The 64,022-nt window shown below is 37.0% G+C and overlaps 1 protein-coding gene across 2 annotated transcripts; it reads left to right on the top strand.

The window, feature by feature from the left end:
• Window positions 1–33,086: 33,086 nt before the first annotated feature.
• Window positions 33,087–51,702, top strand: MFSD1 (major facilitator superfamily domain containing 1). Of its 2 annotated transcripts, XM_039363878.1 has the most exons (17): window positions 33,087–33,306; window positions 33,935–33,987; window positions 34,814–34,926; window positions 36,399–36,441; window positions 36,602–36,669; window positions 36,901–37,009; window positions 38,472–38,574; window positions 39,316–39,414; window positions 40,411–40,522; window positions 41,394–41,450; window positions 41,806–41,962; window positions 42,579–42,676; window positions 43,974–44,086; window positions 44,943–44,990; window positions 45,975–46,035; window positions 50,083–50,194; window positions 51,272–51,702. In XM_039363878.1, exons 1-17 carry the CDS (start codon window positions 33,129–33,131, stop codon window positions 51,329–51,331), a joined length of 1,584 nt encoding a protein of 527 aa, XP_039219812.1. In that variant the 5' UTR covers window positions 33,087–33,128; the 3' UTR covers window positions 51,332–51,702. The 2 variants fall into 2 exon arrangements, with proteins under 2 accessions (XP_039219812.1, XP_039219813.1); XM_039363879.1 differs by lacking the exons at window positions 50,083–50,194; window positions 51,272–51,702 and adding an exon at window positions 49,192–49,929 and having other exon boundaries at window positions 33,088–33,306.
• Window positions 51,703–64,022: the final 12,320 nt, after the last annotated feature.

Genomic DNA, 64,022 nt, shown 5'->3' with positions numbered 1-64,022 from the left:
TGCCTTCCTTTTTTTCTCTCATCTTTTCTATTTCCCTCCAGGTTTATTATTATGATTTGTGTTGCACAGCCAACCAAATATTTAGAATAGAATTAGAATTAGAATTAGAATTAGAATAGAATAGAATAGAATAGAATAGAATAATAGAGTTGGAAAGGACCTTGTAGGTCATCTAGTCCAACCCCCAAAACAGGAGACCCTACACCATTTCTTGACAGATGGCAGTCCAGTCTCTTCTTGAAAGCTTCCAGTGATGAAACTCCCACAATTTCTGAAGGCAATCTGTTCCATTGGTTGATTGTTCTCACTGTCAGAAAAATTCTCCTTATTTCTAGGTTGAATCTCTCGATCAGTTTTCATCCGTTATTCCTTTCTGCCCTTCAGGTGGTTTGGAAAATAGGTTGATCCCCTCCTCTGTGACAGCCCCTCAAATATTGGAACCCTGGTATCATGTCTCTCCTGGTCCTTCTCTTCACTAGACTAGCCATGCCCAGTTCCTGTAACCGTTCTTCATGTTTTAGCCTCCAGTCCTCTAATCATTTAGATTAGATTTGGCATTTTTATCCACCTATTCAGTCCTTCCCAAGGATGACGACGATGATGATGATTTAAAATTCAGTTTGAAATAAAACCCAGCTGAAGTTCTCTAGTGTATCTAATGTACTATAAATTTATAGAAGATTACTGTTTCTGCAGTTTATTTGCAGTTGCTTTCCTAAGGACCTTGAGCATGAAATCTGCCTTTTTCACAGCCATTTTACATTGAGGCTACATACCTAATTGAGTTGTACCCTATTATCCCTTTTCATGAACATGTTTTGCCTGATTAGTTATTGGGAGCTCAGAGTGATTAGTGTAGAAGTAAAATTAGGAGCCTTTTATACCAAGACACTTGTGCATTATTCCCATATCACGGAATAAGCCCCATCCGGATAGTAGCAAATGACATGGGCATCATTTCTATGCCTCTTAAACTAAAACTGAATCTATACAATTGGACCAGATAGTGTATTGTATATATTATATATGTTGTATGAAAAGCTATTTTCTGTTTGGCCAAACATCGTAACTATTTTTTCCTCACAGTCTCATCACAGCTGCTCTTTGAACACTTCAACAATTACTTTTCTGGAGCAGTTGACAATAAGTCTGTAAAGGGTCCTCTTGGATGAGGATACAATCACCTTCATGCAAGAATCTGGACATTGAGTCATGACAACTGGACTTCTTTTTTTGTTGGTTCTGAAGTAGCTTCTTTAGTCTTGATAAGCAATGAAACGTTTTGAACCAACAAGAAAAGAAGTCCAATTGACATGACAACTTTATCTGGATGACTGACAATTTTTATTGGCTCCATGCAAGAGATACAGATGTGTCTCGAAGATCTTCCATATTTGCCTTCCGGCTGTTTCCTTCCTAAATAGAGATCTCCAAAGAACCAAGGAGAAATCTCAAGCTTTATGTGACCCAACAAGATGAATCAGGTCAATGGTCCACTTAATAGTTTCCTATTCCATACATCAACAAATGCCTATGCAAGATCAGCAGCTTGGGCTTCTGGAAATTATTTTATGGTATTTTATTATTATTTTTGCACATGGTCTCTTATGTATTTGTTTACCAATGATTTAATTAAGTTTAATTCATACTTCAAAGTTTTGATTCTGTTTTTTCACTCCCTTTCCTTCCTTTCTTCCTTCTCAGAAAAGTATTTAGCAATATTATGACAAGCAGGTTACCTCATAATGGCTAGCATATGTTTTTCTAATTCTGCAGAAATTATTCAGACAAAATCCAACATTTTTATACCTTCTTTGTCACTGCATAACTAGATTTTGTGGAATAATGTTTTTTCAAAGTCTTCTTTGCTGCTTTTGAAGTCATTCATAACTTCTTTCCAAGATGCCTGCCTTTCTTTCTCCTGGTTTCAAACAGAATAAAAAAAATTCTAATTAGCTAAAGAACAGACATTAATCAATCCATCTTTGGAAGATAGCTTACATGTTTTAAATATAAAATAAGTTGTAACTTATTGACTACACTTTTGAATAGCAAATGCTGGGAATAAAGAACAGAGCAATGGTGTTACATATATAGTATGTGTGTGGACATTCCAACTATATTTGGATTGTTACATTTAAAAAGGAAGACTTTGATCAGAATAGATTTTGGAATGGAATGAAATGGAGTGGAGTGGAGTAGAGTAGAGTAGAGTAGAGTAGAGTAGAGTAGAGTAGAGTAGAGTAGAGTAGAGTAGAGTAGAGTAGAGTAGAATAGAATTTACTTACTCATACTGTTCTTCAAATGATTATATAAACAGCCAGTTCTTACGAGACAAGTTGCACAAACTCTGGTGCAAGAACAAAAATAATTCTGAATTTAATGTCATTTTTATGATGCAAACTTCAACTGCTTATGTGGATTATAAGAACATCCATTCTAAGAGTGGAAAATATATTGGCTTTTAAATACAAAAGGACTCATAAAACAGACAGAAGGCTCTAGGGCAGGAAGAGTTCAGCACTGATTGATCAGATAGTGTCTCTCTGTGTGTGTATCTGTGTGTGTGTGTTCCAGGAAGATGTCTTTAAACTGGATGAATCAGCTTTAAAATAGCATTTACTATTTTAAGAAATGTGCCTCAGATGAGAACTCGGGACTAATTTATTCAATGATCCATTGGTTTGTTTTCTACAGTATTCTTAGGAATGTCCTCCCACACCAAAGTTCAAAGGTGTCAATGCTCTTCCTATTCTATTTTTTTTTAAGTTCACATTTTGCTTCCATAGTGTATCACAGAGAATATTTTGAAAACCTTTTTTAAATAGGGAGCTTTCACCTAGCTGAGTGTTGGCAGACTCTGCAAACTACACTTATTTATCTAAAATTAGGCATATTCCATAGATACATAATTGGAACATATACATATTCAGGATTGTATAATGTTGAGCCATAATAATTTAAAGAAAATCTGATAGCCTCACCACATTTTAAAATGTTGTCATTGTATAATTTAATAAGTTAAAAGAAAAGCAGTTCTCACTTCAGGATGACTCATTAAGATTTTGAAATCACTAAAAAAATATTTAAGTCAGAAAGAAGATAAGGGGAAACTAAGGAAAAGGGGAAGGACCAGAGGATCTTTTAACATAAAAGATCAGTGAGAGACAGGAACTCACAAAGATTATCTTCTTTACTGCAGTGATCAGATAAACTAGACTTTCAGAAGACAAAAAAATTCTGGTGTGTCAAGATTGTTTCAAATTCAGCATCGGAAGAATCAAGAAAGATTAGTTGTGTTGTGTATATACATCTGTGCAGCATAATTAACTGATAACTTAACCAAGAGTTAAGAGTCAACAGTGACTCGTAATCACCAAGTGCTTGAGGTTTGTGTTGTCTGAATTCAGTAACAAAGGAGCTTCTCCTGTGATTTTCTCAAGCTGGTAGGAAGACCTTCCTTTTACCCACATAGTTTGTTAAATATGAACACCCACTTGACATGGGACAATCTAGTCCCAAAACTGTTTTTTATTTTTTCTCCAACTGAGCCTTTCATCTGATTCTCAACTCATGAAAGAGATTGGCTTAATAAGTTTTAATAGTTTAAATAAATGTTGTGTTTCCTGATTAATTTTGACTCTGATGACCAGTTGGATGGTCAGAGGTGTATTTGATGTAGCCTTTCCCTCTCCTCATTAATCAGCTTCAATGTAGTTATTGCTCTGTCAGCTTTTGTCTTCTCCATCAGCAGTTTGTTTCATGAGTTTCGTACCCATCACCTATTTTATTGTTTTAGAGACCAAGGAAGAGGAGAAAACAGCAGAGTTCCATTATTTTATTTGAGAAAAGAGATGTGCTTCTGCTTATTTGCTAATTTTCTTGTATTCACCATTTTCAATCAGGTTTTGTTCCTTAAGTAAGGGAGGTGGTTGATTGCAGCCTTAGCAAATAATCAGTTTCATTTCTCCTTTTGTACAACTTCACTGGTTGCACAATCAAGGCAGATCTGCCTATTCTTTCTCCAGCTATTTTTGTCCTGGCATCTCCCCACATACTTCCTTATTCCACAGAATTCGAACTTGGGAGGTGATCAAAGGGGGTGGAGGAGTAAGGCAAACAAAATGGCTCACAGAAGCCCATTTCAGATTCTGAAACAGACTCTTTCCATTTGTTCTGCAGTGCCCTGATTGATGAATGTTTTCCCTGCTGGTAGTGACAGGATGAAAAGAGATAGCAGAAGAGAAAGCCAATAATCCACTTGTTATATTTGACACAGTACACAAATCAGGAGAACACCATTCACCTTTTGACTTGCAACAGATGCTGTAGGGGCCATGTTAGAGATCTGCAATGGAAATAGCAAGTTTTATGCCAGCATTATTTTGTACTGTCTCAAGGACAGCACATGATATTTTAACTCCATAGTTAACAGACATTATCTTAGAATTGTGTGGATGAGAAAGGTCAGGGTAGAGAAGAAAACAGAGTTTAGTGAGCACTGACTGGAAATTTGGGGAGTTGATATCCATATATCTTTAAGTGACAAATCTGAGAAACACAGATCTACATGATGTTTAAGACTTGTATGTCTTCTTTCTGAAATTATTGAAGACATTACAAGAGTAACCCATGGGCGCTTTTGAAAAGGCACCTTTCAAAACACAACTGGACTTTCTTAGGTTTTTTTTTTCTAGAAAAAGTTTCACTTCTTTTCTGAACAAGCTTCTCGGATGAGAAGTGAAACATGTTCAATCCAGTATTGCAGTGGTTCTCAACCTTTTTAATGCCGCGACCCCCCAACCGGTCGTAAGTCGAGGACTACTCAACCGGTCGTAAGTCGAGGACTACTCAACTGGTGCAGCACCGTTTGCAGAATGGGACTTTTGGCGGGCTCAGCAGGGCAGAGACAGCCTGTACAATTCCTATTGGCTTTTGAAAGCCAATAGAATTAGACTCTATTCAAGAGAGTCTATTCTATTGGCTTTCAAAAGCCAATAGAATAAGAGGGAGTAGCACAGCTAAGGAAAAGGGGGGAAAAATGGCAGACTGCGTTGTTTGGCAACCCCCATGAAATGGTTGTTCGACCCCAAATGGGGTCCCGACCCACAGGTTGAGAACCCCTGCAGTATTGGATTTTTAAAATTTGTTTTAATTATTTATTGAATTTTTATGCTATCCATCTCCCCTGTAGGGGTGTTAGGACAGTTTAAGACACAGATGAACAGACAGTTTAAGACAAAGATGAACAGCCATTAAGTCAGTCTGTTAAAGTGCACATGACTAGAAAGTTGGTAAAGAAGTTTAAATGTAAAACTGATTTACAGATGTAGATATAACTGACTCTATGTACATTAATTTTGTATTTGGGAAGTAGTTTATTTACAGTTTATTTACAGTAGGGGTAACATTTATGTTTGCATGTGCAAAACTTAATCATAAATCTAAAACTGGTTTTTAAAGTAATACCAGGCCTCTCTTTAACTTGCAGGGTTGTGATATAACCAAAAGAAAAAAGAAAAGAAATCTCCCAGTTGCAATTTGAATATATAGAGCAGTGGTTCTCAACCTGTGGGTCGGGACCCCATTTGGGGTCGAACGACCATTTCATGGGGGTCGCCAAACAAGGCTGTCTGCCATTTTTCCCCCCTTTTCTTTGGCCATGCCCCTGGCACCCGGTGATGTATAAGTGGTTGGGGGTCACTTATTGGGGGTCACCACAACATGGGGAACTGTATTATGGGGTCGCGGCATTAGAAAGGTTGAGAACCACTGATATAGAGGAACACAACTGTAATAAAAAATGTCTTTGTTACCTTACTTCAGATCTGTTGTGTATGTTGTATGAAGGTTCTTGGAATTGTGATCCAGCATAACTGAGGGGGGATTATAGGTTTTACAGCCTATTGCACTGACATATTGATTTAATGGACAATTCTACGGAACAGTTTTTGGATGCCACAGATAACATTTGACGCTAGGTATCCTCTGCAAATAAAAGACAAGGTTTGTTTAACCAGGTTTTTTTCTGAAAAAGGCTGGGAAGATTGGGGAGTCATCAGACCAGCAAAAAGACTGTCAGGAAGAACCTAGGAGTGCCACACTGGGCGTGTTGGTGGCAAGAATAGGGTGAAAAGGATCTCCTTAGAGAATGCAGCATTTTAGGCTGCGTATTTTTTACAGATGTGCAAAATGGAAAACTTTTTTTTATGCAAGTTCAAAAGATTCTTTCTGATTTAATGACATCCTGGTTTAAATAGATGCCTCTTCTTTCTCCCTCTTCTTCTCCCCCCCCCCACCCAATATCTATTTTATCAAAGTCTTACTGTACTTTATCATCCTTTCTTTCCTTTTTATTATAGTTTTTGGTTACTCAGCTTTGGTTACTTTGATATAAACCAGTGGTTCTCAACCTGTGGGTCGGGACCCCATTTGGGGTCAAACGACCATTTCACGGGGGTTGCCAAACAACGCAGTCCGCCATTTTTTCCCCCTTTTCCTTAGCTGTGCTACTCCCTTTTATTCTATTGGCTTTTGAAAGCCAATAGAATAGACTCTCTTGAATAGAGTCTAATTCTATTGGCTTTCAAAAGCCAATAGGAATTGTCCAGGCTGTCTCTGCCCTGCTGAGCCCGCCAAAAGTCCCATTCTGCAAACGGTGCTGCACCAGTTGAGTAGTCCTCGACTTACGACCGGTTGAGTAGTCCTCGACTTACGACCGGTTGGGGGTCGCAGCATTAAAAAGGTTGAGAACCACTGATATAAACCATCACAATTCCTTTCCTAATAGTTGCTTATTTTACCCAATTGCAAAGTCGTGCAGTGATGAGCTGTGAGCTTCTTTGTCTCTTCTCAACCCAGAATTATTTAATTCAATAATTAAGTTGCTGACTTTCTTTTTTATCTTACCATATTGTAGATAGATGATAAATATAGATATAGAGATAGATGATATATATAAATAGATATAGGTATATAGATATATGTAGATAAATAGATGTAGATATAGATATATTGATATACGATAGAGAGACAGACAGACAGACAGACAATTTCGGTTAGAAATCTTACTGGACCAAATTATGTCCACTATCTTTTACTATTATTTCTAGAATACTGGGATGATCTTGAGATAGACATAAACAATCAGCCTAACCTATCTGGCAGAATTAAGGTGCAATTAAAAGAACTAATCTGGATATGTGCTACTTAGACGAAGGATAAGAATCTAAGACTGCTTTTTCCAACTTGATGTCCTTTAGATGTGTTTGACTTTAAACTCCCCAACCAAAGCTGAAGTCCAGTTTGGTGCAGGAGGAAACCTGATAATTGAACTCATTTGACAGATGAGACATAGTAGTGGAACAATGGAAGTTTCGGTCTTAGCCTTCCATTATGGAGAAGACACGGAATAAAAATAAGAATTGATAGACTGCTGTAATTGTGTTCCTTTTGATATTTTAAATACCTTAAAAAGCTATGCACAACTAAAGTTCATTTCCACTAATACAGAAATAGGTTGAAAAGGAGCAGGAAGGGATTAGTATGACATGTTGTTAAACATCCCTAAGAGGATTTCAATGACTCGCATTGCAAATAAAGATGGGTTGGCAAATTTTCCAATCAAAAACACAATGCACATTCATATTTGCCTGTGAAGTAAGAATCTGCCAATTCCCAACATCAACTTTGTATCTCTGCCCTCCTAAATATTAATTTGGCTCTCCTTGGCATGTCCTTTTTTTTCTTTAAAAACTCTGGATGGTAGCAAACCTGAGCCTTTGACATTTCAATTTATTTACAGACATGACAGCAACAATCTGTTGGGAGCCATAGTAGTCAGTTCTGAAAAGCATTTGTTTAATGAAAGGGCTGTGTTGTGCTGTTGATAAGACAAATGAAATTTTGGAAGGGTCAAATGCCAAGTAGAAGAGAAAAGGTTCTGCAGAGTGAAAGGAGAACCTGGTGACAACACATTCACACAGTCTGTGAGGCACAGTGTTGCTTGCCAAAAGAATAGGGGAAGCAACTGTCAGCAGGTTTTGGAGTGATGTATCCATTGAGACAGCAATAGAGAAGAAGGCTAGGAATATTGTGGTTGACTTTGAAGTTTGGCATAAACAAGGCCTCTCTCTTAGCAACAGGTTGAGAATTGCCAGAGAAGATGTTTCATTTTAATTTATTGGTTCTCTAGATCATGGGTCCTCAACCTTGACAACTTTAAGACTTGTGGGCTTCAACTCCCAGAATTCCTCAGAATTCTGGGAGTTGAAGTCCACAAGTCTTAAAGTTGCCAAGGTTGAGGACCCCTGCTTTAGATGTTAGGCATTTTATAAACACCACAATGTACCTCAGAGGGTGTCTTCAAATACATTTCTGCTCCCTCCCCACAGTCAAAGTACATATACCAATACAAAGGTATTCAGTAAATACAAGCTGGTTGCCAAGCATCTGAATTTTGATCACATGACCAGGGGGATGCTGAGAGTTGTAATGTGAAGACTGGTCATAAGCCACTTTTTACAGTCCTGTTGTAACTTTGAGCTGTCAGTAAACAAATGTTTGTAAATCAAGGATTACTTGGTATATGACAAAAGTGGATAAGGGAAGATTTCTTTCCCTTTGCATCTTATGCTTTGAAGGTTTGGGTGAGATGGGGGTTCAGCTGGCAGTGCAATCCGGGAGTACAAAATAGGCTGGAAAATTGTTACAGATCTTCCATTCACACTTACCCTTGCCCCCCTCACTCTTTACAACGGAATTTCCCAAATTGTGTGATCCAGTGTTGCAGGATACTCAAAACATACAGTACTTGAACAATAGTACGAACTGGGACAGGCTATTCTAAAATAAATGTGTTCATTTCTGCAAAGCCAAAAATTAGTAAATTTCCAGTAAAATTGAAATAGCAGCTTAGGCTCCTTATGAATGACTAGAGCAACAATTTCTGTTTATTTGTATTTTCCATTTTGTTTTCTAATGACATTTCCTGAAAACAGTGACTAACCATTCGAATGACATTGTGAAACCTTCTTACTCACTACTCCTTTAAGACAACTCAGTTTGGCCACAAGCAAGCCTTGCGAAATAATATTGAAGTAAAACAACCATTTAGAGGCAGAGACAGAATTGCAACATCCAAAAGTCACAGTGCAAGAAAAATAAAATAAAATTCAGAACTCCAGTTTACTTTGAGAACCTGGAGGTGTTAAAATTGAGCTATCTTAAGTACAGAAATGATTTAAAAAATACCTTGGCTAATTAAAAAAAATAACTTCTATGTTTTGTTTTCATTTGTTTGTTTTGCATTGTGGGTGTGATTGTTTTAAATGTGCACTGCAATGCTTTAATTTCTAGTATATTATAGAAAGTTGACCACAATCTTTAACATAGTCATTTGATATTGAAGATGCTCCATTCATCCTAACAGTGGTTAAAATGTGAAAATGTATAAAAGAAGTTGAATGAGCATCTGTAGGTGACAGATGTGCACGTCAGACCTATAGGATGCATTGTGTTGCGTCCTTCGCGAAATGGCAAGACACGAGAAGCAGTTGTAGTTCTCAGGAAACTTCTGTATTCAGTTCAGCATACAAGGTACAAGACGCCGACAACGCCCAAAACTCCCGGCCTCTTTTACAGGCCATTCCCGGGTCAATCTGCAACTTTTGGCGCGCCAGCACTTGCGCATGCGCACGAGTACTGGCGACAGCCTGTCTGGTCCCGGGTAGCTTGCACCTGCCCAGGACCGCTTGCGATGCCCCGAGCCTGCTTGCACAGGCTCAGGACATAACACATTGCATCTCTACTGTTAATAGGGATTTTTTAAATAACTTTATATAATTTTTTATGAAGTCTCTGATTGTTATGTGAACATCCACAAGAGCATAACTCTTTCTCAGTATGGTGTCCTCTAATATGGCAGTTCTAATCCCAGATAGATGGAGTGGGCTGCGTGAGCTACTGCCTTTTCTTATAGAGGTGCAATCCCAGTATATGCTCAGATGCATTTTTTAAAAAAATTCTACAAGGATAAGAATCATTTGTCAGATGGGAAATGTCTATGGAGATTTTCAGTCATCCAGGTCCAGGTTGTCCCAAAGGTGCTTTTTTAAAAGGCAACTGGAGTTTTTTTGTTTTTCCTTGAAGATGTTTCACTTCTCATTCAAGAAGCTTCTTCAGAACTGAAGAAACTTTTTGGATGAGAAGAGAAACGATTTGAAGGAAAAACATAGAAAGTCCAATTGCCTTTTGAAAAAGCACCTTTGGGTCAGATGGGGAAGATCTTCCCTATCACACTGAAGGTCTAATGAAGAACTAAGGCTATTTCCACTGCAATGCCTTCAGCACTTTTCCATCATGGGAGCAGATGGCCACTAGGCTTTCATATTAGAGGCGCAGAGGGTTCCATGTGGCCTCTGAGTGGCATGCTACATTTCAAAGAACTATTTGCAGCTGAAACAACATTTTTTATTGGGTAAAGAGAATTCTTTGCTCCCTGCCAAGGAAACTTCCACTTTTCCTCTTAGATTGAGACAAAGGCATGTGTAGCCAGAACTTTGTCTGTTTTTCTGAGGTTTTTTAAAACAGCTTTTTGGCAACTATACTAATCTATCGTAAAAAGCATCCATCACATCAGCCTTTTCCCAGCCCTGTCAGGAAATTACTGAACTGAGCAAAATAAGAGTGAAAAATATTTATATTCAAAGATTAATAGTTTTAACTGGTTTTTCACTTTCCCTTTTTAAAATGCCATTTCTTTTAAAGCTGTCATCTCTTCCTTTGACATCACTGAGGAGTCTGGCACTAGGGAAGCAGCGTTGATGTTTGTGAGCTACCAATTAATACTCTGGTTTATAGTGTGTTAGCTATGTCTTTAGTTAAGATGTAGTAGACAGTCATTCAGGGAAAATGTACAGGCTCTACATTCAGATATTCTAGGAGGCACGAAAGAAATGGACCTCAGAGCAACAGAAAGCTCTTCATCTTTGAATTTATCAATCTACTTGGAATACACCATTTTCAGCAATTGCTTTTGATCACAAATTGGGATTTTCATTCCTTAGCCACAATTGGGCCTAGAATTCCGAAATATTATTATATGCTAAAAACATACTTGTACTTTTTTGTCTGCCCAGTGAGGAATATATTGTAAGATAGATTTTTCAGATTTATGATAAATGTTGAATCTGAAAAGGTGTTTATTGTAATGTATGAAGCACAAATATACAAATTGTTATACTCTATCATCTAAACAATTTCAAACCTGATCTGGTTAAAGTTTCATAAATAATAATCATATAATAAATTCTTCAATTTATTACCAAGGTTGTTAGCTTTTAGAACTGAAGAAACTGGAGATTGATGATTGCATCTTGTGACTATTTTGTCTTTCCTTATGACATCTCCCACTACTTTTTTCACAATTGTTCATATATTACTGTACTAAGGAAATGTGTGAAACACGTTCATGTGAAGGCAGGCACGATATAGCTAAAAGGGACTTTTTAGATCATGTAGTTCAATCTCAACGAAATAGGAAATCTACCGCTATAACAACCCCCAACAGATGACTGTCCAACTTTTCCTAACAAAGAATTCCCATTGTTCAAAAAGCTAGGTAAATTTGTTTTTCTTCAAATCATTTCCATTTGACTAATTGACCTTCTATACCAAGGGTGTCAAACTGCCGGCCTCCAGGCTGGATGCATCATGCCGAAACTGCACCCACTCCAGCTCCGGCAATGGGGAAAAAGTTGTGATACGTCACGACACATCACGTGGCATGGCGAGTTTGACACTCCTGTTCTATACCATCTTCACAGTAGCTTCTACAAATCCAAGATTGACAAGGTAGGAGTAAGGTTGAAAGGAGAAGGAGAAAATAAGAGGCACTGAGGATTCTGGAAGCATTGGGAAGTCAATTCACCTAGAAGGAACCACAAAATCAAGCCTGGAAGAAGGGCAATAGCAAACTATTTCTGTATTTTTTTAACCTTATGTATATAGTTGTAATATTTTGTATGCATGATCTTAGCTTAGAAAACATTCCTCTAATCAACTGGAAGAATATAGAATTTTCACAAATAAATCTGGAATTGACATTGTGAAAGCCATAGGATCTATTTGGTGAGTGATGTTGCCAATATTGAAAAATAAGCCCTTTAATTTATAGGGACATACACTCAATGGGAACATTCCACATGGAATGTGAAAAGCAGGAATATAGGAAAAATTGAATTAGTCAAAGCATAAATGAATAAAATTGGAATATTAATAAGATAATATAGATATACCCATGGGACATCTTAAGGAGCTTCCTACTTTAATTTAAATAATAAAGCAGCATTGTGCTGTCAAGACACAAGCTCCATCACTTGTATGTGCATATGCTATTGCAACACATCTACAAAAGGAAGTATCACAATTTGCCACAGCAGTATTTCATCATTTTGACCCCTTTCTTGCTTCCCCTATCACTGGGTGTTCTGATATGGACCTCTATTTTAAGAGAGCACATGATAAACTATTCATTACATGAGTCCATATAAAAGAATGGAGTGTTATATATGTAATATATACATACAAATGTAACATACATACATATATATCCATATTCATTCATCCATATCCATTATATATGCTGAGTTTTAATTCAATAAACAATAAGGTCATATTTATTAGAATATGAGGATATGAGGATGGATGGATGGATGAGTATCCAGTAAATATCAAAGCTATTAGTGTATAGAACTACTATAGACTCAAAGAAGGAAAACAATGATAGATTTTATAGCAAATTGCAAAAAAAGCAAAATGCAATATCAAAAGAGAGAACCCTATTGATTATTGGAATACAAAAGTTGGGGAACTGGAAGAATCTGGAATCATGGGGAGATTCCACAGGGAGATTTGAATTGGATAACCACAATGAAAGCTTGAAGTTAAATGCATTTAAGTGAAAATAATTCTTTGTTTATTGCCAAAACCTATTTCAAGTATAAAAAGACAGATTTCGCATCTAGACATCACCAGATGGACAGCACTGGAATTGAAGAGTTAGAAACTATTATTTTGTGGGAAACAGAAAATTGCAGTAGTATCATTTAGTCAGCCAGGACACTTCTATATTCAGCTTTGTGAACAAACCATGAATTATTTGTGTCCACATATTAAACTTAGAAAACTAAAGTCAAAATATAAGATCAAAGTAAGCAATGGGTTTAATATAATAATAACATACCAGTAGGGTAAAACTAACATGTTTCACAATGGTCTATATATTTAATGTATGCAAAATTGAATCTCAGTTGGTATGAAAAGGGGTATAAAACATTGTGAAAACCAAAGCAGAAAAAAAGAATATTCCTAAATTTTAAAGTAGAAAAGATCTGAAAGACTTTCTGAACAAACTATCAAGATAGCTATGGAATGGCAAAGGCTGAAAGCCTGGGCAATTGGAAAGAATAGTGTATACAAACTTTCAGCGTCAAGCAAGAAACAACAAAAATGTCAATAATTGTAGGAAGGATAATAAGAAGAGGAAAATTAGAGTTCTTTTAAAGAAGAAAAATAAAAGGAAAATGTACAGCTCAGCCAGGAATAGTCAAAAATAACTATGGAAGAGATCTAACAAGGCAAATGCAATCAAAGGAAATGAAAAAGAATATATTGAAATCCTTTACTTGTGTGATTATAAAAGCACAGAAATGTTGGGAGAGGTAATACATTCATATTTATATTCATTTTGGACTGATGACAATAAAACAGAAACTCGCATATTGGGGAATGTAATATGAAGATGGGTTAGAAAAAATGTTTGGCAAGGTTGAAGATACTAGAAAAAAGAAAAGAAGAAAACATTGGAAAGTAGGAATCAAAAGACTGCAAGATATTACTAGAAATGGATTATAATTTATCTATGTAATCAGCAGGAATTCAACCTGACTTGACAATGATTAACTAACTTATGAACATGACATAGTCATCCACATTAACTTCATTTTTTTTGCATAACTATGATTAATTAAAGATGGTCCAGGTGAAGCATTATTCTGACTAGCATTAAAGCCATTTGTTCAGGGATAGTTGTTTTGTTCTATGATACATTATCTCCCAAATTAAATTTGGCTATATGACACTATAAAAACCACTCATTATGGATTCCCAGAAAGACTGGGGTTAAAAATGAATAATAATAATAATAATAATAATAATAATGATGATGATGATGATGATGATGATGATGATGATGATAAGGACTACATGGCCAATACATTAAAAAAATAGCTGAGAAAGCAGATATTAACAAGACCTGGCAATGGCTAAGAGCAGGAAAATTGAAGAAAGAGAACGAGGGACTAATTCTGGCTGCACAAGACCAAGCCTTAAGGACAAATGCATATAAAGTCAAAATTGAGAAGACAGCAACAGACAGTAAGTGCCGCCTATGCAAAGAAGCTGAAGAAACAGTGGACCACCTGGTAAGCTGCTGCAAGAAGATTGCACAGACTGACTACAAGCAGCGGCATGACAAAGTAGCAACAATGGTGCATTGGAAGATCTGCAAAAAATATCATTTGCCTGTAAGCAAAAACTGGTGGGATCATAAAATAGAGAAAGTCATAGAAAATGATAAAATTAAACTGCTCTGGGACTTCAGAATTCAAACCGACAAGCACCTGCAACATAACACCCCAGACTTAACAATTGTCGATAAGAAAGACAAAAAAGTCTGGATAGTGGAGGTCATCTAGTCCAACCCCCTGCTCAGGCAGGAAACCCTACACCATTTCGGACAAATGGCTGTCCAGTCTCTTCTTAAAAACTTCCAGTGTTGGAGCATTTACTGCTTCTTGAAGCAGGTTGTTCCACTGATTAATTGTTCTCACTGTCAGGAAGTTTCTCCTTAGTTCTAGGTTGCTTCTCTCCTTGATTAGTTTCCACCCGTTGCTTCTTGTCCTGCCTTCAGGTGCTTTGGAAAATAGCTTGATTCCCTCTTCTTTATGGCAGCCCCTGAGATATTGGAATACTGCTATCATGTCCCCCCTTGTCCTTCTCTTCATTAAACTAGACATACCCAATTCTAGCAACCGTTCCTTATATGTTTTAGCCTCCAGTCCCCTAATCATCTTTGTTGCTCTTCTCTGTACTCCTTCTAGAGTCTCAACATCTTTTTTACATCGTGGTGACCAAAACTGGATGCAGTATTCCAAGTGTGGCCTTACCAAGGCATTGTAGAGTAGTATTAATAATTCACGTGATCTTGATTCTATCCCTCTGTTAATGCAGCCTAGCACTGTGTTGGCCTTTTTGGCAGCTGCAGCACACTGCTGGCTCATATTTAGGTGATTGTCCACTAGGACTCCGAGGTCCCTCTCACAGTTACTACTATTGAGCATGGTGCCACCTATGCTGTACTTGTGCATTTGGTTTTTCTTGCCTAAATGTAGGACCTTGCTTTTTTCACCATTGAATTTCATTTTGTTAGTTAGTGCCCAGTGTTCAAGTCTGTCCAGATCCTTCTGTATCTGAAGCCTGTCTTCTGGAGTGTTGGCTATTCCTGCCAGCTTGGTGTCGTCTGCAAATTTGATGAGTTCCCCATCTATCCCTTCCTCCAAATCGTTGATGAAGATGTTGAAGAGCACTGGGCCCAGAACAGAGCCCTGGGGCACCCCACTACACACTTCCCTCCATATAGATGCAGTTCCATTGAGGACCACTTGCTGAGTACGGCTGATCAGCCAGCTACGGACCCATCTGGTGGTGATTCTGTCTACCCCACATTTTTCTATCTTATCAAGTAATAGGTTGTGATCTACTTTATCAAATGCCTTACTGAAGTCCAAGTAAATTATGTCCACAGCATTCCTCTGATCCACTAATTTTGTCACTTGGTCAAAGATTTGTCTGGCATGATCTATTTTTGACAAACCCATGTTGGCTTTTAGTAATGACTTTGTTTGCCTCTAGGTGTTCATTGATTCGTTGTTTGATTATCTTTTCCAGGATCTTCCCAGGTATTGAGGTCAGGCTGATAGGTCTGTAATTTCCTGGATCCATTTTTTTTCCTTTTTTTGAGGATGGGAACTACATCAGCTCTTTTCCAGTCCTCTGGTAGTTCCCCTGTGTTCCAGGATCTTTGAAAAATATAGTTCAGTGGTTCCGATATCACATCTGCCAGTTCCTTCAGAACCTTGGGGTGTAATCCATCTGGTCCTGGCAATTTGAACTCATCTAGGCTGGACAGGTGCTCACTTACCATTTTCTTGCCTATCTTAACTTTTGTTTCTATTTTGTTTTTTATGGCACTATTTTTGATAGGTTGGTCTGTTTTTTCCCTTTGTGTAAAGACAGATGCAAAAAATGAGTTAAATAGTTCTGCTTTCTCCCTGTTGCTTGTCACCTTCTTGCCACTTCCACCCACTAATGGACCAATCATTTCCTTCACTTTTTTCTTGTTTTTCTTGTTTTCTTTTTCAAGCAGAAAATAGCTGAGAAAAAAATATATATACAGAAGAACATAATATCTTTTTTTTTACTCTTCCACACCCATTTGAAATAGCGATTTTGCTTAAATAAAATAAAATTTCAGAAGTTCAATCCAGTCCTAATGTTGACTTCATTGTGGGTAGGAAATGTTGCATTTTCTTATCTAAAAAAGCAGAACTGAAAATTCATCATCTCTATTTAATTTTCCCTGACTCATTCTCAAATTACTACTGGATGCATTCTAGCCCAAATCTCACCACACAAATTACACAAGTTGAAGAGGCACACTTTGTTCTGACCAGCAGAAATCATAATTTAATAAATAATAAGGAACATCTGTAACGTACATCATTCGGTTATTAAAATACTGAGTTCCCAATGCCATCAGTTCTGGTTCTCAGTTTTGGTCAGTCACTCTGCAGTAATGTTCCCTTAGTCATTTTTAATTCTCAAGATTTGTTTTTATTGACTTGACATTTAACAATGTACATACCGTACAACTTAATTGATGGCTAAAACATATTAAATTGTGGAAGGGGCTTTCATTCACATTTCATATCCTGTTTTAATCTGACTGTATATCAGTAAGCAGCATTTATCTTCTATTAGTTGATGAGAAGCAAGCAGCAGAATGTTGCTTAACAAGGTAAGTTTTAAATTGATTCCAAAAGGAAACATCCTTGGAATCAAACTGGTTGCATATGTAGGATACTGGTCAAAATGGACTTATGTTAACTTAGCAGGAAATGTTGCATGCATTTTCTCCAGGTTAGTAAAATAGGAGATTATAGAAAAAATACTGGGTCATTCAGAACCCCAAAATGAATGAAGTACTAATTGGTGAGTAACTACATTAAAATGTCACTTGGTTTCAAATCCAGTAACCAGCAGTGTCCTTTTTGTCAAGAATATAGCTATCATCAACTTTACCAAATGCCTTTCTGAAATCTGGATACACTACATCCACAATATCCACTTGCTCCATTAATGTAGTCATTTGTTGAAAAAAGCTAAAACAGAAGCTAAATAGGAGATGGCCATCACCATCTTGTTTTCTTCTCCCATCTTTGGATTACTCCTTCCTTGGCTTTCCTCTTCTATCCATATGATTACTTCCCATACCTGTAAAGATGAGTCTTTACAGGTATGTCTCCCATTTTTATTTCACTTTGATATTGCTTGTATTTGGGCCTTAAATATCCCCTTTTTCAGAATTTTCCAATCCTCCTCATCTGTTTTATTTCTGTTCAGGATTTCCATCTATTTTTACTTTATTTATAGTACATAGAAGGAATAATATACTGTAGTAACAAATAATGCACTGTAGTCCCAGAGAAAGAATGATTGAGAAGAGGCAGAGAAAATGTAGAATGATTTCATTGAAAATAATTGTTTTGTAAGTGATTAAAGAGGACTAAACAAGAAAATTCTTGCAGAATTAATGAAATTAATAAAAATGATGATATGATTTGGGATGAAGGTATGATAAGGGAATGCTGGCAGTATATTTTAGAAATCTGGGAAAGATAATACTACTGAAAAGTGGAATTGAAACAAATGCTACAAATACTCATGCCCATTTAAGTTTGATGCAAAAGAAGTCATAAATAACATTGAAAAATTATAAGGTTTCAGGGATAGATAAGAGTATTTATAAATGTTAAAATATAAATATTAAAATATGCTTAAGTAAATAACATTAAACTTGTTTAATGTTATTTACTTAAATAAATTATTTAAATAATTTATTTGGCTATTTAACTCTAGGCAACAAGACAAAAAGAAAAAAAGAGTAATTAACAATTATAATAGGAAACCTGGCTCATTTTCTACTGTGTCCTGATGGGAATTTACTTATCCCAGCTCCAACAGGGAATAATCATGTTTTTAAGGCCTTTCTAAATTCCAGCAGATTTAGATAATTCCAAAGGGAAGGAATTGTTACTGAAAAATCACATCAACTGATTCCCATAGAATATCACTATTTCAAGGAGGGAACCCGAAGCTTCTCTTCTCTATTAGAGCAAGATGATCCTGCAAATAAACTGATCCTATACCATGTAGGGATTTATAGGTGCTTATTAGCACCCAGAATTGCACTGAGAATCTGGTAGGCAGTCAGTATAGCTTGTGAAATAGTGGTGTTACCTGAGCATACTAAAGTGCACTTGTAACTACTTGCAGTGACTTCCAGATTCTCTTCAAGGGCAGTTCCATGTAGAGCATGTTGAAATAGGCCAGCCAAGAAGTGATGGGAGGTGATTTCACTCATTTTCTTATGAATTATTACATGAATTTAAATTTGTGGTATAAAATGACTATCTGAACTGATTTTCACCCTACTTAGTTGGGGAAGCAAGACCCGTCAGGTTGTATACGTCTGTCCAAATCTTCCCCAATGTGGAAACAACTGATAGTACTATACGCTTAAAGATTAGAGTTATTTTCACATTTTTCAGATAATAACTACTATTGTATATGCTTCTATTGTATTGCACCCATATTTTCCATTGGTGATTATCATAGACATCATTTTTGTCACTGTTGCTTAAAGATGTTAACTCTGAAAACAACAATTCCTAGAAGACATTTTTTCAACGTTTGTCACTGCTGAGAAGTGACTAAATGCTGACAAGAAACTTTCAGAATAAAAGTATCATAAAATTCTCAAGCAAAGATATTCTGAGACAGCAGAACCTTTGAGCCTATAATACAGGGGTTTTCAAACTTGGCCCTTTTATGATTTGGGGACTTCAACTCCAGAATTCCTCAACCAGCATTCTAGTGGAGTTTTTACCACTGGTTTCTTGTCACCACTAAGATTGCCTAGCAAAGATACTGCCTTAACAGCAACTTTGAAATATCTTGCAGGAATCCCTTGCAGTCCATCGAATGTCAGATGAATTTCTAAATCACCCTTTCCTTGCTTTTGATAGAGAGGTGTTGCTATTTTCATGTGTGGACTTTTTGTTTTATGACTTAGTTGCAATAGTTGTTGCCCCCAGATAGAGGTCTTCCTGTTCAAATACCTAACTGATGAAGAAGAGATGGAAGAAAACAGCTGCTAATTCTTTCAGAATTCTGTTCTTTCACATATTCCAGACAGATTAAGAAAGAAAATCATAACAGAGCGACTCAAGTAAACACTGCAAACCACATTTAAAAGAAACAACTAATATCAAAGAATCAAGTTCAAAAAAGTTCACTGATAGGAATTCAAGTTTTTCATTCCAAAACATACAATAGCAGACGAAATAGAGCCGTTTTGCACGGCTCCCCAAAATTAATATGCCTTCAAAATTCCCCCTGGATAGACATTCCAGACCTCTGAGGCTGCCTTGGAAAAGATGCTTTTTTTTTGCTGAATTGGTGCATTGCCCTCCTTCTACTGATTGGATTTTTTAGAAGAGGTCCAACTGAGAAATAGTTTCCAAGAGACTTGAGGAACTGCCCTTTTATTGAGCTCCAGTTGAGAGTAATATAAGGATAAGGCCTTCCATCTTCCAGTTTTGTCAGAAACTTTTCTGATCAGCCACCTGTCAGTTATACACATTGTTGTTGTTTTTTTAATGACCCTGTAATCCCTTAATTTGGGATAAGAGTTGGGAAGATCGGATGCAGTTGAGTGTGTATTGGCTGGATGCCCTTTGTGATGCCTATGTGGAATTTTCAGCAGATATTTTATCTTTGCACTTGAGGCAGAAACATCTGCCACTACCTAGGATTGAACTCTCAATCTTCCGAGTGGGAGGCTAACATCTTCACCACTAGGCCATCATACTCATCAAGTTATGCCCTGACAATAATTCTTAAAATTTAGAGAACTATAATTCAAAATATCTGGAAGGCTCCAAATAATTATCATTTCCTAAGCAATTGCTTATCATCTTCCACTTTTCCACATTAATGACTGCCACTTTGCCTTGTACAAAAAAAAAAGATAATATCTCTTAGTGAAACTTGAATTTTGGTGACTTAACAGACAAATCAATGATTTTACAAGCAATCCTAACTTAACAACTGGTTGCTTAGTGACCACTGAATTTATGATAATCTCCCTAGTACTACTTACATCCTTTTTCAAAGTTCCTGTGGCTGCAACCTCTCCCAGCCATGACCAGTGGTGGAATTCAGCCGGTTTGCACCACTTCAGCAGAATCGGTAGCTAATTTTTTGTTGCCCAGGCCCAGAATGGACTTCTGGAAGTGGCATCCACACAGAGAACCGGTTGTTCACATATTTGAATCCCACTACTGGCCATGACCATGTCATTTCATTTTGGGCACATGGCAACCAGCTCACATTTGCAGCACCCTGTGGTTATATGACCATGATTTTCAGGGTTTTTTTTTTTTTTTTTTTGCTCGTTCCTGATATTTACTTCCAGTTTCAGGCATAATTGGGGAAACTGGGTTCACTTAACAATTTCTGTGTTCACTTAACAGTTCACCACCATGTTTGCTTAAATAGTGACCTGCTTAATAACCACTATGATGTATGACTGTAATCTGCATTTAATTGCTGGCATGATTCCCTTAGATGCCTCTCCAGATGTCAGTTCAGAGGAGGATGAACCAATCCCAAGCACATCAGGAGGGGAGTTTGTCAGTGGCTCTGAGGCAGGGGCTGTGAATCCAAGTGAGGGGGAGTAGTTGATGGAAGAGAAACTGGACAGTGATTTGACTGAAGCATGCTGCAGCAGGACAGCCCTGAGGCTTCATATGGGGAAGCACAGAACTGCAGCCAGTCAGTGATGAGGTAGAACTGCCTTCTGCACATGATCTGAGAACACATAGGGCAGAGAAAAGGCAGAAGCAGCAAATGTCAGTCCAACTACTTGTGAGGAGACAGCCTCATCCCTCCTGATGGGCTGCACCAGAAGTTGGCTATTTAGAACAGCAGACGGATGGAGACAATGCTGGGAACAATGTGTTCATTTCCTAGCTGTGTGTTTCCTGGCTGTTGTGATTCTTGCCTTGCTTTGGATTGTGCCTTGTGAACGCTGGACTTTTCTTGCCTCATGAACTCTCTTGTATTGTGGATTTAATTTTGCCTGGTGGATTTATCTTGCTTGGGAAACTTTCAAGTGCCTTGTGGACTCATTGGATATTGGTCTGTGGACTAGCATTGGTTTACTTTTGGCTATACTTAATTGAGACAGTTCTGGGTTTTGGGGGAAGGAAATTGCTGGGGAATATTAATAAACCCACTAAACCACTGTTATGTGTGCATATGAGTGAACAGGACAGCACAATTGCATGTTTTTATTCAAGTTGTAATTATATTAGTGGTTTTTTTTTCTGAAAACTGTCCAGACAGCATAATTTTCTTGTCAGCATTGGGGAAATAGTTTACCATTGCCTCAATGTGGGGTTTGTTTCCAGTTCCTAATCCATCCTACAGCCCTGTAAGCTATCCAAGTACCAACCAAGATGAATCCCACTTAACTTTTTGAGATCAACTGAGATGGGTTAAGGCTGCCAGCTGGTCTTATATAATAAAATAATAGTTGTACAGGCTTCCTAGAGTTTCCCCGTCTTCTACACCTGAAGTCTGAAACAAATTAGATGATTTTCATAGCCTGAGACTTGCCCTCATTTGTTCTCTTATATAACCTCCATTGACCTGGCCCTTTATACAGATAGTACTTATTTAGCCATTGCCTCATTTAGGGAGTGTTTGCAGTTACGATGGTGATGAAAACATAACTTTGCAATCTATCCTTGCATTTAGGACCTTCACAGGTCTTTAAAGCAAAGGAAAGCTGAAATGAGATCATAATACAGTCACACTTTCACTTAGCAACTGCTTCACTTAATGATTGAGTTGCCAGGCTCAACTACCTGTACTTGGCCAGTTGCCCCCACTGTGCATCCTTTATCCTAATATTCCCCAATTATTTCAGCCACAGTTCTTAAAATCTCACGATACTATGATCCTATCCATGCTAGTATTTGATTAAAAGAGCTGAAGCTGCATAAACTTGAAATATCCCATTGCAAAGAAGGTTGTCCTAGTGAACAACTTATACCAAATGTATGGAAAATGTTAAGTCTGTGGTGTCCACAAGACTTCTGTTCCTATTTTTATGTAGCTTTCTGGCCAGAGGATTATATTACAATGCAACATAAATTTTCAGTTTGAACAGTAAGTAGATATCGTATGTAGTTGGACAATTAAAAACACATGCTAAAAGAAGCAAAATATATTAGGTTATTTGATCATGTTCCCGTTTTAAAATACTTTCATGTGGGGACATTATGAAAAATATATTCTAAAATCATGCCCAGAAAAATATAGCTTTCTGATTTCATATTTATTGGCCTGCCATAAGATAATGCAATTAAACCTAAGATCCATCATCAAAAAGAAACACTGTGTCTGATTAATTAATTTGGTCTGTTTATTTTATTAATTGTCCTTTAGTATAAAGAATTGCTACATAAATGTGTTCCTTCTAATCTTGAACAATATTTATGTCATTTGGGGATTATAAAGAATGTATGATGTACTCTGAGATAGAATATTGTAGAGCAATATAATCTATATGAAGTGAAAATTTTAAATCAGTCGCCGAACTAGATACCTTAAGAGTAATAAAATATTTTGTGATTGTGTTGCTCTGTTAGCATATTTTTCATTTTCTTCCTGTGAAGAAAATAAATATGAAAATCTGTTCTGCTGCAAAGGAGATTGCAGGTTTTAAGTTGGTTTGTGGATTGGTTAGAAATTGCATATCATGAATCCCACCTTCCTTTCATGAATGCTTAGTTGAACTATCATAGGTCGCTTAACTTTATAAGTAATATCTACTCCCTGGGTTTTTAAAAAACCCTATTTACAGAAAGCTAAGAAAAATGATAGCTTACCTTTTTTTTAAAATGGTGACACACAATCTTTCTTGAAAATTTAAATTTAACTTTCATCAGACACATGCTTACATCCATATTTTTATTGAACTGAGTTTATGGTACTTATCCCTTTATTGCTTGAAATTCAGAGCAAGAACAATGTATTAATTTAAAATAACACTACCTAAAATACAGTAAGTATTGTTAAAAATAGTTGCTTTGCTTTTTGTAGGAGAAAAACGGAGACCGTGTCTCTGATAATAACTGGCTTTTTGGTCCCTTTAACTATGATCATCCTAGAAGTGTATAGGAGATGACCAGGCTGAGCCCAAAAATCAATTACATCATCAGTGTAGAGTCTCTACTGCCCTTCAAGTCTGTTACAGTTAGATGGCAACAATTTGCCTTGACCATTAATAGCTCAGATTCTTTTGTTCAAGTTCCATGGAATTAACTTGTAGTGCTTTGAACTCTATCTGGGCTTCTGGTTTTCTGCGCCTGACAAAGTCAGAGTCACTTTATTAAACTTGTTCCACTTCAACTGAAGGAGCAGTTTCAGAAAGCAGTATTGGGTGACTGCTTTTGTGCTCTCTGGCAGCTATGCTATACATTATTTTGTCCCTTATCACTAATGCCAGTAGGAAGTGGGTGAGAATGTTGATCAGAATTTCAGTGTAAATTGTCATCCATTTACAACTCTATACAGACAGCATTTAGGACCAAATATGGACTGAGATTGCATTGGTTGCTTCCTTAGATGATCTATGTCAAGACCATGGTAGCATACATCTCCTGGACTTTTTAAACCTCTGGATGGTTTTCAATAACATCAAGCATGGTATCTTGCTTCAGGGATTGAAGACACTTGTTTCAGAATGATTCTGCTCCTTCAGTGGGTGGCTTCAGTCTGTGATAGAAGATGAAAGATTTGCCTGAGGCCTCTGAATGACAAGTGGGGGGGAGACAGGGATTGGCCTTCTCTCTCCCATGTGTTATGGTTCTGGCTAATGAAACACTTCAAAAAACTTCCAGGCATTGATTTTTCTAAAAGTCATTTATTGTTACAAAATGTAGGCACAGGCATAACAGAGGTATGCCAAGATCTAAATTCTCCTCCCCTGAGCAATTAAATTATCAGCATGTTCCCTCCCTAAATTAGCAGTCATATATCACGTTATCCAATCAGTGTGAAGGTCAAAGGTTTCCTTCCTCTCTCTTTCCTGGGCTTTTCCCCCCACGCTTTTCTGCTCTGCATTAACTCTAAAAATACCAGACAGTTCTGCATATTGTCAAAGCAAGAATATACAGTATTTGAAGCGTTGACACCGTGGTTTTTAACAACTGTATGAAACCATATTTGCAGTTCCATCTGCTATCACTCAAAGGCGGACACTATAAAATATTATTTCTCTTTTCCCTTTCTTAAAACACATCTCTTAATGCAGAATTTTATATTATAATATTATTTATATTATTAATTTGGTGTGTTCTTTAACCATATTTGATTGGCTTTTAAAGTGAAAGAAATCAAGAGAATTTTCAAATAATTGCATTACGTTTCTTTAGGTTGTTTAAACCATTATATTTTTTTCTTCCTCCTCTTCTTCCTTTTTTCTGTACTTTTCTTTCTTTATTTTAATTGTGTACTGGGATTTGTTGTTATATGTTGCATTCGATCGTATTGATAATGTTTGAAAATTAGTCCTTGTATATTTTGCTTTTTAAAATATAATAAAAAAACAAAAATTGATATATGAACAGAATATGGATCTATCTCCAAGTAGCTGTCATGGTCCAGGACTCAGACTCTGATGAAACTACTGCAGCTGAACCTGTGGAATATCAGCCTCAGGATGTATCAAGCCAGGAATCACCTGCTCAAACACAGGCACCATCAGAACAGCTGGTCAGATATGAGGAACAGCCCCCCACCACCCTTGAACTCGGGGAGTAGGGTGGACAGCAGAAGAAGGATGCTCAATAAGGCTCCATGCCAAGCAAGGGAGTAGTTAACCTGGCTGCAGCCTGATTTAAGCGGTGACCTGTTGGAAAAAACCATATGACATCCTGCTCTGGTGTGGTGTTTCTGTGAATTCTGATTGTGAACCTGAAACTCTGACCTTTGGACAAAGCCTGACTTAGTCTTCAAGAACAGATCCATATAAACTGAATCATAGTAATCCAGGCAAAAGATAACAAGAGCAGGAATGACCATCTTCAATGCCTTCTGTTTCAGATAAAGTTGAGTGAGTGCACCAGCTATAGCTGGGGGAAGGTCCTCTGGCCATGGTTTCCACCAAACAAGAGCCATGAATTCAGAAAAAGTCATTGGGGCAAAGTAGACAATGTAATTCAGAGCAAACAGGTGCGTGCATGCAGCACCTCTCAGGAAAAGCTTAAGGAACTGCATTTCCCTGGACTTGTGGTGCTCCATGCATGATACTATCAAACCATGTGCTTGCATTCACATACACATACTCTAAGTTGGGTCCTGCTCTTTAAATCCTGATCTTTGCGCAGCTCTACTAGCTTAATCCAGCCTTGCTTCTTTTTTTTTAAAGGAAGTTGGAGGAAGGATCAGCAAGACTGAATGAATGCTGCCATCTGCTGTAATGAGGCACGTCTATTAAAAATAAAACACGATTTTTCAAAAGCCCATATAGTTTAATATGTAGCAATCATAGATATCTTATAGATTTCTGATTTATTTCATTTTTCACAACTGGCAGAAAGTGTAGAGTAATCTATACATCACTGTATGCATGGTAGTAATGACAAGCATTGCCTATTTGCATCCACACTATTTTAATTCAGTAACTATATAAGAGAACCTCTAGGCTTTCAAATAAATCCTCTATACCCTGGTATTGTTTTCATGAAGGAGCAATTTATTTTATTTGCAATGTAAATATTTGTATTTAACCAATTAATTATGCTTTCACTCCAAGACTTGAGTAAAGCAAGAATGCTGTAATTTGAAAAGGACTTCCAAATTTGTTGTTTCAACCACCTAGTCACAACTAAAGAAAAACCCTTTCTGAGTTATACAAAATGTCCACTTGCAGACACAGCTGTTTACAAAGTTGCTAAAATAGAAAAAACATAATAGAAAATATTTTGTACTTATAACGAAGTTGGAAAACTCAATATAATGTCCTGTCAATTAGAATCCCAAAGTCTTATCCAGTTGGGTTCCTACTGGCTAGGAATTCTTGGAATTGAAGTCTTCTCATCTGGAGAACACCCAAGTCTGAGAAGACTGTTTAAAGTAGAAATGTACAACATAACTACAACACTTGCAAATGAGCTCTGGAGAGATAAGAAAGGATGAGATGAAAGGGATGTTTTACCCTTTATCCACTATTTTGATTTGGCAGACCCATGTAAGACAGAAAATTTTCTCTTTTTTGAGTTCCAGACAGTCTGGAAATAGACCATGGGGCGGGGGGGGGGGGGGAAGAGAGATTTATGCAGTAAAATTAGGCAATGTCACTGCTTAATGGGGAAATGAGAGAGAGAGAGAGAGAGGGAGAGAGAGGGAGAGAGAGAGAGAGATATTTATGGGGAGAGAGGGAGATTTCTGCAGTAAAATTAGGCAATTTTTGTTTCTGTGTTTCTTCCTACCCTAGTTGCTTCCTCCAAAATAATAAATACAGTTCATCAGATAGAGACAAGGTGCTTAGCTTGCCCTTCAAGAAAATGGCTGACACAGCACAACAGAATTGTGTAGCTTCCATCCTAGTAAACGAACCTTTAAAACCTGGCTCTTGACCTTAGACTTTTTGGACCTTAGACCTGGATCAAATAAAGCCCTTGAGTGGTGGTTTAGGTTTTGGTGAATGGCCATTGGTTTTTTTTCCCCCCTTTCACATTTCGATGGTGTAATTCTTTGTTTTTACTTCTATTTTGTATTTTGTAAGCTACCCAGAAGCATAACAGATTGGGGCAGCTTATAAATCCCATAAAAATAAGTGAACACTGGTACAAGTTTACTCAAAAGCAAAACAAGTCAATGGAACTAATTACTAGTGCAAAATCCAATAGTTACCATTCTATCAGAGGAAGGTCTACTGAAGTTGAATAAATCCACAGAAAATGGTATTCAATAATTTTGAAAATGCTACTGCCACATTGCTAGCTTGTTATATTTTGCAACACCTTTACTGGAAATTGTAACAAAATAACTCCAGGAGTTGTTTCACCTGAATATTTATTATCTGGAATGCTGAGTAGTCTTTGATAGATCACAGTGATTACACACCTGCAGATTTTATAGCCCCTATAAAGTACCGCACACAATTTTTGCTCAATTTTATGCTGTTAAACTAAACATTTGGTATTCTATGGCACCTTGAGTGCTTTGATTTATGTGTGAAGACAGAAATTGCTCCAGTAATAAACATTCTAAAGTCTGGCCCTAACTCTAGTCTACTGTATTTATTTGTGTTATAAACACTTATCGGTAAAGCATTTGAGAATCATCTTAGATTTAACTCATATAATACATTAAAGACATTAGCTTCAGATAGAACAAGGTCATCTCCAAGGGAAAGGCAGCTGTGATGGAAAGTAAGGCAAAGGCAGAGTGGTAACTATGTTGAATTCATTGAAAACAGCAAAAATATTTTAGTTTTTCTGAGAGTTTTCTTATATTACTATTGAATTGAACTGAAAAGTGAAACTAAGTTTGTAATATAAATAGTATGTGTATTTCCACTTATATGAAACAAGAATGCCTACTTTTAAATTGGTCATCATGGCAACGATGTATTTTATTTCAATATTCTGCAGCATTTCAATTTTAAAATGGATACAAAGGATAGATACAAACAATAATTAGTGGTAATTTCCCTTTTCTTAGAATTGTAGATAGGGAGAAAATATCCATACAAAATCATTCTACTCAAGATTCTTTAGGAGAAGCTAATTGCAATGTTACCATTATATAAATAACTGTTATATTCACACAAAGGATGATAACACTTTATCATAATTTCTCCACAGAAGGTTAGACAGAATTCAGACAAAATAACAACAACAACAAAAAAAAAAACAACCCCACCCTTGTTTGTTTGCACTGAAGATGTTACCTAGCCTGGTAACAAAACATCTGCAAACAAACAACCAAGCTCACAGAACACTTGATGTTCTTTCTTATTTACAATACTCTGAGGAAATAGGATGATTATACCATTTCACAGGATGGATTATAATACTATAATTCTATAATTAATTTCAACATGGAAAGATTATTGGGGATTTCAGAAATTGTAAACCAACATACCAGAAATACACAATATTAGGGCAGGCTGCCTTAGGATTATGTATATGGTCAGCAAAGAATAGCAAGTAGATCACAACCTACTACTTGACAAGATAGAAAAATGTGGGGTAGACAGAACCACCACCAGATGGATCTGTAGCTGGCTGACCGGCCGTACTCAGCGAGTGGTCCTCAATGGAACTGCATCTATATGGAGGGAAGTGTGTAGTGGGGTGCCCCAGGGCTCTGTTCTGGGCCCAGTACTCTTCAACATCTTCATCAACGATTTGGATGAAGGGATAGATGGGGAACTCATCAAATTTGCAGCAGACGACACCAAGCTGGCAGGAATAGCCAACACTCCAGAAGACAGGCTTAAGATACAGAAGGATCTGGACAGACTTGAACACTGGGCACTAACTAACAAAATGAAATTCAATGGTGAAAAAAGCAAGGTTCTACATTTAGGCAAGAAAAACCAAATGCACAAGTACAGCATAGGTGGCACCATGCTCAATAGTAGTAACTGTGAGAGGGACCTCGGAGTCCTAGTAGACAATCACTTAAATATGAGCCAGCAGTGTGCTGCAGCTGCCAAAAAGGCCAACACAGTGCTAGGCTGCATTAACAGAGGGATAGAATCAAGATCACGTGAAGTATTAATACCACTCTTCAATGCCTTGGTAAGGCCACACTTGGAATACTGCATCCAGTTTTGGTCACCACGATGTAAAAAAGATGTTGAGACTCTAGAAAGAGTACAGAGAAGAGCAACAAAGATGATTAGGGGACTGGAGGCTAAAACATATAAGGAACGGTTGCTAGAATTGGGTATGTCTAGTTTAACGAAGAGAAGGACAAGGGGGGACATGATAGCAGTATTCCAATATCTCAGGGGCTGCCATAAAGAAGAGGGAATTAAGCTATTTTCCAAAGCACCTGAAGGCAGGACAAGAAGCAACGGGTGGAAACTAATCAAGGAGAGAAGCAACCTAGAACTAAGGAGAAACTTCCTGACAGTGAGAACAATTAATCAGTGGAACAGCTTGCCTCCAGAAGCAGTAAATGCTCCAACACTGGAAGTTTTTAAGAAGAGACTGGACAGCCATTTGTCCGAAATGGTGTAGGGTTTCCTGCCCGAGCAGGGGGTTGGACTAGATGACCTCCAAGGTCCCTTCCAACTTTACTACTACTATTATTATTATTAAGACCTTTATTTGCAAATTTTCCTTGCTAAGCTATAATTTGTTAAATCATAATATACTGAACAAGTCAGAATTATCTGGAATCATGCAACGTGTTAAGCTATAGAGAAGTGTTTATAGATCAACGATGGCCATATTTGGAAAAACAATATTTATTTTTCCTATTAACTATTTTGTTATTAATGTAGTATATAGATAACCAGTTAACAATTTGTAAATAGATTTAGTCGTTTAAAATTCTTTTGGCCTGTTTTGCAAGGGATGGGAAACTAACATTGCCCTATTATATTAATCAGCATTCAACTAGGGAGGATACTATGTGCAAATGTGTTAGTCTTTTTTTCCCCAAAACACTTTTTCTTTTTAATGTCTTATTAGTTGTTTTTTCTTATTTTTAAATTTTTTGGGGTGTTTTGTATTTTAACCTTCTTTGAATAAACTAAATTTTAGTTGTATTTTAACCTTCTTTGAATAAACTAAATTTTATATAAAAAACAATGGCCATATTTATACAACTGTCACAAATAATTGTTTGAACTAGTGCAAACATCTTTATGTTTGAAACTGATGTGATATACTTTTTTCATTCTTTCCAATGCAATGTGGGGAAAAAATTCTGTGAAGAGCATCACAGAATCTGTCAGCACAATAACTCTGTGGAGATGGAACAGAAAAGGACCAAATTTGATGTGCAAGGGGAGAAATCAGCAAAACAAAGATTTAGTCTGAAAATGGATCAGATCAGGCCAAGGGCTGCAAAGATAATATTTGAGAATAAAATATTCTCAAATGCATCCATATTAGAAAAGTACTATGACAGGGACTCAGATAATTACCAGAGCTTTCATTCTAAACTCTCTCTCAGTTACATCGGCCCAGAACAGGGCTAAAGTGGTGGGGAAAAATAATAATCTAGAAGCTATTCTCACCATGTTTTCTCTACTGCATTCCGTATCATAAAGGTGATTTACGCTTTTTGTATAATAGATTCTTGAAAAAGGATGACATTATGCGAATCTTTTGAATTCTTATTATCAGCACTTAAAAGAAATGGGGGCCATGGCCAGTTATGAAGGCCATTTGGTGAGGTTATTGGCAAATACTACCGTCCTTGAAATTACTCTGCTGCTCTGTCTTGTTTTTCTGGGCAAGTGGGCAAATGAGACGACCTCAGCTAGCCACAAGGATGGAATGGATGATGAAATATATGTTGCATTGACAGGATACAAACTTTGCCCTTTCATATTTGCATTGTAAGGGACCAAATATATTGCAGCAATGTTTTGATACACATTCTCTCCCTTGCTTCCCTTTCTAAAATCCATGTGCTAGGATGCAGATGCCCACAATTACAGAAAGTAAGAATGGCTTTATAGAATCTTTTTGGGACCCTGCAGCTTTCTTTTCAAGAAAATGTATGCTTGAAGCTGGTATTTTACAGCATTTTTTTTTCATTTTTGTTTAATTAAAGACTTCTAAAAATCAGTTTGAGTGGAGATCCTGGCAAGCACCAAAGTAGAGTTTAATAGGCATACTAATACCTATAGATGCCATAGTGGTTGTACCTAAGCCATCTACAGAATGGAATTGGAATATAACATACAAATCAATTAACAACATCAACATCAGTTAATGCAACATCATTGCATTAACTATAGCTATAATACCCAAACTGATAGACAGAAAAGACAATTTATCCAGCAAGAGGTTGCTAGCTGAGTATTTTAAATTCAAGTGACTAGATTGCATTATTCAGAAGAGATTTAATACTTTTAATATTATAATATTTCATTTATTTATAAACATGCAACAGATCCTCCAGCTTTCCTTTAACCAGTTCACCTGAGGATAGCTCTAGAGTGCCACCATGTGCTAAAAACTTTAACCAAATGAGTTGCAGGTCATATCGTGGAATAAAATGTGTTAATTGGAAAAGATGTTACCAGATTTGCTGATTTTTTTTACCTCCATCTACTAAAATGATTATCACGTCTCATAAATAGATGATACAAAGCACAATCTACTAACACAAAGTCTGTAATGCTCCCTGACCAAAAAAGCAAAAAGCAAAAGCAAAAACAGTTCTTCCCATTCAAATGATAGGTTATTTATTGTCTGTTATGCCTACAGAAAAGTTACACTGAAATATAAATTGGATTGACATTCAAATAACAATATTCAGGACAGAGAACAGAAGCTATAACAATTAAGCCAGCACAAACTTTACTAATTTTCTGAAGTACAGTAGGCTAAATTAAGAGGATGTTTTTGTTTTTATGAAATTCTATACTTAGCAGCAGCGCATATTTTGACTTTCACAGGGGTGAAGAGAAATAGGCTGAACCTCTAATTCACTTAAAAAGTACAATGTGTGTGGCTTATGAATGTATAAATTATGTTTAAACAATTCATCTCCCTAAAGAGAAAAACAGAAATCATTTGCTAAAAAATGAATCCTACTAAACTGACAACCTATTTATACCTATTCTAAACCATGAAAAAAGTCTTGCCCCAACCAATTTAAAAATGTAGTACTGTACTTAATTGCTTGTAAGAATTAAAGGTCTTGGGGTATTTTTTTGTTAGACAGATAATTTCCATCAGAAAGATATAATCATTCCTTGTGCCCAGGAAATTAACAATAAAGCAACAAATCCAGTTGCATTTCTGGAAGTGTCCTTCTAGCTTCATGAACTTTATGATGGATAGGTGCACTTTTGCAGAGGGGATTTTAAGTGTGTGGGATATATTGTTTTCATTGAAAGGTTCACTGTATTTCTATAATCATTCAAAAACCAGGACTATACTCCCCCCCAAAAGAATTAAATTAGTCTGTCCCAACCAAAGCAGGAAAACACACTGATTTTGATTTCAAGGAATTTCCATTTCTTATCACAGCCAACAAGAAAACTACAAATGCAACTACATTTGGGGACCTGACACCCCCCCCCCGTTCAAAAATGAGATATGCAGAGACTTAAATTTCTCCTGTAGGGTCTCTAAACTTGGCACTTATGAGACTTCGGGACTTTAACATGCTGGCTGGGAAATTCTGGGAATTGAAGTCCACAAGTCTTACGAGTGCCAAGTTTGTAAAATCCCTGATCTACAAGAAACACCCCCCCCCCCTTGCGATCATAGGCTCCGGCCACAACGCTTGACTTTTAAGCCACTCCCACCTCAAAGCCGGGCCTTCCCTTTCTGCCTACCGTGCTGAGACTCACGTGACCAGCCAGGCACGGTCACCTCATGTGACGGGGACTCACGTGATTCCTCGGGTTTTGCTGGCCGCGGGTGGCGACGGGGGGGTTGTCCAAGATGGCGTTGTTGGAGGAAGAGGCGCAGGCGTTGCTGGATGAGGATTCGCAACCCAAGGACCATTCTCAACCCAAGGACCATGGCGACCCTGCGCGCAAGCCCATGCTGGCCTTGTGCGACCCACAGCGGCTGGCTCACAGGCTGCTGGTGCTGGCGCTCATGTGCTTCCTGGGCTTCGGTCGGTGCTCCTGTCTTCCTGGTTGAATAGGGGCTGTGTCCGGGGAATAAAGTTTCGCCTTAAGAATAGTTCTTGCAGCTTTGGCCAGCGTGGGAGGATGTAAAGAAAATATGTCGTGGATGCACACTAGACAGTATAGATTCTGCCGCTCCCGTTTTGCTCTTAATTATTTCAAGGCATCGCTAGACGTGGGGCGACTCAAATGGGCTGAGCTAACGGTATGCTTTGCCTGCATTGCTGTTTTCCTTTTTTTCTGAAATGGATCAAGGAAGACAGAAAACGAAAGGAAAATGATGGAAGAAAGCAAACTAGTTATTGCTATTCCTTCAATCAGTTTTGACTAGGAGGAGAGAGCATTCATGGTTATTTTTAGCAATTGACATGATTGGAAAGTGCTATTTGCTGCTGATCCTGGGATTAGAGGTATTGGCATCACTTGGAAATTAATAAAGTCTGCTTTAGCTTTGATTCTCGAGGGTGGAGGGATATACATAAATAAATAAATAAAAATTTCTCCTTCTCTTTGCATAGTATTTTTTTGTAGATTCCAAATAATCTGCATAGATTATTTGACACAAGCATTTTCAGAATGTTTTTTAAATAATTTTTCTGCTCTGTTTGTCTCTAGGCAGCTATTTTTGCTATGACATTCCAGCAGCTCTGCAGACTCAAGTTCAGAGGGTGAGTGAAGAGCAAAATATGCTGAATTGCACTACTTTTTCTACTTAAATCTTTTATGCATTGTTTTTCCATAATAGCAAGAAATTTTCATCAAATGTTCTTTATGTTTCAGCAACCAGAAATGATTCCATATCAGATAATGAAAACTTAGTTAATATAATTGTTTTTTTCTGAAGAATCAGGATATTGATTGTGCAAGAATGACAGAAGTTGTCTGTTAAAGCTGTTGAGCATCAATTATCAAACAGAATGGTCTAAGAATATCTATTTTTCCTCCAGGAGGAAAAAAACCCACAAAAATTCAGATGTTTTCTATTTGTTTTATCTTAAAGGAAAAGAAAAGAGTATCCTGCCTGTTCAAAATTATGACAGTGTATGCTGTAAAGGGCACCCTTGATCACTAAGATATATAATCATTAGCTTCTTTAATGTGAAGAAAAGAAATGAGAAAATTAAAAATCAGCTGCAAGGATACTTTATTATAATAAATGCATCATCCTCTGAAGCAAAATGGGAGATAAATACAAAAACCAAAGCATGTAAGGTTTTTTTGACAAAATAGGAATTGTTTTCTATAAGGACCTAGAATATAAGGATTATCTGTTTACAGATAAGGAAGGATCCATGTGTAGAACATCCTAGTTCCTATCTGATTACTAGTTTTTTTTTTAAAAAAGCTATATGTTAACATTTCTTTGTTAACAAGACAACAGTTTTTAGAGGTATGATTTGAACTTGCAATAACAGATATTGTATTGGATGGATTATTCTATAAGAACATTTTAAAATTAAAGCAGTGCTTAAAGATTGTGTTTTTTCTATTTAGGATATGAAAGTGAACACAGCTAAGTTCATGGCACTGTATGCCTGGTATTCGTGGCCTAATGTGTTTCTCTGTTTTTTTGGAGGCTTTTTGATAGACAGAGTATTTGGAATAAGGTAATTATAACCATTTTTTCTTGAAGATAACTGCTAGATCCATTTTATATATATTTTCAAATAGCTGTACGGATATGAACTGTACTTCATTTATCTTTTTAATATGTTTAGTAGACAAATGTTCACATTTCCTTAATTGTCTTATTTGCTAGGGTTATGTGTGCTTCAAAAATTCCTGGGAGGAATCCACTCATCAAAATTAATATGACACTTGAAGATTGGGAACCTTTTTTCCTGGCTTGCCTAGAAGCCTGAAAAAAAGATGGGAGTCCTTTAATTAATAGAGAGTATTCTATAGGTGTATGCAAAACTGGTGGATTTAGAAAGGAAGCAGTTGGCAAGTGTTGGATCTTTCTATTTTCCCTCCAGATCATGCCAAATCTTTTTAGGGTCCAGGTGATCTGATCTGAAATACATAATTCAAACTGTAAATGGATTGAAGTATGTTTGTAAAGTCTGAAAGAGGCTTGCCTTGTGGAAAACACCACATCCAGAAGCTCTCAACCCATTTCTGGTTTGGATGATTACTTCTAGAGACTTTGAAATTGTGCTTAGAACAGCTTGCTCCAAAGGGGAATTTGAATCTTCCAGGCATATCTGAAACATTACATTCTATTCCTGAATTTGTGCATTTTGTACATTTTGAATTCTTCAATTACATGGAATTCCAAGCTCTTTTTCCTAATAGTTTTCCAAGAATTCACAGCTGAACCATTTACCGTTTGAAAGTAGATTTTTATTATTAGGGTTCTGGCATTTTATTTGTCCTGACCCCCAGCCCAAAATTGGCTTGGCATACAGTTTCAGAATTGTAACATAAGATGACATACACATCTCTTAATCTTCTCATTTGAATTTTATGAATGTTTTCACTTTTGTCTTTGAGAATATCTAGAACTAGCTTACTCTGTTGCTTATTTAGATCCTACAGTTGTGCTCAATATGAACCAAGAAAGGGCTCCTCTAGGCAATTAAATAGTTCTTTGTATTTTTTCCCCCTGATTATTTTACTTCATTCTTAGATGTCCTAATTTTCCATTTTTTCTCCTCAAAAGTCAACTTTCTATTGCTCCTTTTTGAATTTTCATGTGGTACTTTAGAGAGGACTCCTCCCCCTCCCCCGCTGAAATCAGTGTGATGTAGTGGATGAATTTCTCATCTATAAAAAGTTCTCTTAGTGACTTTGATCTTGCAGGATATGTGGGAAAAATCGACATGGAAATAAAGCTATTGGAAGAAAGGTGGAAATATACATTTGATCTATTTTTATGATTCCTGATGGTACTCTTTTGGGTAAATAAATGGTAGCTTTCAAACAATTTCATCCAGAAGAGAGAAAAGATTCTTCAGTTTAGTCCATTTAGTCATTTCTGAAGGAGAATTTTACCCCATTTGTAGTAAATTGTATCATTTTGTATGGTGGCAGTTCCCAATTACAATGCTGACTTTAAATTATTCAAACTCCTTTACAGGTGGGGTACAATAATATTCAGCTGTTTCGTCTGTGTAGGACAAGTAAGTGAAACAGATGGCAGTTTTATGCAGAAAAATAAATTAATAATTTCTCCAAAGCTGTGTAATTGTATTAATCTGTTTTATGCCAAAACAGTTGAAATACATGGCTGTGACATAATTTCTGTAATTAACTGAAAAGAGATGCATCTTCTTCTTACAGGTAATTTTTGCTTTGGGAGCAATATGTGATGCTTTTTGGCTGATGGAATTTGGCAGATTTGTATTTGGGTGAGTTTGGATATTGTCTAAATATTTGCTATATTTCATTTTAAAAATAGAGAATCCAATGAAGGCTTATGTATTTAAAATCAGAAATGGTTTGCAGAAACAATGGTTTACATCATTTCAATTTTATTTTAAAGTTACTTTGCAAATCAGCATGTATTGTAAATGGTATAGTTATAGTGGGGATTGCTTCATGTGTTTTGCTTCAAATACTCATATTCGTCTTTCATTTAGGATTGGTGGTGAGTCCTTAGCAGTGGCACAGAATACCTATGCTGTGAGTTGGTTTAAAGGAAAAGAATTAAATCTTGTTTTTGGACTGCAACTCAGCATGGCTAGAATTGTAAGTCTAAACACCCAGTTTTGTTTTTTTTACTATAATAATTGTTACACATGTTTGGCTATTCTAAGTGTTTCCATGTCTGTGCATGAGGTGAATAGATCAGTTAATGATTCTTTTTTTAAAAAAAGAAGGCATTTGATTACTTAAGAGTATTCTTTCATAAAGACTTCTAAAAAGTTAAACTTGATAAATCAGTTAAGCTTAGGAACAGCAGTAAAATTTGACTTTGTAGGTCATTTTTCCCTTTTATGTTAGCTTATTTAGAGGGAATGTCTGGACATTTTGAGACATCAAATGGTAACTGAAAAGTCGGAGTCTGAATTTTGCAAGGATTTTGTTATACTATTAATAAAAAGGTACACGTGCACAATTATTGTGTGCGCTTAAAGTAATTCCAAATTGCATGAAGAACATAAACAGTGGTGCATTTTAATGCAGCCCTATTGCTAGTGGATTATCTCAGATAGCTGATGTTGACTGAGGTTTATGGGTGTCATAGTCCAAATTACTGGGAGGATGGGCGAGCAGGTTGTGTGTTGATGGCCTAGAACAGTGTTTCTCAACCTTGACAATTTTAAGGCATGTGGAATTCAACTCCCAGAATTCCACAGCCAGCAGTGCTGGCTGTGGAATTCTGGGAGTTGAAGTCTACATGCCTTAAAATTGTCAAGGTTGAGAAACACTGGCCTAGAAGAATATATATTCTTGTTGAGTATTCCAAGCATCTGATCAAAATGATATCTAAATGGATGCAATTTTATTTGTTCCAGTTGAGGACTGCCAGTTCTAAGAAATGTTTTTTCAAAGATTCCCTAAAAACATGTACAATGCACACTGTACTAAGCCAGTTACATTTGGAATTTAGATGGGAAAAGAATGAATATAGCTAGGAACCACTATAGAATAATAGTTAAAATGTTGGACTAGAGTAATGGAGTGCCAGGTTCAAGTCCATTCACAGCTTTGATAATCTTGGGCCAGTCATACTTTCTCAGCCCAAATTATTCCACATTGTTATTGTAAGGAAAAAAAAATATGTACACAGTCTTTTGTTGCTGGAACAAGAATAGGATGTTAGATATGTGCTTTGTAAAGCTTGAAGTGAAAAATATATACCGTATTTTCCGGCGTATAAGGTGACCTGGCATATAAGACAATCCCGGACTTCGGTGCCGATTTCCATGCCTAGAATGTTGTCTTATCTGCCGGAAACTACTGTAACTACCCCCAACCTCGGCGCCGATTTCCGCACTTTAGAAAGTCGTCTTATACGCCGGAAAATACGGTAATATAGAACATTTCCTATTGATCAGAAGGAAAAAAGGATACTGAATCTTTTCTGATATCTATATAGAAGCTTAAGATTCAAATTAAATTTTATTTACAAAGATTCTTCTGGGCTTGTTGTTTTTTGATATAATGAAGGGAAATAATATAGCTTAATTATAATGATTATCTCTAGGGGAGCACCGTGAATATGAATATTATGGGATGGGTGTACTGGAAAGTTCATGATCTGTTTGGTTCTACAGGCCATACCACTCTGGGCATAGCACTCTTGATAGGTTAGTAAATATTTTTACTGTTTACAAAAATAATGTATTTTTTTATTTCAGGAATTAAAAATCTGTTCTTAAACTATCAATTTTCAGTTTTATAAAGCTTGTCCTTCATGTAGATTGCAGCATTTCTTAACCTTGGCTGCTTTAAAGATGCATAGACTTCTCCCTGAATTCCCCAACCAGCATGCATTTCAGGAGTTACCATTTTCATCACTTAACGGATTTCTACTTTGAAGCCTTAGCATTGGCTGAAGCCTTCAAAAGCCTTCACTGTGGCCCTGACGTGCTCTCCAGATATTGCCACTCTGTTGTAATGCTTCATGTGATAAAAGCAAAACATTATTTATAAAATGGATATTGAATGCTTTGCATATTTAATTTAAATGGAATCAGGTTCTGATTTGATACTGATGCAACCCATTTCTTTTGCCCCATTGTTCTTTGCACTGTTACCCCCAATAAGCCACTTAAGACTTAGTGTGATCCTTGGCATGAAAAAAAATACCCTCTACACAATTTATACCTGGGTTCTTTATTTTCAGGGCCTCATCTTGAAATATTTTTGTGATATAATGCTTTTAGCAATTGGTTTGATAAAGCCATTGGTAGATAGATTCCACATTCATTTATACTGTGTATATACTTTATACACATTATACTGAGAATGTGTAGAATTGTAAACCAATTTTATGCTCATTTATGGCATAAATGTTATTAATTTGCTTTCTGTTCTATTAATTGCAGGTGGTACTACATGTATCTTTTCTCTAGTTTGTGCTCTTATTCTGGCTTACCTGGACAAAAGAGCAGAGAAAATTCTTTGCAAAGAACAAGGGAAAACTGGTATGTTGGTCTCCTTCGTTGCCTCCCTCCTCTAAGTATGCTAAAACTGAGAATAGGAGGATTGACTTTGCTCATCTTGGCCATAAAGTGTTTGAGTACCAGACTTCACTCTGATTGGGAAATTAAACAATTTTTAGCTTCTTTCCTTGCTGTGGAGCTTTTTTGCTGATAAAATGAATGATCTGTGACTTGTTTTTTCCAATGAAATATATGAGCCACTTAAATATGAGCCAGCAGTGTGCTGCAGCTGCCAAAAAAGCCAACACAGTGCTAGGCTGCATTAACAGGGATAGAATCAAGATCACGTGAAGTATTAATACCACTTTACAATGCCTTGGTAAGGCCACACTTGGATAGTGCATCCCAGTTTTGGTCACCATGATGTAAAAAAGATGCTGAGACTTTAGAAAGCGTACAGAGAAGAGCAACAAAGATGATTAGGGGACTGGAGGCTAAAACATATAAGGAATGGTTACTGGAATTTGGTATGTCTAGTTTAATGAAGAGAAGGACGAGGGGGTGACATGATAGCAGTGTTCCAATATTTCAGGGGTTGCCACAAAGAAGAGGGAGCCAAGCTATTGTCCAAAGTACATGAAGTCAAGACAAGAAGCAGTGGATGGAAACTAACCAAAGAGAGAAGCAACCTAGAACCAAGGAGAAACTTCTTGACAGTTAGAACAATTAATCAGTGGAACAGCCTGCCTCCGGAAGTTGTGAATGCTCCAACACTGGAGGTTTTTAAGAAGAGATTGGACAGCCATTTGTCTGAAATGGTATAGGGTTTCCTGTCTGAGTAGGGGTTAGACTAGATGACCTCCAAGGTCCCTTCCAACTTTATTATTACTATACGTACATGAATCATTCCTATTCTGCAACTGTCATAATTACCTAGTGTTCATAATTCCTTGAATGTGACATTTTATATACTTGTCAAGGATGTATCATATTTTTAATGGTGCAGATAGCTAATGCTGGCATTTCTTTTTTCTCAAGGTGAAGTAATAAAAATAACTGATGTAAAAGACTTCTCATTATCATTATGGCTCATATTTTTAATCTGTGTTTGTTATTATGTGGCTGTCTTCCCTTTCATTGGACTTGGAAAGTAAGTGCATGATTATCAAGAAATCAGATTTATTTGGCTGTTATAAAATGTTTATTATATTTCTATCAGACTTTTAAGTATGTTTGTGTACTTCAGTGTGGTTTTTGCTTTTTAAAAATGTGTTTGCCTTTAATTAAACAGAACAGAAAAATTTAAAACAATATAAAAGACAAACAAGGAAAAATGCTTTTGACTTTGAACCTAAATTATGGGCTTTGCTTATGCGTGATAGAGGATTATGGGAATTGAAGTCAAACACCTGGAGATTCTGATTTGACTTTACTCATCCAAGTATTTTCTATATAGATATTGCCTGATTTTTGTCCCTTTAACATTGGATGGAACATATGGGCCTCATGATGGTAGATGGGTAGGTAGATGGTGCCTTTACCTAATGTGGATAGCAGTTCAGCTAGTCTTTTACTTATGACTGGTTGAAGTTATGACTTACCAGAGAAAGGGGACTTAGGACCAGATCTGAAATTCCAACGTCCCTTTAAGCTTCACTTAACGACTGAGTTTCCAGTCTCAATTGTGCTCACTAGACAAGGATTGCCTGTAATGTGACTACCTTTCCAACAGTGTTGCTTACAGTTATTTTTATGCATTCTATCTAAAGTGATAGGGTGAGACTAAAACTCCCTGAGTTCCTACTCAATAGTCAACAGCCATGTATGCTACACATATTGCTTCCTTCTCTAGAAAACATCAGGGAGACTTACATACAATGCAGAATAATTTATTTAAGTCAAGAATGTTTTTGTGATTTGTCACTAGTCCACATAATGTTCATCTGTTGCTAGATATGCAGATTACTTACAGTCTAAGCTGATACAGAACCACAAAAATATCCTTGATTATTGTTTTACAGAGTTTTCTTCATTGAGAAATTCAAATTTTCTTCTCAAGCAGCAAGTGCGATTAATAGGTCAGTGTTATTAATTTTAAGTTGCTTTATTGTTGCATTAACCATTATTTCCATGAAAGAAGTCTACTTCAAGCTTGTGCTTCCAAAAATCTTTAATGTCCTCCTTAAAATAAGATCATGAAAGGAAGTGCAAAATTTCCTTATTATTGTGCTATATGCTCTAAGTTATAGCCTTAAAAAAAATCTTCAGAATTTTGTGAGTTTATTGATATGAATCATTATATATCTCAATGTATCAAGTCATGGATAATTGAAAGGTGACTTGGAGAAAAAAGGGTGAAGGACAGAAGAATTATTCTGTGGTGGGAAAATTGATCTCATTGCTTTGACATGACTTTTCTGTTTTCCATTTCAGCATTGTGTATGTCATATCGGCCCCAATGTCCCCTATCTTTGGAATTCTAGTAGATAAATTTGGAAGGAACATCTCATGGGTTATGTGTGCAGTGGTGGGATCTCTAGCCTCTCACATTATGTTGGCCTTTACTTTCTGGAACCCTTGGATAGCAATGGTAGGTAATTCATTCAAGTTTATATTTTGTGAAATAAAGTATGTCAAGTACTTTGCCCTTAAATGTGCATCCCTATTCATTTGGATATCAACTTCCATAATCCCAAACATAAGGCTATGCTAGCTGGATCAGTATGCTTCCAGCAGATTTAGAGGAGCACAGCTTAATAAAACTGTTCAAAAATTTTGATCACCTTCCTCTACAATCCAGATGCCAGGCTTTCTATAGCATTGGCAAAACATGGTCTTCCAAATATTGCTGAATTTCACTGTCCATCAGACTTCGGCAACACGATTGGGGTGTGATAATGAGAGTTCCAGTCCCATAAGTTCTGGATGGCTTCAATTCCCCCATACATGTGTACTGCCAGTCTAGATATTAGTGATAATGGTGCATCTAATGATGTTAGATACTGTTGGCTGTTGCATTATTTAGCTCAGCAGCTGCACTTAGTTGCTGTTTAACTGCAGAAAAACAAATGAAGCAGCTTTACAACTGGGTAACAGAATAGAAGAATGACATATTTATTAAGCCCATACAGTTTGGTCTCTTAGGAACTTTGGTTTGCTCACTCTTAATGCCTAGTATAAATGCTTTTTTTTTTTTTCTCTTACAGTGTTTGCTTGGAGTTGCTTATTCCTTGCTTGCCTGTGCCTTATGGCCTATGGTTGCTTTTGTTGTCCCCGAACACCAGCTGGGAACTGCCTATGGATTGTAAGTAACAGATCTTTGGATCTCGTAGCATGTCATCTTTAAACTTCTGATCATAACTCTTCTATAGTCCCCTGCCATTTTATTTATAGCTCCATATTTGACTATTCTACATGCGTAGCAGATTACTATTTGGTTAACCTGGGGGGCGGATGTTATGCAAATGTTCCAAAATAAGGAATACTTGGATACAGCTCTGAGTACTAGAAATTGTCCTTGATTTAAGATATTCCAGGCCTGATTCAAAATCTGCATTTAAGTTTGTTTGTTTTTTGCTGACTTCCACAACTGATTGAAAGTATGTGCTGTGACCAGATTGAAGTGCAACAAGAAAGAAATGGATTGCATGCAGGCACATCTGACCAGTGTGTACAATATCGGAGCCTATTCCAGATCCCTTCTGTCTCTCCAGTTGACTTCTTGGAATAGTGTTCATTTCTCCAACATTAAATGTCTGATGGAGACATGAGTGTTGACCCGCAAGGGCAGATCTCTGAACATTTTATGTACTGCATATCCCCACGCGTGTGCCTCCTTGACCATGCACAGTTATCAATATATTGTTGCCTGGGATTGTAAAAGTTTTGTTCACGCAAGCTTCAGAAATGCTTCAGAAGAAGATGGTTTGGGTCTCATAAGAACAGCATTTCTGTTCCTTTGATTAAACAGCCTATTTTTGTTGACACTCCTTTGTGAATCTGAAAAACAGGGTTGCTGTTTTAGGAAATTGATTAATGTGTGACTTTTGAAGCTTTTCTTCCAGGATCACATGGAACTGTGAAAAAAAGTGTATCAGACAGGACCCTCCTTGGTTTTCATGAAGATAAAGGGAAAAAGTGCAGGCAGACTTTTAAGATTTGTTACTATAACCGTATAATAAAAATAGAATTCATAATTTTGGTTCACTAATCGCCTCCAGCATCAATCTTGCAAGTTTCAATACATCCCCCTCCCTTTATCTTTGTGAGATCTAGGGAGGATACTCCCTGAGATGTTTTCTACTTCAGGCTTAAATTTCTTTGATGATTATCTTGATTGCAGTTCTTTCTTCTGTTCTACATGGTTATTCCTTTTCCCCATTACAGCAGGTGAGACTGTCTTTTCTGTAAAGATGTGGCTTCTTTCTACTTCTTTTTAAGTGGTAATTATCTGTCTTGGACTTTAATACACAAATACCATTTCAGTTGGCGTCTAAGATGTTTTATATTTTACAGAAAAAGCAGAGGCAGCTTTCTAAAGTTACTTCTTTGTGCTGATTGGAAACTAAGTGGGGTTATGGAATGTTCTTTCTGTTTTCCAGCATGCAGTCGATCCAGAATTTGGGCCTTGCAATCATTGCCATTGCTGCTGGTATGATATTGGATTCCCGAGGATATTTCTTCCTAGAAATTTTCTTCAGTTCTTGTTTGTGTTGTAAGTATAAAGTCCTATGAAAGAGATATACTGATGTTGTATATAAAGGAATTACACAACATCAGTAGTTTGTGAAATAGTTTTAGAAATTGCTTCCAAGAGAAATTCTGATTAAATGCCTTTTTTTCCTCATCCTTCCCCATTTTTCAAATAAAAAGGAAGCTCCCCCTTTTTTTCTTTAAAATAACTCCATTGCATTTTATAAACTGGAATAAAATACTTTGAGAAAACTCTTGGTGGGTTTGTTTGTTTGACAGAGATGTAATTTTCATGTGGTTTAGTACTTGTGGGATATTAGGCAATGAATTTTGTTTGTTTCGGGCACTTTTTTTCTCTCCAAAAGCATTTGATTTCTATTCCCAGTCTGTGTCAGTCATTACAGAAATTTTCAGTGCATCTTCAGGGTTTCAGTTTGAATTACACTGTAACAGGTATTCTAAAAAAGAAGCATGTTGGGTAGCTGTAGGCCAAAACAAATCATGGGTTTACATCTGATCTTTATAAGAACCTATCAGGCTAACAAGATTTGAACAGAAGCAATTGTTTCTGCCACTCTGGCCCTCAGATCTTTATGGCCTTAAGCTTTTGTATTGATCGATCAGTTCCATGTCCTGGTTTTTCCTTACTTACTTGGTGTCTGGCTACTTTTGACACATTGCCCTCAGTCTTACATTTGGGGAGAAAAAAAAAACCCTTGTTGTAGAAGCTAGTTGTGACATCAAATATTTACACTTTAGTAGTATTCTTGTTGAAAATTGTGTACATGCTATTTTTGCTATGTTTGCATGTACATATTAAGGCTAATGTTCATGATATATTATTTTCCTTTATATAACTATTTATTTTTGCCTTGCAGTGGCCCTTCTTGCTGTAGTTATGTTATACTTTGTGAATTTGTTCAGAGGTAAGCATTTTGCTGTCTTATCTTGTCTTGACGCTTGCATTTTGAATCAGCAATGTGCAAAAATGGTAACTTTACCTTGAAATAACATTATAACAGATTCTTTTAAAATAAAATACATCAGCTATTCTTTGCTGATGGTTTAAATGTAAAAATGTAAAGATTCTGATTCTTGATTGTCTTTTTTTATAGATTTTTCTTTTATAGATAATTTACTGGGGTTTTTAATCTAATATATTGAAATTGCAATTCTTTTGATTTTTCTAAAAGTATAATCAGTTTCACTTCAAAGGTCATTTACACAACTGTGTTTTCTTGAAAGAAAGACTAGAGTTGAGCCCAATTAATAAACTTCAAAATAGAATTATCTTAGATTCCAGTGGAAATAGACAAATATTTTTCTGTTTGATTATATTTTGATGGAGTGAAGGAAGTTCAGTCTCTATGAATGTTGACCTCTTTGGATAAATATAATATATTCATAGGGGAAGGTGTTGATTGTAGCAGAGAAGGCAATGTGGCAAGTAACTAGGGGCCAAGCCAAAAGGGCTTGTTATGTTAATACCAGCATTTTGAATTGCATCCCAGAATTTATTTGCAGCAAGTGGCGGTATGCAATAAAATGAACAGTGCACTTATTCATTATAGCAAGGAGGCCACAATATATTTAATCAATTGCAATTTCTGAAGGTCTTGAAAAGTAGTCCTTTGTGGAATGCATTGCAGTGCAATAAATTTGGTGGGGACTTCTTTTGGAATCCAAACATAATTTTTGAAATTCTCCACATTTAACCAACTTTTACCTTCCTCAGATTGGAGTTTGTTTTTCTTCTCCAATTTGTTAAAAAATGTTTCCTAAATATTTAGGCCTCTAAGGTTGGACAACATAAACTTGTATTATGGTACCTATTTCTTGAGAATTAAAGATGGTAAAGATTTGTAAGAATGATGCCTTATTAAATTGTACATATATCCTTTCTTTCATAGACGGAGACCTTAACTGGTCTGCAAAGAAGAGAGAAAAATTGCAGAAGTTAGCCATGGCTGAGTAAGTACATAGTAGTGGTCCTACAGTATAGGTGGTATTAGAAAAATCCCTGGATTGCAAATTGGCATGCAAAAGATCTGAGGACTGAAATATATACTATTTTGATTTAATAGGATCAAAATGTTCATTGTATTGGGAGATGAATTTGTACGCCTGAGAAAATGTATTTCTTTGCAGTTTTTGAAAGGTAAAAAAAGCTTATCCCTAGTTACACAAATACCGTATATGCCAGCGTATAAGGCGACTTCCGCAAGCGTTAAAATCGGCGCCAAAGACGGGGGTCGTCTTATACACTGAGTCCTCTTATACGCCGGAAATACTGGTAGTTTCTGACGTATAAGACGACGATCTAGGCATGCAACTCGGCACCAAAGACGGGGGTCATCTTATACGCCGGGTCGCCTTAAACGCCGGCATATACGGTATGTATAACTCTTCACTTTGGAATCACAGTAAATAATCTCAACAAAGGTTGCTGGTGGCTATATATATATCCATAAAAATACATATAATTAAAGAACTCTTGACAATTATCTCTGCAACCTTGGAGATTTAATACTCTTTGCAACAGCTTGAACTGGCTTCCAGAAGGCCATCAGGGAGGATACCAGCTAAATCTCAGGAGGGGGCACTGTTTCACATGGATGGAGCTTACACAAAAAGTAGTATTTTCTAGCTTTCTCACCCTGATTGTTACATGGATAGGATACATAAGTTGAATAGTTGTCCCAAAGGTGCTTTTCCAGGAGGCAGCTGGACTTCCTTTGTTTTTCCTTGAAGATGTTTTACTTCTCAACCTGAACCTCTTCAGAACTGAAGAAGCTTCTGGATGAGAAGTGAAATGTCTTCAAGGAAGAACAAAGAAAGTCCAGTTGCCTCTTGAAAAAGCACCTTTGGGACAACCATGACCTGATGACTGAGAATCTCCATAGACATTAAGCTGTGTAGTTATTTGTATTTTGTATAGCAGATGGTCCTGAAGGTATTCCAGTGGCCTCTAGGTAGGGCTTCATAAGGACAGAACTTTGAATTGTACTTGGAAATCTATTGGCAACCCATACGGGTGGCTCTGGCTTCCCAGGAGGAAAGCAGCTATGTTTTGTACTAATTGCAACTTCCATTTAACACTTGAAATATGTTGCACTGGTCTGTTATTAAATTTTATAGGAAATTTTGGGTCTTTCATTCTTTAAATATTTGTTTAAGCGGTCTTCAAATCTTTAATTATTGAGATTTTTTCAGAGCAGTATGAAAGAATCAAGTTCTTAAACACCATAAAAAGTTCATTCCAAATGTCTCTCCTTCTAAAGTCAAAACGCTTTCCTAGATTTTTCAGATATATCCTGAGGTTCATTGGAAATATATTGAGAAGAAAATAGTGGATAATTTAAGCTGCATCATAATAAACGAAAATAGGATTAAGTAGTGTTAAAACTATTCTCTGTATAATTGTTGGTAGAAATTTATAAAGAGACTTCATATATTACTTGAGTTGGTTTAATCACAGTCCTGGTTCTATGTACCATGTAACCCTATAGCAGCCAAATATATTTCAACATGAAGCAGCTTTTTTTATAAATTGCAGAAACGTGTTCTGGTGTATTATATAAAATAGAAGTGGTTCTCCTCTGTTGCTGGAGTCATTTTAAGGATCTGAAACATAGAGGAAAAAGGAATATAAAAGTAATTGACTGTTCAAATGCTGGAATTGAGACCATTTTTTATATATTAAACTTTAGAAATAGCAAAAATTCAGGCTTACCCCAAAACAACGAAATTCAGTCTTGTTCAAGTCATTTCTTCAGTAGTTAATTGAAGTACTGGCCTGGTACATATATAACTGCAGTTTTATATCCTTGCATTTTAACCTTTCTTCTGAATGTGTGAGTGTTTGTGCTGGATTGAGAGCATTGGATTTGCTTGCTTTGCTGCCCAAAATTTATTTATTTATTTGATTGTTTATGCCACCTGACTCCCAATTACAACACGCAGCCCACCCTGTGGCTGCAAGGCAATGGGGAAAAAAGTCACGCTACATCACGACACATCACGTGACGTCACAAGTTTGACACCTGTGCTCTAGGAGCACTTAATGTCAGATGAAGCCAAGACAAATTTTGCATTTTCTTTTTAGCATCTTAAAAATTGAGTTCTTAAATTGTGAAGATTTGCCCATTTACCAAAAGGTTACCATAGTAGTATGAGTAGTCAGATGGAATATGAAACTAAAAGGGTATCCACTGGAGAACTCTTCAGGGACAATGGGAATCTCAGTCTTAAAAATAATAATAGTAAAATCCAAATAAATCTAGAGCAGTGGTTCTCAACCTGTGGGTCGGGACCCCATTTGGGGTTGAACGACCATTTCACAGGGGTCGCCAAACAACGCAGTCCGCCATTTTTTCCCCCTTTTCCTTAGCTGTGCTACTCCTTTTTATTCTATTGGCTTTTGAAAGCCAATAGAATACACTCTCTTGAATAGAGTCTAATTCTATTGGCTTTCAAAAGCCAATAGGAATTGTCCAGGCTGTCTCTGCCCTGCTGACTCTGCCAAAAGTCCCATTCTGCAAACGGTGCTGCACCAGTTGAGTAGTCCTCGACTTACGACCGGTTGGGGGTCACGGCATTAAAAATGTTGAGAACCACTGATCTAGAGTGTGTGATGCAGGATCACTTTAGACAACAGAAATTACTGTGCTGTTCTAGCAGTTTAAAGTAAAGCCACCCGTCACCCAAAAGGCATTGATACTAGAATTTACATCAGACGTGTCTTCTTTTCTTTAATTAAAGCAAGGGTGACCAAATGTTTAACATCTTTTTTTTTCTTTTTTGGAAGGGGGAGGATAAGAGCCATAATGAATAACTAATGGAAAATGGGCAAAACTGTATCACGTATATTGTTTGGGAAGTTGTTTTTAAAGCCTTGTTAAGTTTATTTTGGAAATGTGTACAATAATTTTGAGTGGTTCCATTTTAATGTAGCAGGCAACTGTTAATTGATTTTCAGCAGTTGTGACTGGAGAAAATTGAGAACTGAACCCTCAGAGCAACCGCTTTCTGATAGTTCTTAATACATTCAGTCCTGCACCATGGCATTTTTGAGGGCCTTATAAGCACATAGTTACAATAACTTGTTTGCTACAATATGTTTTGCAGAAAAGAAATCTGAATAGGAAATACCTTCCAGAACTGGGCAGCACTTGATCAACAACAATCCCGTTGAAGAATATTCTAGTACATGTACATGTTCAAGTGATAGACCTCAAGTTGCACTCAAAAGTAGTTCACTCAGGAAAACTCAGTTACATTTGCTGAACATAACAGCATGTCAAACGTCTCTCTTAATCAAGGCACCCGGACTGCAAGCAGAGCATACTTTTTGTATATATGTATACTCCACATCGTTGAACAGACCTACTCTATTTGAAGCGAAGTCGGCTCCTTCAGCTCACTGAAGTTAATTGGCATGTGAATAGTGATATCTACCCTTCTGTTTTGTGAAAGGGTGGTTTGTCTACAAGATAATGATGTCTTGGTATTCACCAGCTTGTTTTCTGAAGGGATTGTTTGTTACAAAATGTGATGAGTCTCATTGCAAACCATGACTTTGTAATATTGTATGTCTTACAGGACCAAAAGAATGTAAATAAAATCCTAGTGGTATGATTTTTTTTAAAAAATATATCATTGAAAAACATCATCCTACTGATCAAAAGCCATGTTACTTTTAAAAAAGGGCAGCTAAGTTGCTGTTTTTTGTTTTTTTTTGTATTACAATTGTTTTCTGATTTTTTTTTTTGTTACGGGCAGAGATTATACTTTGGTTGACCATGTTGAAACTTGCACTTTGCACTTACATTTGACCTTAAATAATAAATATTGGACAAGAGTGTATTTGACTTTACTGTCTGTTAACATGTTTGACTTGCTCTCCCTTCCTTTAGCTGACAATACATCCGTACATTGATGTAAGAATAATATTCATTGAAAAATTAACCCACTCATCTTTCTATGTGTCTATTAATAACATTCCCTTTATTTTTGCAGAGCAAAAAGACTGGAAAAAATCAGACGTCAGAATGAAGATGATTTAGCCAAATTACAACCCAAGAGTGACTTTAGTTTGAGGAATAGATATCTCTGCAGATTAGGTGCTCAGGTACTGATAACCAAAACTATTTTAAAAAATGCAATAAGTGTTGCTTCAGTAAGGACTTTTTTTGCCAAATTAGCACTAGACACTTGTACCAAGCTCATATGAAGGCTTTGGTTTTTCTTGTTTATAACTTGCATGCAAAATAGTTAATATGTTCCCATCATAAAGAATTTCCAACTTCTGTGAAGTTATTTGGGAAAAAAATTCCAGTTGGCCAAAATGGGCAGAGCTGCTTCAATTATATTTTGAAAATCGGGAATGATTTGAGAGATTCCATCTTGTCTGTCTTTCCATCCTATCTATCTTATCTGATCTATCCATCTAATCTACCTGCCTGCCTTCCTTCCTACCTGCCTATCTACCTATATACCTATATGTTTTGTTAAGGCCACCCAACTCTATGAAGACTCTGGATGCAAACGTGGAAAACACAGCTAAAAATCAGATGACTGAAGTAAAACACCCCCCAACATCAAGAAAAAGTTGATAGGGTCTCCGTAGAGACCCTGACCTCAGGCCTGGAACTAGCTTAATCCTAGTGACTAACTTGTCCCATCTAGGTTGTTTTCTCGGCAGGAGTATAGTAATATTTTGTCACTATTTTCTTCAAATATATTTTTGAACTTAATCTGCACTTGTAATCATAATGAAATTTGACCATCCACCAAAAATTAATCTGCATGCAAAATTGTATTTTTTAAAATAAATAGTAGTCTAATAATGACATCTGCAGAAGGATATGCTATTTTTATTTTTCTACCAAATATAAGAATAACGTTAAGATGAAATCAAATGATAGATAAAAGCCATTTTATTTCATTTTTGTATACTGTAGTGGGCAAACAGTGCCTTTCATATTTGCTGAGCTACAATGACCAAGAACCTGATCAGAAACATCTGATTTATAAGCAGAAAATTAGAAGATCAAATTTCAGGGAAAATGATGCTAAGTATTTATGGACCTGTGTGCACATGAAAGTCAGCTTCATGCTGGAATTATGCATGTCTTAACCTGACCACTTCTGCTTAATTTGAAAATAATTGCTGATGAGATATCTTGCTTTTTCTTACTTTTTTCAGCTACCAGCCAACTGTGTTTGCCACTTATCTGCACTGGCACACAGAAGTGTGTTGAAATAGCAGAATTGTCATGGCATGGACAAACAAAATAAGAAATTGTATCAACACAAGACCTTACTCTTCTGTAACAGAGATCAACATATAGAATGACAACAGAATACTATTTAGTAGTTTTCTGGAAACAATAATAGCTGATGTCTTGGAAGACCTTAAAGAGCCTACATTGAACTCTGCTATAGTAGGATTTTTTAAAAATGGTGTTCATGGATTTTTATCTGATTGCTGCTTGGCTTAGAATCCACATCTGTTTGTAACATTAGGCTTAGAGAACAGTTCCCATTTGGTGTACAATTATGCAATATAACTGTATATCAGGTGTATACTGTGCTTGTTTATCCATGCATCAGAATAACTACGCTTTATCTCTGTGATGGGTGTTTTATTTATGTCCTACATTTCTTTCACTCAAAGAAAGAACTAATAGATATTAACAAAATAGATTATTTCTGTGAAATGTATAGCTTTTAGTAAACTTATTTTACAGTTTTTTTTCTCTTTGATAAGCATGGGTTGAACATAAACGTTAAGATGGTGCTACATAAATATTTCAGGTTTTGGATTATCTTTAAAAGCCGTTATAAAAATACAAATTACCGTAAATGCCGGTGTACAAGGCGACCCAGCATATAAGACGACCCCCGTCTTTATAGCCGGGCCGCATTCCTAGAATGTCGTCTTATACACCGGAAACTACCAGTATTTCCGGCGTATAAGACGACTCGGCGTATAAGACGACCCCCGTCTTTGGCGCCGATTTCAGCGCTCGCGGAAGTCGCCTTATACGCCGGCATTTACGGTAAACAGAGCATTAAGGTTAGGTATTTTTTTTTCATATTGACGCATTACAAAACGTTTCCTGTGGAAATTGCTAATTATTTGTTAGTATATTTTCTTAGCAAAGGAATTGTGAAAAATATGTAGAAGAGAGTTGGATAATTAAAATTAACAGTTCAATGCAATAATAAAGTTGATATGTTTTTGTAGCTGTAAAGATTAACAATCAGCACATTCTCAGGGAAATAAAGTCTAGACCAGGGGTAGGCAACCTTGGCTCTTTTATGACTCGTGGACTTCAATTCCCAGAATTCCTGAGCCAGCTGTGCTGAGGGGAGAGGTTTCCATGCTAAGCCATGCCAGCTCAGGAACTGTGGGAGTTGAAGTCCACGAATCATAAAAGAGCCAAGGTTGCCTACCCCTGGTCTAGACGATAGTCAAGACCCTGTTTAATGTACACTGATGTTGCACACACAGTGTGGGATTGGGCTGGGTTTCAATTCCACTGTCTGCCTTTTTTATTTTTTTGATGCCAATCCGTAGCAAATATCACAGGTTATAGTTCACTTGGAAACTAACCTTGGTGTTCAAGTTTTAAATTGCTACAGTAGCGGATCCTTTAGTATGAAAATTCTCTTGGTTATGTAGGACCTTACTATGGTTGCCATTGATTTTAAGGTTAGTATGTTGAGATTGATGGAAAAAGAACGTTGTAATCCAGTTGGATAATGTACCATAGTTTCCACATGTGTATTATGAGAAATGTCAAGTTAATTTATTTTGGCCATATCAAAAAACTGCTACTTTTGGTAGATAGGGAAAAATACCAATAATGTACTTTTGTGTGGCAACTATTAATTCACATCTAGCCCTAAATATATTTCCTTTATCTTGAACTCTTCTGCAGTGCAAATAATTGTTTACATCGCTGGTAATTAAGCTAGTCATGGCTGTGTGACCTTGCCCTTTAAAAAATTAATTTAATTTTGCCCATTGTGGTGAGATATGATATGAACACAACCCCAAAATAAAATTTCACTTATTCCCTACTCAGATTCTGCCCATCAAACAAATATTTCACAAAAGAGCTTGCTGTGTCCCCTTCTTGGATGCATCTCATTATAAAAGAAGCAGAGCGAGAAAATGTTATCCATCATATTGACTTTTTTGACTCCCTTGGTATCCCAGTAATCCACTAATAACAGAGGGTAACATATTGTTGTTATGGATATTAGAACATAGCCTCTAATTTTTGTATGAACTGACGATTATTTCAACCCTTAAAATTTTTTTTCCCTGGTAAATACAATCTTGTATGCATTCAAGGATCAGGTTTTTTTTCCCCCTTGGCATGTACAACCTCATCTTGAATTTCAAAAATCAGTTTAATTAATCCAGTGTGAGAGCTAAATAATTTTCATTAAGCTAGATATATTACAGTAACAGAAGTGGTGTTTGCATATTTCGGCTTAATGGACTGTTCGACTTGCAACAACTGTGACCCTTGCTAATCTCTAATACCTATAGCTCATCCTGTTTAAGAACTGCATTAATTAAGAGCTAGTTATTAAGTCTGGGCTATTGTGTACAGCCAAAACCAAATTGGAAAACATTCTTCATGATACAAATCAAAGATTTATTGTTCCATTACTGCTCAGTGAGCAAGTATCTTTGAACACTGACATGAATGGAAAAAACAATATTCAAAGAGATAATCACTTGGTTTCCTTATAAATTTTAATGTTGTGCTATCCTTGAGGTCCAGAATGTCTTAGGCTACACAATAATGTTTCCAATATTATTAAAATCATTGTCCAATTGGTGTTACATCACCTTCTTTATGTCTGCTATCTCATAGTTAACTCATTTGTTTTCCATACATATTGGATTTACTGTCTTGCTCCATGAAACAGATTGGTATAATCGCCCTCTCAAGAACATCTAAATTTTTCACCTGGATCACTTTCTAGTTTGTAAAAAAATATACAGTAAGCCTGATCATGCTAGGAAGTTCACATCCAACGGAAAATGTTATGGAAAAAAGATACAAAATTTTACTTCTCATTCCCTTTCTGTGGGATCATTTATTATTATTTATTATTAAATTAATATATAACTTAATTATAAATTATTAATAGATATTCAAGCCAGGCATCAAGCCAAAATCACCTATTTTATTGGTATAGACTAGCAATAACTCAGTTTAGAAGATTACATAGCATCAACAGAATAATGTTGCATAGAAAATTGATATGTTTTCCTTTTTTTTCATCCTTAGTATAAAAAACACTTGATATTTCTTGTTCATAAGCTCACAAGCTACAATTATGGTTTGGGGAAAGAAGGAGGTGTTGTTAGGTGTCTTAAAGTAATGCTCTTTTGTTTTCAGTCAGTTCATGAATTAATGTTTATTATTTTTCTTTGACTTTCCACTGTCATGGTTATGACAGATGAAACTCTTTAAAAGAACTTTGAGGCATTGTTTACCTTAAAGAATCTTTTATTAGAGAAACAAAGCATCGGCATTACATAGTTAAAGCCAAAAACTGAATTCCCCCTCCCTCCAATTAACAGTCATAAATCACATCCCCCAATTAGCTTGAAGCTCGGGCTTTCTCCCCAACTCCTTATCAATTCTGAGTGCAATAACCTTGATTCCTAAGGCTGAATTGTTGTTATGACTAACTGGACTCTCATCCACATCCCCCCTCCCAGCATCATCTAACTCAGTGTTTCTCAACCTTGACAATTTTAAGGCATGTGGACTTTAACTCCCAGAATTCCACAGCCAGCCATGGAATTCTGGGAGTTGAAGTCCACATGCCTTAAAATTGTCAAGGTTGAGAAACACTGAAATTTTTAACTCTAAAAGTGAAAGAGAAAAGATGGCTACATTTCCATCTGTTGTCAAAGCAAGAACATCCAATGTTAGCAGTGTTGACATCCAGCTGGAAAGAAAAACTCTCCTCTTCCAATACTTTTGTTGTATTTTGGTCATTTCATTGGCTGGTATCTATCTGCTGACAAGCAAAATATGCTTTATTCATGGAAGCTAATTTGTTGATGATTGGATGGTTCTGTGCTGCAGCCAGAGCCATGAGATCTATAGATAAAATAAATGTCTTAAGAATAAGTCTGATGGGAACTTCTTTAAAATTGAGGCAGAATTGCTTAACACCTTGAGGCCTCTGTCAGAGTCTCTTGTATAGCAGGCTGGGCAATATATGAAGCGGAAGTTCAACAGTTCTGGAAGACACTCAATTCGGGAAAGCTGCTTTTATCTTGAGACTTGACTGATAATCCTAAGAGCAGTTACAGGTAGGGAAACCTAAAGTCAAATCTGTGGCATTTCTGAAACAAGGCAACTATGATTAAAATGTAATGTAATGTAATCCTTAATGAACTGCAATTAAATATTACTATTCATGATGTAAAAAAAAACCTAAAAGTGATTTTTGTCTGCTAAAACAGTGTAATTCTGACTTTTGCTTACATAATCTTTTTTTTAATCCCTCCTGTATGCCCATTAAGAAATGTTCCAGGATACATAAAGGCGTTTCGCTCTTAAAATAATATTTCATCAACCTGAATCCTATTTTATTAAACTAGATTAAATAATATCTGTGACTTTTATTAACTCTTATCCTAAAAATAAGGTGAATTCCTGATATGAAAAAGAGTTGAATTAAAACCAGAAATTGCTAATGCCATTCTTACATAATTTCACAAAAGCAGTGGCTTCTTTCCAATTCATTTCCAATTCACTCTGCTGAATAGTTAAATAATTTTTTTTAAAAAATGCAATTTTGGGGTTCCATTCGTGAACCAGGAGGGTGGGGGAAAGAAGCCAGCAGCCCAGTATAATTGGCCATCCAAAGCAGAGGGCAGGGATTGTGGACTCTGCCTGCCAGAGTACACAACAGCCAATTGGATTGGAGGACATATAAGATGGAATGAAGTGCACAGCTGGAGTGAGGTGTTGAAATGTTACTTTTGATTCAAGGCAAAAAAGCTTGGAAGGAGGTTGTCTTCCAGGCAGCCTACAATCAGATTAAAGATCCATCCATTCCTGCTCTCCAAAATGCTAAGTAGTTCACCTTCATGCTGGTGGAAACCAGAAATGGCAACCATGAAAGGAGAATTTTGAGAGGGCGACAAGACAGCTTAAATGATTGAATGGTGTCTTTTTAAATGAAATGTAGGCTTTCTTCAGGCTTGTGCTGTAAATAAGCATTTGTGTGGTAAGCCAACATATCCATGCTTTGCTTAAATATATTTTCTTCAGTTAGAGAGAGAAAGAGAGAGATCACCATAAGATGATTGGGGACCGTCAAGAGGAGGTTGAAATGACAAAGCAGTGGGGTTTCTCAGAGATGGCTGTTTTGGCCTCTATGGACAATCTAAGGAATATATTCCATAGTTCTGCTCTTCTACTTGTTTTCTACATTAATCTTTTAAAATATTCATATTTATTCATTTAAAAGGGTTTTCATGTTTAATATCTGGTCATATATAATACTGCAGGGAGTAAGAATTTTGATGATTCAGGAAACAAATGATGGTATTCTGCATCCCACTTCAAAGTACTTTTTAAAGGTCCATATCACAAAAAAGGGAACCGTAAGAGAAATTGATAATTATAGCACTTAAAGGTTTCATGCTTCGGGCATTGCATATTATGTTAGAACTGCCTATCTATCACTGGCTGAACATAGGAAGGGCAGTAACATACCTGATGGGTCTTGATAACCCCGGACAGAAATAAAGGCTATTTGATGTCTTGGAATTCCTTGGAAATGCTGGAAATTTCTGCTTTGCAGCAAGCCAGTTTCTTGTTCTTAAGATGGGCATATACATTTGTTTATTTTGATTTGGCTGGGTTAGGAAGTCCAACTGCTGGAAACACTTGTTTCTGAGGACATTAATATCTCACTTGCATAAAAAGTTTTTATGTTTCTATTGTGTTCTTCAATCAAAATAGAGCTGGAAGGGACCTTGGAGGTCTAGTCCAGGGGTAGGCAACCCTGGCTCTTTTATGACTTGTGGACTTCAACTCCCAGAATTCCTGAGCCAGCCATGCTGAGGAGAAAGGGAGAGGTTTCCATGCTGAGCCATGCTGGCTCAGGAATTCTGGGAGTTGAAGTCCACTAGTCATAAAAGAGCCAAGGTTGCCTACCCCTGGTCTAGTCCAACACCTTACTCAAGCAATAGAAGTCTTTTTTGTATGGTAGTTGGTCAATTATAAAAGGATTTTTTTGCAAGGAACTCTATATCACAGAAAATTTAAGGTGACTAACTTGCTAACCTTTGAAAAGAACCTAGCACTTGTTATTGCTATACATACATTAAACTCAATGCAGACTCAACCACAGTTTCATGTGGGAGACAGGATCTTAGATCCAGACAATGAAAAACCTGCTAGGAAATTTCTGGAAGCTTGGCATTCAGACAAATCAGACAGTAAGATAAAACACATTTGCATACAATTCAAAAGGAGACAATAAAAAGTCTAGTAAGGAAACAAAGAGTAGAAAGTGCTAGATAAGTAGGGCTCAACACCAGACAAACATTCAAAAATAAAACAATAATCAACAAACCCCTGAGGAAGAAATGCCCTTACTAAAATGATATATAAACCAGGTAGCAAATCATACTCACTTGTACTGATGATATTACCTTGCAGTGAAACGACTGCACTCAAACAACCAACCTCCAGGATCATCAAGACCTTCACAGTTCATCCCTATATTCTTTTCTATTACTATCAGAAGACTTCAGATTTTCAATCGTTCACATAACTCAGTGCAGAAAAGAGCCAGTTTACCAAAAGTTTGTTCCACTGCTTAACTTTTTAGTGGTGAAGATTTGACTGCTATTTTCAGCATGTATGTGATTAGATAATACTATATGACATACAATCATCCAGATTTAAAAAATACCAATTTTTCTATATATCTTAGTAAGAGAAAGCAATATGGTAATTAAGAGTGGTTACTTTTTGTTCGATTATGTCCTGTACAATTTTAATACTTTTGTGTCAGGCAGCATTTTGGGGGAAAAGGATGTAATGTCCCAACCAGCCTTCTCAACCTGCTGCCTTTTAGATGTGTCAAGCATTAATTCCCAAAATTCCCAGCCAAGATAATTAAATATTGATAGACTGCTGACCCTCCCTTTCATTGAAAAGATTTAAATATATTACTAGGCAAAGGCTAGGCAATTTCAGACATTTGAGATACTTCCAAATTACCATTCTAGCAGCTTTCGCTAACTTTTCTGATAATAAAGGATGTTGGGAACTCTTAATTCAACATACTCTGGAATGCCATAGTTTGTTTTTATCCCTGGGTTAAGCAGTGTTTTTTGCTTGGTTTTAGCTTATGATTATGGACACAACTAGTTAGATTTATTCAATTATAGTGTGAACCCAACTAAATTAGGTTTATGGAGTAAATCATAATTTAAAAAGTTAGAATTTTGTGTGGTCCATATTCAAGGATGGGCTCTTGCTGCTGTTTGTCCACTGTAAAAAAAAGTCTGTTTATCACTCTGTTGTGATATATAGTCACATATATAGGTAATCCCTGAGTTATGAGCATTCACTTAACACTGGTTCAAAGTTACATGATGAGTGCCCTCTACTGTTTATGAGCAAATCCCAAAATTATGAATATTGCAGCACCACGGCAGTCGTTCGCCCTTATGAGTGACTTCAGTGCGCTGCAACATTCACCCTATTCCCCCCCTCCTCACAACTGCTTCCCCCTCCCTTCCTGCCCTACCGGACTCTTCTTGCAAAAATCCTCTCTGCCGCAGTTTTTTTCCCTTTGAGGTAGAGAAGAGTTGGCTTGGAAATGTTTTTTGCCCCAAGAATGGAAGTTTCTGGAGTCCGTGATCTTGTGTGAGTGTTTGAAGTTGAGCCAAATCACACACCTCAGAAACTTTCATTCTCTATGTGAAAGGTGCCTGTCTCCTGCTCCTGCCCCCAACTCTTTTTTGCCTGACGGCAGGCCTGAAGCCTTCAATTGAGGGACAAGGCCAGGCCCCTCGCACCCCGTTCCAGCCCACCAGAGTTCGTCATGCTGGGGGAGAAAGTGACCCCGTTATCCCCAGAGCCTCCTCCAAGCGGCACAGAATGGAGGCCAGGGGAGACTTCTGCATGCCTGCGGAGGTTGGATCCAGCCCTCGGAGGACTCATCCAAGCCGTTTGCGCCCAGAATGGAGCTTCTGAGGGCTGGATCCAGGCCTCGGAGGGGTCTTCCAAGCCATTTGGAATGGAGGTCGGGGGAGGGGGGTTCTGCATGCCTCTGGAAGTTGGATCCAACACTCAGAGGCATACAGAAGCTCCCCTGACCTCAGTTCCTGGCGGAAATGACTTTTAAGACCCTCTGAGGCTTGGATCCAGTCCTTGGAAGCTCCGTTCAGAGCGGCAGCAGCTTGGAGCAGTCTTTCGAGGCTGGATCCGATCTCCGCAGGAATGCAGAACCCCTCCCCCAGTCTCCGTTCCTGGCGCAAACAGGAAGACCTCTCTGAGGCTTTGATCCAATCTCTGGAAGCTCCTTTCTGGATGCAAATGGCTTGGAGTAGTCCTCCAAGGCTGGATCCAACCTCTGGAGGCATGCAGAACCCCCCCATCTCCGTTCTGGAAGTAGTGGCCACATGGCTCCAGAGTTGTGGGGAAGCAGGAGGCAGGTACCACAAACAGTGCGAGAATTCAGGCACCCATTCTCTGTGAAAGAGGATTGGTGCCTGAATTTGCGCAATATTGCAGCACCCATGAATCGCGGCAGGGAGGAGACTGATCTTTTCAAGGTAAGTGCGTCCGGTGTGGCGAGAAGGCAGGGGGAAGCATGAGGTATCTTAGTGGGTCGGCGAGGCCTTGGGGCCTGTTCCATCACTAGGCCTCCCATGGCCATCCCCACCAGGAGATACCTTACAGTATATGTTCTTAATGAGACACATGGGTTTTAAAGAGCAAGGGAGTGAACTAGTTCGAGGTACGAGACTCTACGATTCTATGAGTGAGATGTTCAGACTCCATTACACTCGTAACTCGAGGACTACCTGTTCTAAGTGTAATAGTACAAGGAAAAATAAAAATTTCAGAGGAAAATTGCTCTGGAAAACTGCTTAGACTTCATAAATTTTCAGTTCATGAAGTCTAAGCAATTCCATGTAGAAATTCCCCTCTTTGATTATGTGAAATAGTTTCTAATATTCCATTAGTAAGGTATAGGAGTGGTGAATTTGTGGCCATCCAGGTGTTGCTAAATTACAACTCCCAACATACCTTGTAATTATTCAGATGAGTTGAATCTTCTGGGAGTTCAGATATTGGTACAACACCAAGGGGATTGCAACTACTTGGCAACCCTGAAGGCTAGAAGCAGTAGATGAAGCAATTCCCATCATAGCTATTTTAAACTGGGGAAATCTTCACGCACTGCTCAGTGTACAGTTAAAAATACAATAACCCCTGCCCTGTAGAAGTGTAATAATTCCTGCAGAAGAAGAGATGGAATCTCTATAACTAGAATGGAGTTCTTGTATCCTAGATGTAAGGCAGTAGAGAATGCTATTGCACTTGCTTTCAAAGAACCGTATAGCCTACTGATTAATAACCTCATAGGTGGCTGCACAATAAAGGGTGTAATGGAAATCAATACTGCATGCTCTACTTATGCACCCTCATGAGAGTTCTCTCAAACTTGTTTCAATAATCCTAGAGACTAGAAGCATATGCATTGTCTCATCTTTTATCTTCTGGATCAATGCCTTCCAGTGGTCACTTCTAAAAGCTTGATTCATCATGGTATACTTTTTCGATACTCACAGAATTCCCTTGTAACCGCTCGCCAAAGCACCATTAATGTCTTCTTAAGGAGGAATATCAGAAGGAGAATATTATCTTTATCTATGCAGTGAACATTCTCCTTATATCTGAAAAGTTTTAGGAAGTGTCTAAGTTCTTTAGTTGACTCCTATCTCATTTAACATTTTGTTAAAAGCCTTTTGGTCTAGCCTCACAGAAATGTGTGAAGTGCTGTACCATGGTAATATAGTGTGTGACACTGTAATCTTGTGAGGGCCAGAAAATATGGGTGTACTTGACTGAACAGATCTTGTCTTCCTTCTGCACAATTAAAAAAATGGATCTTCTAGTTCTGTAACTGCTTTGACAAGTTTACCCTTAATTTATCTCTTACTGAATTTTTAAAAATAATTATGTGATGCCAACCTTCACTAGGGTTTCCTAGAAAAGCATCACTATATTTAAAATGCAGAAAACAAATAACCACCATAAAACACCAGGGTTTCTGTCAGACAACTACATCTCTTGCTAAGTTGCATTATGTAGAAATGTTTTGCTTGTATATATTGTTTCCTTGACTGTAGACATCAATAAAACAAATTCTGTAACCAAAATGTTACTTCTTCAGGAAGTCACTGAGAAATGTATAAATGTGAAAAAGCAAAGTCAATGGGGCAAGCTTGCAGGAGGTTGCAAATGGTGAACACATGACCATGAGATTCTGCAACCCAAAGGAATTCACTCAATGACAGCAACCAAAACTGCCACAATTGTCCTTAAATTGGTGTGGTCACATGATGTCATGTGTAGTAAAAGTTGTCAGTCTCAATTATAAGCAACACATAAATCTTCTAAAATTTCTATGAGAATAAACACATTTTTGTCTAGCAATAAGTCAAGTCAATGCCAGACATATCTTACTAGGAGGGTATTACAGAGTTGACTGGATAGCCACTTGCTCGTTTCAAAGCAAGGCCTCTGGAAATGGCTTTAAAGTATAAGCAGGCTTTAAAATATAAGAAAATAGCTTTAAAATATAATAGCCATAGCAATGGCACTTATATACCGCTTCAAAGTGCTTTACAGCTCTCTAAGTGGTTTACAGAATCAGCCTATTGCTTCCAACAATCTAGGTCCTCATTTTACCGACCTCGGAAGGATGAAAGGCTGAGTCAACTTTGAGCAGGTCAGGATCAAAGAAATTGAACTTCAGGCAGTATGAGTAGCTATAGACTGCAATTTTGCATTCTAACCACTATGCCAGTAACGGTCTAAACATGTGGGAAGAGTTGTTCTTCCAGATTTTGTGGTCTGATATCCTAGGGCAGAGGTCCCCAATCTTTTGGGCACCAGGGACTGATTCCGTGGAGAGAGGTTTTTCCGCGGACCGGAAGGGGCGTGGTTTTGTGTGCTGCCTGCGGATGGGGCTTTGCTTGTTCGTGTGGCCCAGTTGCTGGCATGCTGTGGCCTGGTACTGGTCCACGGACTGGAGGTTGGGGACCCCTGTCCTAGGGGATCTTTAAACTGGGATTTGCAATAAACAGAAAGCCAATGAAAATAGTATAGAATTAGCAATATTTGTTTAAAATGCCTAATTCCAGTTAATACTTTTGCTACATTTTTTTCTTTTAACTGAGGGTCTTGGATGATCTTCAAGGGCAATGCCAAATAAGACATTGTATAGTAATCACATTACTATATGGGATATTACAGCACAGCTATTTGTAGCCAAATAGGGCCATAACTGGTACCCCAATATAAGCTTGAATTTAAATTCTGGGAGTTTTGTGCCATTGTGGATATATGAACTGTCATGACAAAGCTAGATCCAGACATCCTCTCTGCCCCAACTATGAACTTGCTCTTTTATGTGGCTGCAAAGTTGTGAACACTACTCCCCTAGGCAAGCATATTATTCACTAACAGCACCTCCTTGTCTGGGTAGAACTTTAGCTCATTTGATCTCCTGCAGCAACTGATACAAGACTTTAATTGCTCTACCTGGATCTGATAAAAGGAACTATCTGATGGCCATACAGATGGTACAGTACTTCATTTTATATTTATGAAAAGTTTCAGAGCCGATTCAACCGACCACATTGCTCTCATGATATCATCCACAAATTCCATGGAGCCTATCAGAAAGACAACCGTTGGCAACTGTTGTCTTTTATTACAATCTGAAAAGCAATGTTTCCTGATTTATCAGTGATCAAATATGCTGTCCAATTGGCCTGGGCCCCTAAATTTCATTGCAGGCAAACATCTCAGTTCAGTTGGTTAGTGTATTCTTGGTTCACTAGCCATTTTTATTTCGGAAGTACAGGAATGGACTTTTTTTAACTTTAAAAAACTTTTTTAAAAAACCCAGGTTCAATAAGAGAGAACAGTTTTTTTAAAAAATACACATAACTGAGAAAAATTCTGCCGCTTTCCCTTTTTATTCCAAGTATCTGGAAAAATTAAAAAAAAAACCAGAAGTTTCTTTTTCTTTTTTAACCAATTGTGAGAGATTGTGAGGAGAATGAGAAAGTAGCAGAAGGAATGCTAGATACAACCAACTGATGGAAGTAAAGTTTATTACAAGTTTATCTTATAACTCAGTCTAGTCTCTTTGAACATTTTGAATCTCTTCTCAAGCTGAGAAAATTCAGAATGTTCAAAGAGATTCAAAGGTGGAATCTTAATGAACTCATTGCTGAAAGGGAGCTAGAGAATTGTGGGAGCTTTCCACAATTCTAAATCTTACCGCTAATTTAGCTATCCCTGTCTAAATCTGAGCAGGAAATAGTCTAATTATGACTAGCAATTAAAATGTAAAATTCTCTTGCCTTGTAGAAAAAAAACATCCATAGTTTTCTTACTGCATGTAATGAACTACTAAACAAGCTGAGGCTTTGCCATCCATGTCATGAAGTCCTGAAATGCTCCAACAATTACTGTGCCAATATGATACTGAAATCCTGATCTTCTTAAAGGTAGATAAAGATCTGCATAGCAGTGCTGTAAAACTGCCTGGAAGAAATATGTAAAACCTGGTCATAAGCAATAATTTACCATTTCTGTTTTGCATTAATGTTAAAAGATAGGCAATTAAGGCAGTTA

This window comes from Crotalus tigris, unplaced genomic scaffold, assembly GCF_016545835.1.
Source record: "Crotalus tigris isolate CLP2741 ecotype Arizona unplaced genomic scaffold, ASM1654583v1 scf7180000019608.391392, whole genome shotgun sequence".
Lineage (NCBI taxonomy): Eukaryota > Metazoa > Chordata > Lepidosauria > Squamata > Viperidae > Crotalus > Crotalus tigris.
This window is presented reverse-complemented; position numbering and strand designations above follow the sequence as displayed.

Excerpts from the sequence above, each read along its gene's own strand:
- MFSD1 (XM_039363878.1), top strand. The coding sequence starts at position 33,129 with ATGGCGTTGTTGGAGGAAGAGGCGCAGGCGTTGCTGGATGAGGATTCG. Across the intron at positions 34,927-36,398 it reads GACAGAGTATTTGGAATAAG|GTGGGGTACAATAATATTCA; the intron begins GTAATTATAACC and ends ACTCCTTTACAG. Across the intron at positions 42,677-43,973 it reads CTGGGAACTGCCTATGGATT|CATGCAGTCGATCCAGAATT; the intron begins GTAAGTAACAGA and ends TCTGTTTTCCAG.